At 51.2% G+C, this 68,299-nt stretch overlaps 4 protein-coding genes and 1 long non-coding RNA gene across 8 annotated transcripts; 2 read left to right on the top strand and 3 right to left on the bottom strand.

Annotated features, from left to right (window-relative positions):
* Positions 1-14,084: 14,084 nt before the first annotated feature.
* LOC143404847 (uncharacterized) lies at positions 14,085-27,079 on the bottom strand. The gene is made up of 2 exons (XR_013091934.1): positions 26,701-27,079; positions 14,085-14,349 (listed from the first exon to the last, which is right to left on the bottom strand). It is a non-coding gene; the product is annotated as an uncharacterized LOC143404847 (long non-coding RNA).
* Positions 27,080-27,836: 757 nt separating this feature from the next.
* Mex3a (mex-3 RNA binding family member A) lies at positions 27,837-32,828 on the top strand. Its single transcript, XM_076863525.1, has 2 exons — positions 27,837-28,290; positions 31,720-32,828. The coding sequence occupies exons 1-2, from the start codon at positions 27,837-27,839 to the stop codon at positions 32,826-32,828; spliced, it is 1,563 nt and encodes a 520-aa protein (XP_076719640.1).
* A 5,302-nt stretch (positions 32,829-38,130) lies between these two features.
* On the bottom strand, positions 38,131-46,038 carry Rab25 (RAB25, member RAS oncogene family). Its single transcript, XM_076861666.1, has 5 exons — positions 45,238-46,038; positions 41,121-41,316; positions 39,664-39,857; positions 38,828-38,908; positions 38,131-38,417 (listed from the first exon to the last, which is right to left on the bottom strand). Exons 1-5 carry the CDS (start codon positions 45,278-45,280, stop codon positions 38,290-38,292), a joined length of 642 nt encoding a protein of 213 aa, XP_076717781.1. The 5' UTR covers positions 45,281-46,038; the 3' UTR covers positions 38,131-38,289.
* A 1,013-nt stretch (positions 46,039-47,051) lies between these two features.
* On the bottom strand, positions 47,052-50,614 carry Lamtor2 (late endosomal/lysosomal adaptor, MAPK and MTOR activator 2). Its single transcript, XM_076861616.1, has 4 exons — positions 50,395-50,614; positions 49,945-50,107; positions 47,458-47,547; positions 47,052-47,240 (listed from the first exon to the last, which is right to left on the bottom strand). The coding sequence occupies exons 1-4, from the start codon at positions 50,460-50,462 to the stop codon at positions 47,184-47,186; spliced, it is 378 nt and encodes a 125-aa protein (XP_076717731.1). The 5' UTR covers positions 50,463-50,614; the 3' UTR covers positions 47,052-47,183.
* A 926-nt stretch (positions 50,615-51,540) lies between these two features.
* Positions 51,541-67,384, top strand: Ubqln4 (ubiquilin 4). Of its 4 annotated transcripts, XR_013091903.1 has the most exons (12): positions 51,541-51,684; positions 53,088-53,239; positions 53,583-53,800; positions 54,316-54,578; positions 56,227-56,385; positions 60,079-60,304; positions 61,426-61,565; positions 62,709-62,792; positions 62,882-62,997; positions 63,160-63,343; positions 63,626-63,824; positions 65,707-65,752. XR_013091903.1 is itself a non-coding variant. In XM_076862194.1 (11 exons), exons 1-11 carry the CDS (start codon positions 51,577-51,579, stop codon positions 65,857-65,859), a joined length of 1,743 nt encoding a protein of 580 aa, XP_076718309.1. In that variant the 5' UTR covers positions 51,541-51,576; the 3' UTR covers positions 65,860-67,384. The 4 variants fall into 4 exon arrangements, 3 of the variants coding, with proteins under 3 accessions (XP_076718309.1, XP_076718308.1, XP_076718310.1); XM_076862194.1 differs by lacking the exon at positions 63,626-63,824 and having other exon boundaries at positions 53,583-53,740; positions 65,707-67,384; XM_076862193.1 differs by lacking the exon at positions 63,626-63,824 and having other exon boundaries at positions 65,707-67,384.
* The last annotated feature ends 915 nt before the right edge of the window (positions 67,385-68,299 follow it).

The raw sequence follows: 68,299 nt of genomic DNA, 5'->3' as shown, positions 1-68,299 counted from the left end.
AGGTATTCCAGAGGCACAGTAATAATGATTAATGTAGGAAGTATTTATGGGATATGTACTATTATGAGGCACTAAGCATATGTATTATCTCTTTGAAGACATAAGATAGGTCTACAAGGTAGACACTATTATTAGCCCTATTTTACAGATGCAGAAACTGAAGCCCAGGGATGTTAATTCATTCGTGTGAGGCTGAGTTTCCTTGGCATTACAGACATTTCAGGACCAACAGTTCTTTGTTGGGGGAGAGTTTGTGTATAATACTAGATATTTTGTAGCCTTCCTGACTTCTACCTTTTAATGCCATTAGCACCTCTGTCCCCAGTTATGACCATCAAAAACATCTTCAGATATTGCCAGATGTCCCCAGGGAATGTCAAAGTCACCCCTAGCTGAGAGAACCACTTATCTAAGGTCATACGATTATTAACAGAACTAGAATTTCAATACAGTTAGCCGGACCCCAAGGGCCCAGAGGTCACCATCAGGCTATGATACTGGACAGGCGGGTGTCAGAGTGAGGAGTCATCACATAGGATCCTAGCCATTGGGGAGGCAGACCTGTTTCCCTGTCGGGTGGGAAGGGGTGATTCTTTGCAGGAGGGTCTAAGGAGGTTGGGGTGATTTGGAGATACAAAGTCATGGCTAGGGAATCCCTTGACAAGTTATTTTTCTTTTTACTTATTTTTGGTACTGAGGATTGAACCTAGGGATTTTTTTAAATTTAGAATTCTTTTTAAAAAAATTTTAAATTTATATATGACAGCAGAATGCATTACAATTCATATTATACATATAGAGCACAAATTTTTCATATCTCTGGTTGTATACAAAGTATATTCACACTAAATCACATCTTCATACATGTACTTTGAATCTAGGGGTATTTTACTACTGAGCTGCTTCCCACATCCCCAGTCCCCCCCTTTTTTTTTTTTTTTTTTGAGACAAAGTCTCCCTAAGTTGCTTAGTTATGATCTCACTAAGTCACTGAGGTGGGCCTCAAACTTGTGGTCTTCCTGCTTCAGCCTCCTGAGTCACTGGGGTTACAGGTGTGGCCACCAGGCCTGGCACAAGTGAGTTCTTGATGGACGGTGGTGCTTGACCTAGTCCTCTTTTGATCACAGGGTCTGGTATTAAACAATGTTGAAGTGCTGAGTCATTTGTGCACAGGTAATAGTTATAACTTTGATAGTGGAAGACCTCACCCATTCTTTTAAGTGGCTGTCCATGTACCAGGCAGTGAGGAAGTAGGTCCCATTTAATCTTCACATCTACCTAATAGGTAGGTATTATTATCTGTTCTTTATATGCCAGGAACCCAAAACTTTGAGAGGCTGAGTAATTAGACTGAAGTCATGGGGCTGGGGATGTGGCTCAAGCGGTAGGCGCTCGCCTGGCACGCATGCAGCCCGGGTTCGATCCTCAGCACCACATACAAACAAAGATGTTGTGTCCGCCAAAAACTAAAAAATAAATATTAAAAAAAAAATTTCTCTCTCTCTCTCTCTCACTCTCTCTTTAAAAAAAAAAATAAAAATAGACTGAAGTCACATAGCCTTCCTCCCACTCATACTCAGCAAAGAGGAAAGATACAGGCTCTTGCTGATTGGGGGGTTGGGGGTTCTTGGAGGCCATTAGAAGGAGAAAGTGATTGAAAACTGTTTGTAAAGCCAGAGAACCCCTCATTCAAATGAAATTTCACCAAAACCAAAAACAATAGCCTAAATGACAGGGGCAGAGTTTCTATCTGGAAGGTTGAGGGCCTCTCTCTCCCAGGAGGCCCCCAGGGATTTAGTCCTTCTCTTTGTAGCATCCTTCTAAGGCCAGAGGAGGGAAATTCATCCAAGGTCACACAGCCAGGCAGGGCCAGATCCTCCAAGTAGGACTCTGACCTGGTGCCCTGCTACTAAAGGGGACAGGGCAGCGGGGTGGACAATTTTTTTTTTTTTTTTTTTTTTGTTACTGGGGCTTGAACCGCTGGACCACATTCTATTCCCAGTCCTTTTTTTTATATTTTATTTTTAAATTTCTTTTTCGTTGTAGTGAAGCCAGATTTAAAGATAGGTAGTTAGTGTAGTTATGTAAATCGGGCCATGTTGAGAATGGAGTACCCGAAGGCAGAGCAGCACTTGGGGAAATTGAAATGTTACTGTCCCCAACGCCCAGAGCCCATTCTAAAGAAATATAAATGGAACAGCTCCCAGTCAACAGGGAGGGCTAATCAAAAGTCGCCCCAGGCCCTTCCTGCCGAGCTTACTCCTCTGGCCCATCTGCCCCTCACCTTTTGGATCTCTCCACCTGCATTCTATCACTGCAAGATGACAGAACCAAGGACCGAAGAGCTAACAGGAATGCGGGAAAGCTGAAAGAAGACCTTAGCCAAAAAAGGGGAAGACATAGCCCTTCCACGGATTCCACCTCTTGGGTCCCCTTCTTCCTCCTGGGAGAAGTCTTTTCTGCTGTTCTCTAATAAAGCTTCTACTTTCCACTCTACACTGACCTCGGCATGCTTCTCTGGTGTTATACTTCAGCATTGGGGAAGCAAGGACTGTCACCAGTAAACAACGGGGTAACAGTAGGTGGACACAATATTTTGTTTCACTTATTTATTTTATGTGGTGCTGAGGATGGAACCCAGTGCTTCCCTCACGCATGAGAGGCAAGCGCTCAACCACTAAGCTACAACCCCAGCCCCTTGTTTTTTATTTTGAGACAGGATCTGGCTGAGTTGCTTAGGGCCTTGCTAGCTGGACAGATTTTAAGGAGCCAATCCACCCCAAGGCATGGGCATTGCTGTTCCTGTGACGTGGGAGGCGTCTGATGAGCTCACTGCTCCAGCCAGGCGGGAAGGGCCAGCTGGATGAAGAGCAGAGAACCAATCCCTCACACCTCTCACCTGCGCAGGTGTCTCCCAGGTGACAACTCTTTCACAAAGATTGCTACCTTTGCCTTTTGAAATCCCTTTAAGGAGCACTAGCAAATACCATTATTCCCATATTACAGATAAAGAGACCGAGACCTTGAACAGTTAACTGATTTGCTCAAGGCCACATACCTGACAGGTGACAGAAGTGGGCCCCAGACCCCAGGTTTCTCTCTCTAGCCTAAACCGCAAGGAACCCAGTCTACTAGTAAGTTCCAGGGCTTGTCCAGGAACTCTGTTCCCAACTTCCAAATCACCTTCCCCACACTACTAGACGGAGATGGCCACCCTACCCGCGCGCCTCCAGCTCCCTAAACTGGCACAACACTCACAAAACACAAAACTGCCACAATGCACATCAGACTAGAGCAAACAGAGATCCGACCGCGGGCTGCCCGCCATCCAGCAGTGCCATCTTTTCCCCCTTCGCGGCTTTGGCCCCTCACCACCTGCCCCGATTTCGGGGTGGAAATGGGCGGGGCGCCCGCGGCGTGGGCGGGGCCAGGTGGCCCCCGGCGTCCTCAGGCCAATCCCTGCAGCTGGCTGTCTGGCTGGGCTCTGGCTCGGCTCCCAGCGGGTTCCACACCCCGGAGGCGGCGCTGAAGGCCGATGCTGACGCAGGCGGCTGCGTGTGGGCGGCCGCTTGCGAGTCTGTGTGTATCTGTGTGTGTGGTTGCTGGGGCCTCCCCGGCCTCCTAAATGGGGGTTTCCTCTCCCTGTTGCCAAGGAAACAAACAGAAGCTCCACAACTCTAGGACTGGAGTTGGAGAAAAGGGTCCCCCTCCCCGCCGCCGTCCCCACGTTTGCAGTAAGGGAGACAGAAAAGGAATCCTTTTCTTGCTGTTTCCCGTCCAGGTGTGGACCAGATGTTTTGAGGGCATGAAAGTAGGATGGACATTTGTTTGGTCTGCTCGGGATAGGGACTTCCTAGGACATGGGACGCTTAATGCTAAGATCGGGATAACTGCTCATCCTACCTAAAGCACAAACAGTTTTGAGGGGAGGCCCTCGAAGAATACAACCAGGGACCGGGCATGGTGGTGGTGGTGTACACCTGTAATCCCAGAAAATCGAGAGGCTGAGGCAGGGGAATCTCAAGTTTGAGGCCAGCCTAGGCAACTCAGCGACTCTGTCTCAAAATAAGGACTGGCCAGGTAGCTCAGCGGTAAAGTGCTCAACTAACTTTCAAGAGGACCTGGGTTCGATCCCCATGAACCAGGGATCTTCTGCGGATTTCAACAGACCTATGGCTCTAGAGAGTAGCCATATGGTCTCTGTGGCTCAGAAGCCCTGAAGCTTCACCTTCCTTAGCTCAGTGGCAAATCTACCCCTGTCTCCAGCTCCAGTAGCCCACAAGTTCCTGAGTCCGGGTAGAAACCTCTCTACCGGCAACTGGGAGTGCATAGTTTCAGCAAGGAGGGATTGGAGGTTTCCTGATGGGTGGGATGGGATGGAGCAAGGGGCACTTTGTGGAGAAGCTGGGAAGAGGGGCTGCCAAAAGCAAGGGGATGAGCAGGTTCTCTGCGCCATCAGGAGCCCCCATGGGATGGGGAAGGGACTGCTGAGTTTGGGCCAGCATTTCAACAGTCACTGCCTTGAAGACAGAACTTTAGCTGGGAGGAGTCAGAGCATTGCACGGCCCAATCCCCTCGGGTTTAGACCAGAATTAGTCTAACTCCCCAGATTCCCCTTCTGCTATTCCTAAGCCAGCCCACAGGCCCGCCCAAAGGGGCACCCCCTTAGCCCTTTTTGTCCATTGGGCAGTCAGAGCGTGCACCTCACTTTGGCCCTGACCTCTAAGGGGCTCTTCATCGCAATGACAGGTAATGAGAAAACCACTAAAAGAGGAGAGGGGTGGCAGGGACCTGGTTACAAGAGGCAGGATGCAGGGCTGAAGCTGGCAGGCTCTCCAACCCTGTCCTGTCAGTGCCCAGGAAGGGATAAGGGGGTATCTGTTTCCCTCTGGCCTTGGTCCCCTCAATCCTACCCCAGAGAAGGTAAAAATGGCGCTGACTTCCTAATGGGGAGGTTTCTGGCCTGAGGATGGAGAATGGCTTCCAGCAAAACATTACTCCCTTCCTCCCCCAAGGGCTTCATGGAGTATAGCTAAGGTTTGGAGGTGGGAGGCATATTTCCTGTTGAAGGAAAGGGGTGAGGTCCTGGCGCTCAGTGAGCACCAACAGTGTACTAGGAGCCACAGCCAGGTTGGGCTCCCAGAGGGCTGCGGTGGGGCAGAGGCAGAGGATCTGTCTGGCTTAGGGGTGGCCCTTGCTCAAGTTCCTAATGGGTCCAGAGAGGGTGGATGGTCCACAGTGAGTTGAGCACCCAGTGAGTGGGAATGAAGGGGAGATGAGAGTGGGGGAAGGGGGGAGGCTGGGGAGGAAGCCTTCTGTGAGGGAGGGGCTGGAACCATATCTGGAGTCCAGGCTGCGGGTCCCTGAAGTGGGGAGATGGGCAGAGAGAGGTTGAGGAATTGAGGAGAGGGGCAGCTACCCTGGCTGATGTCCCTGCTCCAGTGCCAGATCCTGATGGGGCAAATATTTACCCGGTGACAACGGTTGCTAAGCAGGGAGGAAGGAGGAGCAAGGCCGGTAGCTGGAGGCCCTTCCAGGCTCCTCCCATCCCTCACAAAAGACCTAGAGAGGGTGAGCCCTGGCACTGGCTCGGCCCTGCAACCCCGCCCTGCTAGCCCAGCCATACCCATTCATGCACGCACATCTCAGGGTCTTCTCCCCTCCCAAGCCCAAGCTGGCAAGAGGCCAGAAAGCTGGGCTAGGGGCAATTTAGTCCCGTGCTGCCAGGCCTTCCCCCTACCCTGGGACAGCTTTAGAGACTTGGGCCTTGCAAAATGCCACCTTCCCAATTCACAGTTCAGTGGGGGATGGAAAGGGGTGGGGCCAAGAAGTCAGGATATGATGAGGGAGGGGGCAGTGAAGGACCCGGCCAAGATATCCCAGGCATGGAGCTGAGCAGGAGGAAGGGAAGGGGAGGGGAACAGGGCTGGTGGAGCCAGAGAGGGGTCCTGAGAGGCGCTCCCCATTCTGGCCCCTGGGCAGAGGAGGGGGAAGCACAAGGGAGGGAAGGGTGGGGTGTGCTCAAATGGAGCCAGATGTGGCCCATGTGATGTGGGTTGTCTCTGGCATGGGCACAGCAGGGGCAGGATATGCCACTGCAGCTGGAAAGGATTAGTCAGAAACTGGGGGGGCATCCCCCCAGAGGGAGCAGGATAGAGGGACAGCTAGCCCAGGACCCCTTTACCCCGCCCAAAGGAAGCAGATGAAGGGATAATCCAAGGGCTCAGGGCCTGCGAGGAGGGGCTGGCTAGGGCCATGATCTGCCTTCCCATCCGTTTCTCAAGGGGACCACTATCTGCTCATCATCCTCAGGGTTCCCTCTCATTTCTCTGGCTGATCCTGGGTTTCTATATGCAAAATGGGGATCCTGACGCCTCTTCCCAGGGCTGCAGGAGGTTGTACCTGACCGCAGATGTGCTAAGGGTGTGGCCCAGGGCCCAGAACACAAGAGGGATGGGCCATGCCATCATGCTCTTTTTTCTCTCCATGTGTTCTCTGCCTTGCCATCTCCTCGGGGTGAGGCCTCTCCTCTTAGAGCTTCTCCCTGGGCGTCCACAAGTTCCACCCTCAGCCATGGGCCCTCTGCAAATTGGAATGCAAAGGCAAGAAGGACGTGGGGGCAGAGAAGAGGTTCCTAGAGCCCAGGGCTTCCTGGCACCAACGGAAGTTCTCAAGTGTTGGAGGCTTGGCCAGAATGACCACAGAGATAAAGTCCCCAGTCCTGCTGCAGTCCCCATGGGTCCACCTAGAAGCAGGGGTAGATGAAAAGAGAAGAGACTAAAGCTCTACCCCAGGAAGGTCCTCCCAGTACCCCTACAATAGCACAAGCCCAGAGGGAGAAGCTAGCCCAGGGGGAAACAGAACACAGGACTCTGTGCTAGGGAGGCAGGTCCAAGCTGGCAACCAAAGGACTGTTGTTTTCCAAACTTCCATTGGAAAGTTTGAAAAATACACATGGAAACGTGACTCACTGCCCCCTCCCCAAGGCCCCCCTTTCCTGGTTTCTGTGATTTTTCTCCCAAGAGTTAATTCAAGTCACATTTTCACAGAGAGGGAGGGCAAGGAAATGGCTGAAGGAGGCTGAGGCACTTGGGGAGGAGCTGGAAATGGAGATGTGTGCTGGGGCGGGTGGACAAGGGCGCCATGACTTTCCCACTGTGGAACCGGTGGGGGAGAATTCTGCCTTCAAACACATTGACACTCAAGGGTGGAGGTATGAGACAGTCATGTGACCACCATCCAAACTGAACCATCTTGAAGGTGCAGTGGTAAGACAAGATGAACCCTGTGGTGCTCATAGTCTCCCATCCAGAGGGGCTAAGATCAGGACTGAAAGGTGGGTGCTCTGCTTGCCTTGTCTTCAGCTTGTCCATGGCACCCTGCTGTCCTGTGTGCTCCAGGCCCGGGGAGTTACTTCCTGTTCCAAGTTACAACTAAGGCCAGAGACCTCAGAAGTGGGAGTGGGAAACTCCCCTGAACTCACTCACCTCCAGCGCCCCTCCCAACATGTGTCACCAAGGAGCAGGCACACAGGTATGTGCCTCCCTGTGAGCTGGGGAAGATCCAGGAAAGCCTGCCCCAACAGGGTGTCTCTGGGCCAGGAATTCTCAGTCTGTTCCAGAGAGGCTGGGGAGAGGGAGGGCCTGGTACTGGGCTAAGGGTGAACAGCCTTCCACTCTCGACAATTCTTTTTTTTTTTTTTTTTTTTAATTTTTAAATTTTTTAATATTTTATGTTTTAGTTGTAGTTGGACACAATACCTATATTTTATTTATTTATTTTTATGTGGTGCTGAGGATTGAACCCAGGGCCTTGCACGTGCTAGGTGAGCTCTCTACCGCTGAGCCCCAGCCCCAGCCCTCTTGACAATTCTTAAAGGAGGACTCAGGCATTCCAAGTGGGTGTCAGGCTCTACCACTTGCCATCCCTTTTTGATGTCCCAGATGATATTTTTCCTTTTTTGGAGTGCCTCAGATTGCACATGCTAGGCAAGTGCTCCACCACTCAGCCCCAGCCCCAGCCCCAGATGGAATTCTTCATTCTTCCCAACACCATCCTGGCTCCATTCAGCTTCCTCAGACTTACCCCCTCCATCTCCTACAGCCAAGGACCCCCCAAGTTCTGTGGCTCTTCCTACAAAGTCTCTCTCCCTCTGAGCTCTGCCTCCAGCTCCCTTTTCTGAGCACCTAGCTTCACCTGGGTGCCTGCAGGCAACCACCTGGCAAGGTCTCATCCTACCCCCCTCCACTCCCAGAGATGATCTTTGCAAAAGAAAAACCATGTCATGTTTCCACAAGACTTCAAATCAAAGTGGATCTCCATTGTATCTGGGATACACTCCAAATCCTATGACCTGGCTTGTAAAGCCTGCAGTGCCAGCCCCATCCCTTGCTCTCTAAATGCCAGTAATTCTGACTTTTGCTTCTTCTAAGCCAACCTTCCTGGACTTAGCATATACCTTGCCCTTTGGCCAACTCCTATCCATTCTCCAGGGTCATCTAAAAGTGCCTGGATCAGGTGTCCCCACTGAGCCTCCAACATCCCTTGTCCCACGGTAGTGATGCTATGTATATATTTGTCTTCTCCCATGAGGGTCAATGTTTTGTGAATCTGGTGATCTTCTCTATTTCCAGCACTGACCACAGGCCCTGGTGCATGTTAGGAACTCCATACGCATTTGTTTTTGTTTTTTGGTACTGGCGATTGAACCCAGGGACGCTTAACCACTGAGCCATATCCCTAGCCCTTTTTATATTTTATTTAGAGACACGGTCTTGCTAAGTTGCTGAGGCTGGCTTTGAACTCTTGATCCTTCTGTCTCAGCCTCCCAAGCCGCTGGGATTACAGGCATGCACCACCGCGCCTGACCCTATCAAAACACATTTAGCCCTGTGAATATATATCTTCCTCGTAGCTCCCTCATGAATTGGCCTCTTCAAGGGTCGCAATTTCTCCCTCTACTTCTCCTACACAATCCACTCTTCATCACCTACTTCCCCTCTCACTGCCTTCATTCACTTGAGCTCCATGTGTGCTCTGCATCTAGGCCTCTCTGGGCTCGCAGCCTGGGGCATAGTCACAATAACAATAGTAATGAAGCTACCTATGTGTCAGGGCTTGTTCTAGGCTCTTCCCATCCATTTGATTCCAAGCAGGAGCTAAAAGAAAAAAAGAGGTTGGCCCCAAAACTTGACTTATCTGATGGTTTGGGATGGATCTTTCCAGGGGCTGGTAATTCTGTAGTCAACTCTGGGTAAAGGAGATAGGTATATGCTAGGCCTTCAATAAATGTTTATCAAAGGAAGGAACAATATAATCGTTTACCTTTATAGCAGGTCCTATACCTAGTAAAACATAGTCTCCAGGAAGCCCTGGGAGGTGAGCATGGCAAGGTCATTATTTTCATTTTATTGAGGATTCCAAATGAGTGAGAAGGAACTGCTTCCAACTGCACAGGTGGTAATGGCCTCTGGTCCAAACTGCCACTCCTCTGAAGGATAGGCAGAGGGGTCTGATGTGGCACAGAGCAGAGAAGAGCTGTGCCAGACTGGGGGAATCTTTTGAGACCATCCATTCAGTGATTTCAAACCTCATTGGGCATCACAATTTCTTGAGGGAGAGGGCTTTCAAAACTGCCAATGTAAATTGGGCAAGGTGGCACATGCCCATAATCCCAGAAACTTGGGAAGCTGAGGCAGAAAGATCGCAAGTTCAAGGTCAGCCTCAGCAATTTAGTGAGACCCTGTCTCAAAATAAAGAACTGAGGTCCGGTGCAGTGGTGCACGCCTGTAATTTCAGCAGCTCTAGAGGCTGAGGCAGGAGGATCAGGAGTTCAAAGCTAGCCTCAGAAACACCAAGGTACTAAGCAACTCAGTTAGACCCTGTCTATAAATAAAATACAAAAAAAAAAAAAATAGGGCTGGGGATGTGGCTCAGTGGTTGAGTGCCCCTGAGTTCAATCCCTATTACCCACCCTCTCCGCCAAAAAAAAAAAAACAACAACAACAAAAAAAAAAAAACTGGAAATGTAGCTCAGAGGTAAAGTGCCCCTGGGTTGAATTTCCAGTACCAAACAAAACAAAGCCAAAAAGAAAAATAAAATAACTGCCAAAGGAGGTGCTGCCTTCAGGGCAGTGGTGGCTCAGAGGTAGAGCAAGGATATGTGTCTATTGGTACTGAGAATTGAATCCATGGGTGCTTTTACCACTGAGCCACAGCTCCAGTCATTTTACTTTTTTTACTTTGAGACAGAGCCTCACTTAATTGACCAGGCTGGACTCAAAGTTGAGATTGTCCTGCCTCAGCCTCCTGAGTTGCTGGGATTATGGATGTGTGCCACTGCGTCCAACTTATAGTGCGTATTTAACATGCTCTAGGTCCTAGGTTCCAGCCCCAGCACCACACATACTTTCACATACACAAAACCTGTCAATGACCAAAGTCTTGGATATTTTGATTCAGTGACTGTTCTGGGCTGAGATGGGAATTTTTCAATAAAAAACAACACTTTTAGGGCTGGGGTTGTGGCTCAGAGGTAGAGCACTCGCCTAGCATGGGTGAGGCACATGCTAGATCCTCAGCACCACATAAAGTTGAAGACATGTGTCCACCTATAACTAAAAAATAAATTTAATAAAAACACTTTAACCTTTCACTTTATAAATGAAGACGCTGAGTTTGGAGAGGGAATTATAACACAGCTAATAGTTATTGAGTGTTTACAAAGCCAGCCACTGTTGTGAATAGCCGGCACAACAGGGACCGTCATCAGTTCTTTGGCTCAGGTGAGAAAACAAAGCACTCCAGCATCACACAACCAAGAATCAGAGGGCCTGGGATTCAAACTCTAGAGACCTGGCTTCAAAGCCTACATTCCCCACCTTGACCCCATGGCCGTCCAAGCCAAAGTCACAAGGAAGCTAGTGGTGGAGCCAGACCCAGATCCCAGGTCTCATCTGGGCAGAAAAGTCAGAGAGCTTGTCAAAGGGGGTGAACTCAAGTCAGAGAAGTTGCAGTGCAGGAGAAGGCTGTGATGCTCCCCCATCACAGGGTGGAAGGGCTGTCCTGCTAGGAGGCCATCTTCCTCTACTTCCTCCCCCTCCCAAGGGGAGCCCTGACCAGTCCCAGCTGAGCTGTCACCCTCCCTGTGCTAATTGATGCAACCTCTTAATTGCTGATCACTTGGAAGCAATTAAGCCCAATTAGGGAGCCAGCAGCTAATTAGTGCTCAGCTTCCCACAGCCTCTGGGCACCCCTGGGGTCTGCAGGAACCTGCTGCCCACCTCCCCACCCCCATCCCCAAGAAGGAGGATTACGAAAGTGTGGGGCATGTTGAAAGTTCATGCTCTTCTTTGACTCTCCCAAAGATCAAAGGTTGAGCATCTCGGTTTACCCCCCACCTGTAGACCATATGGCAGCTCTCTCAGGCCCCACTAGACACGACTTGCCTTCCGTGACAACCGACAACATTCATATCACTCCATAGTTCACAAGTATTTGCCTCAGCCTCCCAAGTTGCTGGGATTACAGGCGTGTGCCACCGCACCTGGCTCACCTCCATGATTCCTGATGGAACATGGTTGACAGGTGGGATATGAACTGGGCACCTTCTTTTCACATGCTACACTGTGCCAGCTTGTTCCATTTAATCTGCTTTTTCTCTCTGTGCTCACCTGCCTGTTTCTGTTCCAGAGAACCCAGCACCAAATTCAAGAAGTTCCTTCTGGGATCAGAGCACTTGGAATCTGTAGGCAGGGAATCTAGTTCACTCTTCCATCAACTTGCTCTGTGACTTCAAAAAAAAAATACACTGCCTTTTTCAGGTCTCAGTTTCCACATCCACAGAGCAAGAGGACCAGACTGAAAGATCTCTCTACTCTTTTTTGTTCTTGTTTTCCTTCCAGTGCTGGGGATTGAACCCAGGGCCTTGCCCATGCCAGGCAAGCACTCTGACACTGAGCCACATTCCCAATTTCCTTAGATTTCTAAGGCCCTTCCAACTTCCATCCATTTTGCTGCAGGAGAAGAAAAAATGAGGGGTTGGGTTTCCCTCTTGCATGTCATGGAGGCCTAGGGTGTGATGGGGATACCCCCTTGGTACTGAAATTGTGGGGGCCCCACAGCTGAACAAGTATGAGTTTATTCTGATAGGGACTAGAAGAGGCTGGGAACCCCCAGGTTCCATTAGGAGTTGGAGTTTGGGGGTAAGCAGACATGATGATTACGAGAATATCACACACACACACACACACACACACACACACACACACTCTCACACGTACACAGATGCACACATACTCCTATACTCAGGACCAGGACAGAGAGAAAGTGAAAAAGGATGGATGTTTGGGCCTATTCTCTTGGTCTTGAAGGCAAATAGAAAGTAGGCTGGATACAGTTTCTTGCCTACTTCAGAAAGGCCGTTTGCCAGCCTCCCTCCCTCTCAGTGTTGGGCTCACACAAGACAGGCAGACAAGCGAGGCTGGGGGAGATGGAAGGATCCTTTCTCCATGTCCTCTGAGGCCTGAGCTATACCCTATGTTCCTCTTTGTCCTTTTCTGCTTTCTGGGTCTTCCCAAGAGTGCTGAGTCAGACTATCCTGTGTGCTAATCCTGGTTCTGCCATTCATATACCTACCTATGTCACCATGAGCAAGAGTGACACTTTTCTTTAAAATGGAGGATGACAGTATTTCCACAAGCATGTTGTGGGCAATGAGAGAAACGTGCGTGGGTGTGTGGAACAGAGGGTGGACCCCAGTGGGGGCTCAGTTCCTCCATCCTTCAGGTCCCCTCCCAGGCACAGCAGAGACCCAGGGGCCAGGGTTGGGAGACTGCAGGAGCCACAGGGCATCCGGTCCCTAGCACCAGGGTCCCTCTGCAGCCTTCCCTTTCCTGTGATGAATCACTGCTCATGGGCCCTGGGGACCCAGGAGTCCCCAGCTTGCCACAAACACTACCGTTGTCATGGAAACCAGGCCTCCCCTTCCTCTTTGGCTGATTGATTTCACCGCATGGCCTCCCACACTGTGGTTCCTAGATCTCAGCTTTTGACTCTCGATTGACTTAACTGTCTCTCATTTCAGGTCCCCAGGAGAACACCAGTCTCACCGTCACTCTCATGGTCTGCACTCACAATCCCTCTGGCGGGCCTCTTTCCTCCACGGTGGCCCCACTCCCTTTCCTTCCAAGTTCCTCTGGGAAACTCATAGGCAAACATCTTTCCAGAGGGGTGAGGAGGTGCCTGCCTGTCATCCCAGCGACTGGGGATTCTTAAACAGGAGGATTGCAAGGCCATCCTAGGCAATTCGAGAGGGTTGAGTCACCCCAGCTGCCTGGGGCCTGGACCCTTGCTCGGGCGTCAGGACCCCATCTGTCCAGCATCAGCTAGACCTCTCAGCGTTGGTGGATGAGATCAGCCAGGGCAAGGGAGGTGGCCCCGGGAAGAGACCGACAGGCGCTGGCGCCACCTGCTGGAGGGGGCCCGCGGACAGCCCCACCTTCTTCCCGATGGGCGTGTCTAGCCCTGAGCAGCCGAAGGCCCTGGCCACGTGTCCTTTCAGGAGAGAAAGTAATCCATATCTTTTGCTCACTCATTCATTCACAAGTATTTACTCAGTGCCTTCTGTGTATCCTCGTGGAACAAGTGATGAAACTTGCCAGGTGTGATGCACACACCTGTAATCCCAGCAACTAGGGAGGCTGAGACAGGAGGATTGTGAGTTCAAGGCCAGCTTCAGCAATTTAGTGAGGCCCTAAGCAGTTTAGTGAGACCCTGTCCCAAAAGAAAACATTAAAAAATAAAAACGAAAAATGGCTGGAGATGTGGCTCAGCATCCCTTGGATTCCATTCCCATACCAAAAATAAATAACTAAAAATAAAATAGGGCTGGGGCTGTTTAGCTCGCAGAGCCATGTAGTTTCAATCCCTAATTCCTGAAAAAACACACACACACACACACACACACACACACAGAAACGTTTTAAAGTGGTGGAAGTTCTCAAAAGGGGAGGTTCAGGGTCAGGGACTGGATGCACCTGACCCAGCTTGCTGTTATGGAAGGGATGATTAAGCTGAATCCTGAATAATAACAACCAACATTTATTAAGCACTTTCTGTGTACTGGACGCTGCTATGTCAGTACTTTAAATGATTTTCCCCACTAATTGTACAACAATTCCATGAGGTAATTGCTACCATTATCTTCATTTTATAGGTAGGGAAAACAGGTTCAGAGGTGCTAAGGAATCTGCAGGCAGTCACAGGTGGTAGGCAGGCTCCTTGTCCAACTACAGGCTCCTGCTTGAAAAGTCAGGTGAAGAAAGTTGTAGCCAGGGCTGGAATCGTTGGCTGTGTGGACAAAGGAGGATAAATGGGTGAAGGGGACCAAAAAGGAACCCCCAGGCAGGCAGCAGAAAACCTAGGGAGGGACTAAATATTTCTTCTTTTTGCAGCACTGGGGATTGAACCCAGGGCCCTAGCACATGCTAGGCAAGTGCTCTACCACTAAGCTACATCCCCATAGAAGCAGAAGGAATTCTGAGAGGACAGAGGCACCAAAGGGTCAGAGGTCAGAAGTCAAATAAGATAAAAACTGAGACTGGACATAGCTCCTACTCACTGAGAGCTCTAGGCAATGTGGAAAGTTGGGGCACAGAAACATAGGGAGGCCAGAATAGGTAGTCTCTCTGCAAAGGTCTGAACATCAGGATGAGGTCAACCAGTAGGTCATGAGTAGTCTACCAAGAATGCCTGAGAGGGCAGTTAACCATCTGGAAAGGCATGCAAGTGCCTCGAGGACACTTGGGACTGGATACAAGAAATATTTGGAGGTCTGGGGACGTAATGAAAGTGTAAAACATCCTGATCTCTGACCCCCCCCCAGGCTCCTGAGGGAGCTGGGATAGGGACTAGTGCAAGAAGGTGCAGCCGGGTGTGGTGGTGCAAACCTGTAATTCCAGCTGGCTGTGAACTCGAAATCCTCCTGCCTCAACCTCCAGAGCCACTGGGATTACAGGCATGCATAGCACCTGGCTCACTCCCCAGTACTTTAAAAAAAAAAAAAAGTGCCTGGGAGACCATCTTCACCTGCAGTGTGGAGCTGAGAGCAGCTGTACCTGCTAATGAAAGCCCGGTGTTCACATTGAAATCAGCCATGGTGAGAGAATTTACACCATAGAGGTTCATATTTGCCACAAATCACAGCTTTCCCCACTCCTCTTTATTAAACATTTACCAGCATAACAATTCTCCTGTGCCAACTTCACAGAAGAGGAAACTGAAACCCAAAGATAAGGAACGACTTATTCAGAATTACATATGGAATTTTCCCCCTTTGATCCTTTCAATCAATCATTGACTCAACAAATTTGGAGCCAGGAGCATAGCACACACTTACAACCCCAGGACTTGGGAGGTTGAGGCAGGAAGATCTCAAGTTTGAGGCCAGCCTCTGAAACCTAGTGATACCTGTCTCAAAATAGAAAATAAGGACTGGGGATGTAGTCCAGTGGTAGAGCACACACCTAGCATGTGTGAGACCCTGGGTTCAAGTTCCAGTACTACCAAAAAGAAAAGAAAAAGGGCTGAGGATCTAGCTTAGTGCTAGAGTATCCCTGGCTTCAATTCCCAGTATAAAAAAACAAACAAACAAACAAACAAAAAAAACACTAATAATAACAATTACTATTATCATATCACGTGCCGAGTGCCTCCTTTGTGTTAGGCTTTGGAAAGAAACATCCACTGTCCTGCTAGAAGCTCTTTCAGCCTAGTATAGCAGGCAGAACATGGAAATTGGCTTTGAACACTGAGGGCTAATTACCAGCAGGGGCAAATCCTGGGTGCTGTAGCCTTGTGGGGGTGCACATCCATCGGCTTGGCCAGGAAGGCTCCTCAGAGGACATGACACAGGTCTGGAGGGTGCATTCAAGACAGAGGGAAAGCAAGTGAAAGGCCTAAGAGCCTAGGGCCTGGCAGGAGCCTGTGAGCCATGCATTCCTTGTGCAAGTCTCATTTTGCCAGCAGTGACCGGGAGGAGGGGTTTACAGTCTAGAGATATTTGCTGGGCCACCAGCCAAAAGCTACGTCAGTGAGTTAGCACAGTGATCGCATTCCTGAGCCCCAGTCTAGGTGTGGAAATTGAGGAATCCGGTGACTGTATAGGCCAAGCCTCTTGCAGACAGCACCCCCTGGGGGCCAGATGGGGGAGCTGTGAGAGGTTAGGTGACAAAGAGAGGGAAGACATGGAGCAGGGTGTGCGAATGAAATAGGGTAGAAAAGCAGAGCGAGAAGTTGAATATTGGGCAGCATATGTGGTGGGGAGGAAAGTATAGATGAACAGGCACAACTTCCAAAGAGCAAACATGTATTGAGCACCTACTGTGTGCCAGGCACTGGAACACAGGAGTAGACTAGATCCAGTTCTTGTCCTCAACCGAGCTTCTGATGTATTGGAGTAATAAACATAAGCAGGACGGGTGCAGTGGTGCATGCCTGTAATCCCTGCAGCTCAGGAGACTTAGGCAGGAGGATCGCAAGTTCAAAGCCAGTCCCAGCAACTTGGTGAGGCCCTGTCACTCAGCGAGACACTATCTCTAATTAAAATACATTAAAGGGCGAGGGTGAGGGCAGAGGATATGGCTCAATGGTTAAGCACCCCTTGGTTCAATCCCTGGTACCAAATAAATAGATAGTTACAATATAATTATCAGGAATGGTAAAAAAGACACACAAAAGTAACCAGGGGGAATTTCTGGGGGGGAAAATGACATTGAAATTGAAGATGAATAAGCATTATCCTACCCAGGTGAAAGGCGGAGTAACGGGAGGGAGGTTTAGGGTCAGCAGGATAGGGGGACAAGGGCCAGATCATGAAGAACATAACTACAGGAAGGAACCTGAATCTAACGGCAAAGGAAAGCTAATTCAGGGTTTCAAGCAGGAGGGTTTCATGAGTAGATTTTATTTATTTATTAGAATATACTGGGGATTGAACTCAGGGTCACTCGACCACTGAGCCACATCCCCAGCCCTATTTTGTATTTTATTTAGAGACAGGGTCTCTCTGAGTTGCTTAGTGCCTCACCATAGCTGAGGCTGGCTTTGAACTCACAATCCTCCTGTCTCAGTCTCCAGAGCCACTGGGATTACAGGCGTGCACCACTACGCCAGGCTCCCAATCCTTTATATTTTGAGATTGGTTATAGGTTATAACTAACTTGCCCAGGCTAGTCTCAAACTTGGGATCCTCCTGCATCAATCTTTAGAATTACTGGGATTACAGGATTGGTCACCAAACCCAGTTAGATTTCTTCCATTTATTTATTTACTTGGATACTAGAAATTAATTTTTTTGTGGTGCTGAGGATCAAACCCAGGGCCTCACATGTTCGAGGCAAGCGCTCTACCACTGAGCCCCAGCCCCAGCCCCAACCCCAGCCCATCCTCAGCCCTTTTTGTTTTTTATTATTTATTTATTTAGAACTCAGGCATTTTGATTTTATTGTTGTTGTTGTTTTTTATTTTGAGACCAGGTCTCACTACATTGGTGTGGGACTCTCTAGGTTGAGGAGGTTGGCCTTGAACTTGCAATCGTCCTGTCTCAGCCTCCAGAGTTATTACAGCACCCTCACACCCAGACAGCTAGATTTCTTTTAAATGATCTCTCTGACTGCTGTGTGGAGGGTGGACTGAAGCAGGCAGGGGCAAGGCAAGGACAGAGGCAGGGAGACCAGTTACAGGCAATTTCAGACATGGTGACGATGGCTCACATCGGGAGGGTAGCAGGAGCAGAAGAGTAACAGGAAGTTAATGGACATGGGATTTTTATTTCTTCTTTTGTTTGGTACTCAGGATTGAACTCAGGGCCTTGCACATGCTAGACAATTGCTCTACTACTAATTCAGTTCATTCATTCATATATATACATATATATACCTTTATTTTATTTATTCATTTTTATGTGGTGCTGAGGATGGAACCCAGTGCCTCACATGTGCTAGGCAAGTGCTCTGCCACTGAACTACAGCCCCAGCCCCCAGGCCCAGTTCTTGGGAAATGTTATTGAGGTTTAGTAGAGAGAACTTGTTGCTAGACCGGATGGGAGGAAATTAGGTGAAAGAGAGGACTGTGAGAAGGCTCCAGATCTCTGGCTTGAGCAACCAGGTGGATGGTGATGTCATTTACCAGAAGCTGGGGGAGGAGCTAGTTCAAACTGGTGGAAACAGAGCCAGAAATTGGGCTTGCAGTTCCCAAACCAGCACCTGTTTCCCTGCAGGGGTTGCTGGGAGGAGGCAGCAACCAGGAGACAGAATTGGAATTCTCCAATTCAGGGCAGAGGAAGGGGAGTACAAGGAAGAAGAATGGCAGAAAAAGGGAAGAATAGTAACAATACTAACCTATGCCAGGCACTGTGCTACATGCTTCATATATGTTCAGTGAAATTCTCACAACATGATCATCTTTCCCAAATTAGCTACCTCAAACCCTTCCACCTACATATCCTGCTTTTTTTTTTTTTTTTTACTTAAAAAAAAAATTATTTACTGGGCTGGGGATCTACCTCAGTTGGTAGAGTGCTTGCCTTGCATGCCCAAGGCCCTGGGTTCAATCGCCAGCACCACTACCACAACAAAAATTATTTACTTATTCAGTGGTATTAATGATTCAACCCAGGGGCCTCTACCACTGAGTTAGACCCCAGCCCTTTTTATTTTGAGACAGGGTCTCATTAAATTGCCAGGTTGGCTTTGAACTTGCAGTCCTCCTGCCTCAGCCTCCAGAATCACTGGGATGACAGGTGTGCACCACTGCTATACTGGGGATTGAACCTAGCGCCCTTTGCTTGTTAGGTGAGTGCTCTGCCATGAGCTAAGGTGCCAGCCCTATTTTATTTTTCCTTGTAGCAATTATCACTGCCAGAAAGGACATTGTCTATTTGTTTACCATTTGCCTCCCCTCCCCCCATAGAATATGGGCTCCATGAGAGGAAGGATTCTATATGTCTTGTTCTCTGATATATCTCTGATGCCAAAGCAGTGCCCAACATAGCAGGTGATCACTATATATTGACTGACTGGTGAAAATCTTTAAATTCTTGTTAGGTAGTTTTTTTTTTTGTTGTTGTTGTTGTTGTTATTGTTTGTTTTGATACCAGGGATTAATCCCAGGGGCACTTAACCACTGAGCCACATCCCCAGTCTTTTTTTTACTTAGAGGCAGGGTCTAGCTAAGTTGCTGAGGCTGGCTTTGAACTCACAATCCTCCTACCTTAGCCTTCAGAGCCACTGGGATTACAAGTGTGTGCCACTGTGCTGGGCATTAGGTAGATATCATTTCCCTTCAGACCCAATTTGGTTGGACTTGGATGCCTGTTTCCTTAATTTTTCCCCTCAACAGTGACTCCCAGGGGGTTAGGAGGGAGCTAGACAATAAGCCAGTCTAAACAGCTGGAGGGGACTCAGGATGACCCAAGGAGTGGATCGGACCCACCAAGATGCCCACCACCTGGGTGTTCATTCTAAATCAGGAATAGACTGATAGCTTGATTGCCCCATCGATACTGGATGTCCATCAGAAGCCGGAGAGGGCCAAGTGGAAGCCTGAGATGATATCTGAGGAGTGTAGGGTAGAGTATGGAGCCCTAGCTCAGCAGGGGAAGAGCACTTGTGCCCTAGGGTCAGAACCCAGCCAGGGGCCCCCTCCTGGTAACTGGCCTGCAGTGCCATCTGGTGGCAAGGCTCAAAAAAATGTTTTTTGAACCTGTCCACTCCAGGGTCTACAAAAAGCTAGCCACCTACCTAACCAGCAAGACTCCTTGGCCACCTCTGCCACCAAGCTCCAGATATCGCTCCAGTTCTCTCCCTTAGAATAAACCTCATCCATCCTTCAGAGGCGACATCGGATACTTCATCCAGGAAGCCTCTCCGATCTGCTCCAGCTCCACAGTGGATTCCTTCACAGCCTCCAAGCACTCACTGGGTATCACTGTCTCTGGGGTCCCAGGCTCTGACATCAGAAAGCTCTGCTGTAGAGCACTGAAGTCTCGACTTACCGGCTGTATGACCTGGGCAAGTCACTTGACCTCTCTGAGACTCAGGTCTCTCCTGTTAAGCAGAGAGACAGCAACTCCAGCTTCAGGGAGTTATGAAGATTAAAGCTATGAAGTCTGAAAAGGCTAAGCAAAGATCCTGCACCAAACAGGCATTCAGGAAATAGCAAGTCCTTTCCCATCCTCTGTCTTCCTCTTCCCTTTCCTGAAAAGGAAGTATGATGGAACAGAAGGCAGAAGGGAGTCACAGGACCTGAGTTCTCTAGGCCTTCATCTCTTCTGTAAAATGAGGCCATTAGATAATGAATGAACTATTCATTTATCCACTTCCTCACTCAACGTCTATCCCCACCACCCATATAGGGGATGGACCCAAGGGGGTGCTCTACGCTAAGCTGCATCCTCAGCCCTTCCAATTTTTTTTTTTTAATTTTGACACAGGATTTGCTAAATTGCTTAGGCTGGCCTCAAATTTGCAATCCTTCTCCTTCAGCCTCCTGAGTTGTTGAGATTACGGGCGTATGCCATCATGCCCAGAACTCATTCAATTTCTATCCCAACAAGGCATTCTATGCAGAATATCCTGTTCTATACATCATATCCATCAATTCATCTGTGCCAGACTGTTTTTTTGTTTGTTTGTTTTGTTTTGTTTTTTAATTTTTAATATTTATTTTTTAGTTTTCCGCGGACACAACATCTTTGTTTGTATGTGGTGCTGAGAATCGAACCCGGGCCGCACGCATGCCAGGCGAGCGAGCTACCGCTTGAGCCACATCCCCAGCCCCAGACTGTTTTTTATTTTAATTTGTTTGTATGTTTTTTTGATACCAGGGATTGAACTCAGGGGCACTCGACCACTGAGGCACATCCCCAGCCCTATTTTTTTGTATTTTATTTAGAGACAGGGTCTCTCTGAGTTGCTTAGTGCCTCGATGGTGCTGAGGCTGGTTTTGAAATTGCAGTCCTCCTGTCTCAGCCTTCAAACTGCTGGGATTATAGGTGTGCAATACCACACCAGGCTCAGACTGGGCTTTGTCCTTCAGAATCCCCTTCTAATACCTAGCACACAGTGCCTGGAACAGAGAGAGCAGGAAAAACTGCCCCCCACAACCCACCAAAGTCATGTTTACTGCCTATGTGCACGCGCACACACACATGCACACAGCAGCCAGGAGAGTACCCAGCCCTGTCTGGCTCCAGGTGTCCCTCCCCCTCCCTCTTCCCAGCCAGAAACCAGAGCTGGCGCCACTGGGTGAGGAATCTAGGGACCAACTGTCACAGGCTCCAGTATCACCTGCCTCCTGGACGCCTGAGTCCAGCCCTGAGTCCCACAGGGACCCTGTCAGCCAGCTGTCCTGGGGGGCCCAGGCTCTACCCCAGTCCCTTGGAGCAGCTCTCCCTGGGGAAATCAGACAGTGCAGCGGACCTGGGAGGGGAATGCTGGGATAGTCCTAGAGGAGGAGCAGACATGTTTGTCTGTCCAAGTCTAAACTGCAGGCTGGGCCTACAAAGCTCTTGGAGATGAGATGAACACGGGAACAGGAGCAGCCAGTGCGTTGCGCTCTCCTTCAACCTCTGGGGCCTTTCAGGTCCAAAGACTGTTTTGCTCTCATATTTTCTCCTCATTGGCCATGTGATCTGGGTCATGTAGGCTAGTTTCTATATCTCAAACAGAGAGCAGGGTTCATGTCTAACACTTCTTTTGAGTGATCTACAGAATTTTACCTAATATATTGTCGGTTGAAATTAATTAATGAGTCCAGGGCATTCCAACAAAACAGAGAAAATTTGGCAAGAAGGATGGAGATTAGATAGCCAGGTGGACTTCCCACAAGGAAGGGGTATTAAAAAGAAAAATGGTGACACACATCTGTAATCCTAGCTACTCAGGAGGCTGAAGCAGGAGGATTACAAGTTTGAGGCCAGCCTCAACAACTAAATGAGACTCTGTTTCAAAACAAACAAACAAAAACAGGTTAGGGATATAGCTTAGTGGTAGAGTACTCCAGGGTTCAATCCCCAGTACCACACACACACCCACACACACACAAAAAAAACACAGACATTAAAATGAAAGGAAAAGGGGCTGGAATTGTAGCTCAGTGGTAAAGCTCTTGCCTAGCACAGATGAGGCCCTGGGTTCGATCCTCAGCACTACATAAAAATAAATAAATAAACAAACAAACAAATAAATAAATAAAATAAAAGTTAAATTCATTTGGGAGGGAGAAAGGAAAATGGAAACTCCACAAAACAGGGGAGAGGAGGCTCAGCTGAGCAGGAAAGATGGAGAAGGAATCCTGTAAGAAGCAAGGACAGGGGAGAGATGAGCTTTTGTGTGGCCAGCCTGCTTGGCAGGGAGCCTTGGGAGCAGCCTCCTGTGTCCCCCTTCCTCCCTAAGGTTCTGAGAATAGGACTAGGGAGGGACAAATGTTAGGTGTAGGTCCCCAGCCCTTGGTACTTAGTGTGTAGACAGCAATAACAGGTGCTCAGAGGACAGAAGGGACAGGACTCCACAGACAAGCACAGCCCGTGGTTTCCACTGCTCTCCTGTCCTCTAGCCTCCTACAAACCTCTCTTCACCGTGTCACCTTTCCTGCCCTGCAGCCAGGCCTGTGTGTGTGTGTGTGTGTGTGTGTGTGTGTGTGTGTGTGTGTATGAGAGAAAGAGATAAAGAGAGAAGAAAGAAAAGAGAGAGAAGAGAGAGGCAGACAGACAGAATTCGCCTGCATGCCAGTGCATAATGGGAATTATTTTTGGAATTATCCGCTGTTTGGCTGGGATCATTTTATTTCAGCAAGTTGACCTAGAACTGACTTCAAGTGACACATCATGGGTCAGACTCTTCTCCAGCACCTAGCATATCCTATAGGAGCTCAAAAGGAAGTGACTGAGTCAGGCAGTTGGAGCATGCCTGTAATCCCAGTGACTTGGGAGGCTGCGGCAGGAGGATCGCAAGTTCCAAGCCAGCCTTAGCAACTTAGCGAGGCCCCAAGCAACTCAATGAGACCCTGTTTCTAATAAAATATATAAAAAGGGCTGGGGATGTGGTGAGGTGGTTAAGTGCCCCTGTGTTCAATCCTTAGTACTACAAAAAAAAAAAAAAAAAGTGTCTGGCTAAATGAATGAATAAAAATTAATTAGTGAAGACCACAATCTACCTAAAGTCAACCACAAGGACAGAATAAGAAGGGCCAGGAAACTGACCCTGACTGAACACCTGAGAGGAGCCAGGTATTGGGCTAGGGACTTGGCATATGATTTTTATCTTAGAGGTGAGGAAATTGAGGCTCAGAGGTACAGGACTCCCCAAGGTGGCAGAACTAACTAACAAACAGCATGTTTGGTTCCAGAGCCCTGTCCCTTCCTCTTACACTTTGAAATTTTAAAAATGCAGTTATACCTAGGGCTGGGCCTGGTGCTGGGGCTGAGCGGTAGAGCGCTCACCTAGCATGCATGAGGCCCTGGGTTCAATCCTCAGCACGACATATAAATAAGTAAATAAAATAAAGGTATTGTGTCCACCTACAACTAAAAACTAAATTTAAAAAAATGCAGTTATACTCAGTGCATCCTTACTGCCAGGTGTGGTGGTGCATACCTGCACTCCCAGCAACACAGGAGGCCCTAAAGCAATTTAGAAAGACATTGTCTCTAATTAAAGAAAGGGGGCTGGGGCTGCAGTTCTTGATAAAGCACTTGCCTCCAATGTGTGAGGCACTGGGTTCCATCCTCAGTGTTCACCTACAAAATATATATATATATATATATTTTTTTTTTTAAAGAAATGCTACAATAATTTAAATACATACACACATTCACATACACTTACTGAACCTCTGCTGTGGACAGGGTACGTGCTCAGTGCTGGGACATCCAGGGTAGGGGATACAATAGTTAAGATGAGAAAGCTAGCTGGGCACTGTGGCACATGCCTATAATCCCAGCAACTAGGGAGGCTAAGCCAAGAGGATCTCAAGTTTGAGGCCAGCCTCAGCAACTTAGTGGGGCCCTAAGCAACTTAGTGAGACCTTGTCTCAAAATAAAAAATTAAAAAGGGCTGGGGATGTAGCTCAGTGGTACAGTGCCCCTAAGTTCAGTCCTCGGTACAGGTGTGAAGGCGAGAGGGCTAGGGATATAGTTTAGTGGCAGAGCACCCATCTAGCATGCTTAAGACTTTTGATCCCATCCCCAATACTAGGGAAGAAAAAAAAAAAAGAGGAGAGAGAGTTTGGTCCTCCAAGGTCCTCAAGGAGAGAGACATGCCACCTATATACCTTTCTGTCATAAGGCAAAGAGTAGGGGTATTTTTAAAGTAAGGCCTCTGCTCTCATTGCCATAACCTTAGATTGAGCAGGCAGGGGTTGGGGGAGAAGAGCCCCTGGATAGCAAGGTGGCTTGGCTATAGCCTGGCTGGCAGGACTGTTAGTGGAGGGGGAACTGAACAAAGGAGCCCATTGGCTTCAGGAAGCTTGGAAAAAACCCACCCTGCTGGTAGTCTCAGCAGCTCTGGCGACTGAGGCAGGGGGATTGCAAGTTCAAAGCCAGGCTCAGCAACTTATTGAGGCCCTGAGTAACTCAGTGAGACCCTGTCTCTAAAAGAAAATATAAAAAAGGGACTGGGGGTGTAGCTTAGTGGTTAAGTACTCCTGGGTTCAATCCCTGGTACAAAAAAAAAAAAGGCAATAAAACAAAACCCACCCCAAACCTGCCTCCTCTAGGTGTCCACCCTCAGGTCCCTCTGTGCTTAGGCACGCCCCCACATGACCTGGAGGCATATGCTACACACACCACGTACACCATGCCACACATCTAAGTGTGCGTGCACGGGCACCAGCATGTCCTGCCCTCCAGGTGCCAGGTTCACACAGGCTCCTCTCCTGCCTTGGAGGATATTTGCCTGGAGTCGCAGTGTAAGCCCCAGGGTGGACATTTACACACTCAAAGGGCTGATTTTTGCTTGTTGGATCAGTGATGTAGGCCCAGCAGGGACTCACCTTGCCCACCTCGCCCTTCGGCCTGTCCCTTCCCCACTTAGTAGTCATGCCCACTCACACACACTTGTTTCTGCCCTTTGTTTTCCACCCTGGCCAAATCCCCATGGCTTCTTTGGTCATTAACCTCCTGCTTTAATTGGCTTATTGGGGAGGAAAGCAGAGGTAGGACAAATTCAGGATGGGTGTCTGGGGGGAATCTCATTTCAACGGGGACAGGAAAGCTCAAGCCATCTGGTAACCCTACAAAAATGCCTGACACACAATAAGTCCTATGCAACTATCTGCTCTTTCCATTAATGTGAAAAACGGTCACCTGGTCTTCAGTATAAACTTCCCCAGATGAGAGCCCTGTAGTCTCCTGTACCAAGGATCCTCCAATCCAGGTTTCTGGGGACAAGTGTCTGAAACAGTCCACTCTCCAGGGCCCTGTCTTTCCCATTCTTCTTCTACTCCTGCTTGATGGCAATAGTACCCAACCCCACAATAAGATTTGTTGTTATCTTCTGTTAAACCCTCCATCCAGGGAACACCCTGCCTCAACTCTGGAGAATTCTGGGGTTCTGGGTCCAGGCTTCTCCTTCCTTGGATCTGCCCAGCAAAGGAGAAAGAGCCCTGCAGTGTGGCAACCCCTCAGCACCTCCAGGGATTCCACCGTTTCCTTGGTGTGAAAAGTCAGTGTTTCCAAGAATCAATTGGGGCAACTAAGTTTAAATTTGCTTAGCCTTTAGGGCCTCAAAGTGCAGAGTCTATGAGGTCATGTCACCCATTTCCCTGCCTCCAAGAAAACTAGTTCAGATTTCAGTTCCCAAGGCACTCTAGAAAAGGACACCTTATCACTGTGGCTCACCCACTCATTCTTTTCTTTTTTTAGTTATATATAACATTATGATACATTTTGACATAATCACAAAAGCGTGGAATATAATTAGCTCTAATTCAGTCTGCAGCATTTTACCCCCTCCCCTTTCTATCTGCCCCTGCTCCTGCTCCTCTCTCTCTACTGATCTTTCTGTTATTTATTTATTTATTTATTTATTTATTTATTTTTAAATCAGTGTATTGTGGATATATTTGTTGTTGTCACCCACCCATTCTTATAAAACTTTTGGAAAGTCTAATCTCAAGCCCTCAAGCTGCAGTGTCATTCATTCTCTTGGGAAAGACCCAGAGATAAAAACGGTAACAAAAAGAAGAGGGGAAAAAAAAAAAAAAAAAGCCGAAGGCATGGGGTAAAGGGGAGAAGACAATATTGCGTTGCACCTCGACTTCCCCAAATGCCTCCTGAAGGTGTCCAACTGTCTGATTCAAGCCTTTCAAAACTTATTTTCAACTCTCACCAAATTCCCAGCTTCAGAGGGGCTAAACTAACGGGTGTTCAGCTGGACAGAGGCGAGCGAAGCAGAGTGGACTGATGCTTGGTGTTGAGAAGCAGATCACCCCCAGACCGGGTTCCCAGCGCAGGCCCGAAGGAAGCCTGGGTTCCCGGCAGACCCCGGTCTTTGCTCCCTCCGTCGGCTACACCGAAGTTCAAGGCCTCACCAGGACTTTGGCCGCCTCGCGGCTCTCCGGCCCCTTCTCCCTCGTCTTCCTCCCGCGTCACTCCAGCTTCCCCGCCCATTCCACGGCTCGGAAGGACGCGGACTAACTCACCTCCCAGCCGGCGCCTCTGAGATCTCCGGGACAGGGGGGCCGAGGGGGCGGGAGGGGGACAGTCTGCTGCTTAAGGATGGGGAGCCCCATTCTCTGCCAAGGGCCCACGCCCAGCCCGCACCCCCTCCGGGCCCACGGAGCGCCGAGGCCGGTCCTCCCCCCATCGCGGCTGCGGGCTTTGTCTGCCGCGCCGAGAACCTCTCCCCGCGGCCGGGCCGACTCGACTCCGGCGGCGGGGAGGGGTGCGCGAGGGAGCGGGCGGGGAGGGGAGGAGGGGAGAGGGGAGCCGCTGTGACCGAGCGGGGACCGCTCCCGCCCCGGCCCCTTCATTACCATAAGAAAGAGGGCCCGGACGGGCCGGGACCGGGAGGGAGCCGCGCGCTAGGGGGCGAGGAGCGACCGTCCTTTTCACACCCGTCTGTTTCTACACACTGTCCCCTCTCCCCGTATCCGCCCCCAGGAAAATTAGGGACCTCGACATCCACCCCACCCCTAGCTTTGCCTGGGAGCGGTGGGTAGAGAGCCAAAGGCACATCCCTACCCGCCTCGGGTCAAGGAATTCGTCCCCGCGCCCCGAGGGCGGGAAACTACAACTCCCGGCATGCCCCGGGCGCCCCCGGCGCGCCCCCCTCCCGTCAGTTCCATGCTGCTCCATCCAGTTCATTTAAAACAAAAGAGTTTGAGCGCTGGAAGGGGCTGGGCTCTACTGGGGGCCACGGCGCGCAGCTCCAGGACTGGGGCTTGGTGCGGGAGCCTAAGGGGGGCGTCTGGACGGCGGAGACTAGAGACTCCCGGGTCCGAGGCGGGAGGGGTGGGGGCCGAGATCCCGCAGCCCCCCGCCCCCCGTCACCCCCGGAGAGGAGCGGAGATCGGCTTTCTTGGTTTTGCTTCTCTTTACCCCCACCCCCACCCCGGGGGCTGGGGCGAGGGGAGTCGGGTTACAGGGTGTTTGGGGAGGGGGGCTCAGGGGGAGGGGCTATCTTTCTATCTCGCTTTCTTCCCCCCTCCCCAGTTCTTTGTTCCCCCCTCCCCACACACCCCCTCCTCTCCTCTCCCCTCCCCTCCTCTCTCCTCTTTTCCCTTCCACCACCTCTCTCTCTCCCTCTCTCTCTCTCTCCCCCAGCTTTTGTTTCGCCATGCCTAGTCTAGTGGTATCTGGAATAATGGAAAGAAATGGGGGCTTTGGAGAACTAGGATGTTTCGGGGGAAGCGCTAAGGACCGAGGGCTGCTGGAAGACGAGCGCGCCCTTCAGCTGGCTCTTGATCAACTCTGCCTCCTGGGTTTGGGGGAGCCCCCCGCCCCCACGGCGGGCGAGGACGGGGGAGGTGGGGGGGGCGGCGCCCCCGCGCAGCCGGCCGCCCCCCCGCAGCCGGCCCCGCCGCCGCCGCCCGCGGCGCCCCCGGCCGCCCCGACAGCGGCCCCCGCGGCGCAGACGCCCCAGCCCCCCACCGCCCCCAAAGGGGCGAGCGACGCCAAGCTCTGCGCTCTCTACAAAGAGGCCGAGCTGCGCCTGAAGGGCAGTAGCAACACCACGGAGTGTGTACCCGTGCCCACCTCTGAGCACGTGGCCGAGATCGTGGGCAGACAAGGTAAGCGGGCACCGGGACCACGGAGTGGGCTGGAGTGGGGGGCACCCCATTCCCCGCGCGCAAAGTTCATTTCTTCCTCTCTTGCCCGCCCCTGCCCTGTCCCTTCCCCACAAAGGGGGACCCGCCCCCTACCCTGATTTCCAAGTGCCACAAAGTTCCCTGCTACCCTCAGTCGGGACGGTTCTCCAGACCCTTCCTTCCCCAGGGCTCTGCCCTTAGACAAAGAAATATCCTCGAACTGGGAAGAGGGAAAGGGGAGGGGGACCGGCCTCCCAATCCAGGGAGGCTGTCCGGAGGGGGTGTCCGCTCCTAGCTAGAAAAACTGATGGAATGTGCAAAGAGTTGCGCAGGAGCCCCTAGTTCAGTATCTGCTTGTAGGTTGGGGAGGGGGGCACTCCTGGGACCCCCAGCTGCCTGGAGTTAAGGACTTTGGGGGAGACCTGGCCCGGGAAGCCAGCCTGAGTATCTGTCTCTTTGTTGGGCTGAGTGTAGGAATGGAAGGGGGTGTGGCTCTCCGAGGGTCCGGGTCTGGGGGAGAGGTGGAATGGGGGGCCGCTGGGAGGAGGGGTTCCCGTGGTTACCCACACACCAAAGTTGGAGGATCCTCGGTGTTTTGGAAGGGGTGTCTCCAAGGAAGTGCTAGTCCTGGTGTGGACCGCTGCTTCCTCTCTGGCTTTTGTTCTGGGCTGGCCACGGCCTGGGGCCAGAGGCCTGGAGAGGGGTCTCTGAGTGAGAAAGTGGGACAGGGCCGGAGGGGAAATGCCGGGGTAAGGGTGAGAAGCCTTCACCTGGAAATTTGGCGAGGGGTGTGTGTCTGGGTGTGTTGGCAGGGGGTGTAGTATTAATCCAGCGTAGAATGTCTGATACCGCACCCTCCTCAGCCCAGCATCCCTGGGCGGCTGGGTGGGTGGGGGTGTTGGTAAGGGTCCAAATTGAGCAGACGGGATCTTGGGGACCCTTCCCTCTCCCAGTTTCCCAAAGGGGGGGGCGGGATTTGGAAATTGCGAAGGGGCTGGGCTGGGGAGGTGTGGGGTGGGGGAGGAGCGGGGGAGGAGCTGTCCCACAGTGGGGAACAATAGAGGAGCTGCATTCCGGCCCGGAGTGAGGGAGGAGGCCGGCTTCTGGCGGCGGAGGAGGGGAAGCAGGGGGGGGGGGGCTACTCCACATCCCACCTCATCCACTGGGAGTCTGGGGGCTGGGGAATTTAGAAAGCAGAATGGAGGAGGGGAGGGTGCCACTCCCCTGCATGGCCCTGAACCGCTCTGGGGCTCCTGATCTCCTGAGATTTCTGATTTAGAAAGTTGGATTTCCTCTTCTTAGAAACTGGGGATCCTGATCCTAAAACTGGGTGGGGACACTAATATCTTTTCTTGGGTGTAGGGGTGGTCTTGGGAGGACCCGGAATTTAATGGAGTCATTCTTTACTCTTCTGCCTCTGCATCATAAAAGTAGGGGGATTTCTCCTATTCAGAGAAGATATGCCTCCCCCTCCCCTCATTCCTTAAGTACATGGAAGTCCTCCCTCTTGTCTGACCCCCCTCCTCCTGCTGCAATGTTAATGCTCTCTATTTGACCTCTAGGAAGGTGAGGCCCAGTGGGTTTTTCCTTCAAGAGATACTTGTTCAGAACTGCAGAACCCAGGATGAGGCCCACCCCAGTCCTGTCCCTCCAGGCCTCTAGATTTCCTCTTTAGCCGTATACCCTGGCCTCCCCTCACTCCAGCCCCAACTCTGAAATATACCTAGCTCCCACTTAAGTTACTGACCCCAAACTTAGAGCCTGAACCCAGGTGCCCATCAGATGGCATGTTAGTAGGAGTGGCAGGAGAGGGGACTTTAAAGCTCCGCAACCCTCCAAGTCTCACAAATAGAACAATCATTTACTGATATTAAAGCAGCACAGATGTGGGCTTGACAACAGGTAGGACTTAACTGCCAAAGGCTGAGGAAGAAGCCATCTGGAGTGGAGGAAGGAGATTTAAAAAAAAGAAACAAAGAAAGAAAGAGCTCACTTTGGCTTGTGGTTGGAGGGTTGGGGCAGTCAGAAAAGTGGACCACTTGGATTTGGATAGGTGGTGTGTTGGGAAGAGAGAAAGGGGAGAGTGAATTGTTGGTGGAGATGGGTGTGAGCACAGCTGTGTGTGAATGGGGCCAAAGTTATTTGTGTGCTCAGGAATGTGCAGTTTGTGTGCTGGCTGGGGAGGATGGGAATGGAAACACCAGGACCCCGTGTGCAAGTGAAAGGGGCATATGAAAGTGTATCTTGTGCTCACCCCACGGGTGTTGTTGAGATAACAGCACTCCGCACCGCTGCTCTTAGTGCATGTGTGCAAACTCACAGGCATGTGCCATGTGTGCTTCGAGGAAGAGTGTGGTCCTCTGAGACTGGGGGCATGCAGGGCATGTGGAGGAGGAGGAGAGGGCTTGTGTAGCCAGCCGTGGAGGTCTCTAGCCTTTCCCCACCGTGCTGCACCCCAGCCTCCCTCACTTTTCTCTCTCCCCTTCTCCCTCTTTGTCTCTTTGTCTTGTATTTCTTTTTTCTCTTCCTGCCTCTCCCTCCAGCCTCCCAGCTTTGACCCACTCCTCTTTCAAAGCAGAGGTATGGATCCAGAATACCCTTTTCCACCACCCTACTCAGCCCCTAGCCCATCTCAGCTCTCCTCCCCCCGCCCCACCAGGGTCAAGGGGACAGGAGTGACATGGGTTGCATGCTGCTCCTCCACACAGGGTTTTCTTTATCATCCTACTCCTCCGTTCTCCCTTGAAATTCTGATTCTCAGACCCTCCCCAGCATCCCCCTCTGCACCAATTGCTGCAAATGCATTATGATTTGGGGACCCTCAGAGAGAGAGACTACTGGGTAGAAGACATGGGGGGGAGGTCACAGAGCAGATGGAGGTCAGTGTTCCTGAGTCAGCTGCAGGACACTTGTGATGAATGGAGGCTAAATGAGGGGTAGATTGTGAGGTTACTGAATGCATTGGGGTTCAGTGTAAAGACTGGGGTTGGTGACAGATGGGGGTGGTAGTAAGTGATTTGGAAGTTTGTCAGTAGCCAGAAAAATTGAGGGGACAGCAAATGTTCGGGGAGGAGTTTTTGAATAGATATAGGGGAGCAATTTGTCTGGGAGGATGATTATTTGGGGGTTCGGAGGAGTAAGTGAATTCGGAAGGTCCTGGATGGAACTTGAGTGGAAGTTGGTGCGTTTTGAAGTCTGTGGTTAACAGAGACACTGGGTAGATCTGAGATCCCGTGAGTGGATTGTTCAAGTTGGGTGGGCTGTGTGTGCGGTGGTGAAGTCTTCACTGGGCGGACTGAAGGGTTTGAGGAAAGCTGGGCATCTGGGAAGGAACCCGGAGCTATCTAGTCCTAACACGAACCTCCTGGTCTTGTAAGTTTATTTCTCTTCCCTTTCCCTACTGTATCCCAGGCTGCAAGATTAAGGCTTTGAGGGCCAAGACCAACACCTACATCAAGACACCGGTTCGGGGCGAGGAGCCCGTGTTCATGGTGACCGGGCGGCGAGAGGATGTGGCCACAGCCCGTCGGGAGATCATCTCAGCAGCTGAGCATTTCTCTATGATCCGCGCCTCCCGCAACAAGTCAGGCGCAGCCTTCGGTGTGGCCCCTGCACTGCCGGGCCAGGTGACCATCCGTGTGCGAGTGCCCTACCGAGTAGTGGGCCTGGTGGTGGGCCCCAAGGGGGCAACCATCAAGCGCATCCAGCAGCAGACCAACACGTACATTATCACGCCGAGCCGGGACCGGGATCCGGTGTTTGAGATCACTGGTGCCCCGGGGAACGTGGAGCGTGCACGCGAAGAGATCGAGACGCACATCGCCGTGCGCACGGGCAAGATCCTCGAGTACAACAATGAGAACGACTTCCTGGCCGGGAGCCCCGACGCCGCGCTCGACAGTCGCTACTCGGATGCCTGGCGGGTCCACCCACCAGGCTGCAAGCCGCTCTCCACCTTCAGGCAGAACAGTCTGGGCTGCATTGGCGAGTGTGGAGTGGACTCTGGCTTTGAGGCCCCGCGCCTGGGCGAGCAAGGCGGGGACTTTGGCTACGGCGGATACCTGTTTCCGGGCTATGGCGTGGGCAAGCAGGACGTGTACTACGGTGTGGCCGAGACTAGCCCCCCGCTGTGGGCGGGCCAGGAGAACGCCACGCCCACCTCAGTGCTCTTCTCCTCCGCCTCCTCCTCCTCCTCCTCTTCCGCCAAGGCCCGGGCTGGGCCGCCTGGTGCACACCGATCGCCTGCCACCTCTGCAGGACCCGAGCTGGCCGGACTCCCCAGGCGCCCGCCAGGAGAACCGCTCCAGGGCTTCTCTAAACTCGGGGGAGGCGGCCTGCGGAGCCCCGGTGGCGGGCGAGATTGCATGGTGTGCTTTGAGAGCGAAGTGACTGCCGCCCTCGTGCCCTGCGGACACAACCTGTTCTGCATGGAGTGTGCAGTACGCATCTGCGAGAGGACGGACCCGGAGTGTCCCGTCTGCCACATCACAGCCACGCAAGCCATCCGAATATTCTCTTAAGTCCCCTGCCCCCTGTGTCCTAGGCCCACTCCCCAGGGGCCAGCCCTGGACCTCTTTTCCACTAGGGCCTTTTGGAAATCAATGAGTTTTGCAGGGCTAGGTGCTTACAGATATTCGCTCGCTGGGGAGGGGGGTGGAAGGGAGGCCATGGTGGCTGGAGGGACTTTCAGAGCCTCTGGTCACCCTGCCTTGGAAAGATTGGGAGGGGGGCCAGACCGAAAATTTTACTAGAGTTACAACTCTGATACCTCAACACACCCTTAAATCTGGAAGCAGCTAAGAGAAACTTTTGTTTTGCCAGAGGTGGCCGCTAAGGCGTCCTGACCCCCTCTGCCCACCTCCCCAACTATGTGTTACTGCCCTGTCCTCTGTGGAGGGGGTGGGGAAAGGGAGAGGGAGAATTACCATCTGTATCTAGAGGTGCTCTTTGCAGTTCTTGGCCCTCTCTGGTCCTGACCTCCGACCTCCTAACGTCACCCTTTAGCAACCCCCCCACCCCCACCCATATCCTGTTTGGGAAACTTGTTCCCAGACTTTCCTATAGTATAGGGGAACTGCCGCCCAGCAGAAGTCTGCATAGATCTTCTGTGGGGCAGGTGGGATGGGGAGCAGCCTGTCAATCAATAAAGGGCTCAGAATTCATCTGTCCTCGCAAGGCTGGGCTAGAGGAGTCTGGAGAGCTGCGCCACTCTCCGCCCCTCCAGTTCTTCCCTGTCTTCCTTCCTTTGGTTCTTCTTTGCTTTTTCCTTTTTTCTAGTTCTTTTTTCTTCCCCTGAGCGGCTGTCACTCCCAGCCCTGTCTGGCTCCTTCTCTTTCTCTTCTCCCTTCTCCCCTTTCGCTCCTGTTCCTTCTAGCCCAGCTTTGGGGACACCGTCTGTCTGGGGAAAAGTGGGGGAAGAACCTTTTGATGAACCCTCAGTTCCTCTCCAGGCATCGGGAGACCCTTTCCCCACTCCTCCAAAGAAACATCTCCAACCCTTGATGGAATGTATCCCCCGTTCTCAGTGACACTTTGAGAGGGGGACTAATACCGGGGTACCTAAAGGGTCAAACACCCACCTTCTTCACCTATGGGCATTATGTTTAGGGAGCAGTTCCCACGCTGGGTTTTCTGGCTGTGGGAAAGGGGAGCAGAAGCAGGAAAGGGCCCAGGTAGGAGAGATGTGGTGGGGTGACCCCCTCTCCTGCAGTGCTCCCTTTCCTGGTTCCTCTCTGGACCTGACTGAACTTTTATTGAATCCTTATTAGTGTGCACATCATGAAATGTCTGTCCTACCCACTGTGGTTTGAGGAGAGAGGCCAGGTCTTAGGAGAGGGGTCAGGCCTGGGCAAAGCAGGATGGAGGTGCTTCAGGGCCTGTTCCGAGAATCATGTATTGTGACAGTCCTGGCACCCCTTTGCTGCCTCCCTACTGCTCACTTGGGGCTGCCACCAGCCTCCCACCCTCCTGGTTCCGCTGGCCGGGCCAGGAGAGGATGGGGATGGGAGCCCCAGAGGGCCCAGGAGATCTTGTATATAATGGGGTGGGACTGTTGTGCGTGATCTCTGAGCACTTAAAGCTCAGGAGTCCCATTCTTCCAGAATGGAGAAGGGGTGCAGGGATGGAGGCACAGAGGGAGTCCCCTCCTCTCCTTTCTCCTGTTGTGAATTAATTCACCTCTCCTCAGCCTTCCCCTCCAAACCACCAGCCTGGGAGGGGAGAGGAAGGAGGTCACAGCCCAGAAAACTGGCCTGTGGCAACTTCCCTCCTTCCCGCCAATGTGAGCCATCCTGAGATGTCTGTACAATAGAAACCAAACCAAATGGGCACCCTCGGTCACCGAGGGGCGGGCGGGAGGGGGGTGGGAAGAAGGGATGTCTGTCTGTGGATCCCCCTCCCCCTCTCCACTCCTTACCCACAAAGGCAAAAGACTGTTACACTAGGGGCTCAGCAATCCAATCCCACCCTTACTGAGTGAGCCAGACCTAGGAACAAAACACACAGCAACAAAACAGGAGAGAAAGCGAGAGTAGGAGAGGGAGCGAGATGGGCGACAACACAGGAGAGGAAACAAAAATAGCAAAAAAAAAAAAAAAAAAAAAGCAGTTCTTTATAATTTAATATTCTATTTTAATAAAGGCGTTTATTACCGTATAAATGTAGCAAAGAACCTGGGCTAATATGAAAAAAAAAAGACTTTTTATTAGGTAATTTATTATATGAAAAGGATATTTTATTTTATGATAAAGTGATCCTTAAAAAAAAAAATAAAAAAACTTTAGAAGGTTTAGAATATATGTAGGGAGAGAAGAAGAAAAAAATACATTTGTATTCAGAGTTAAATCTTAAAAAAAAAAAGTGTTTTTAATATATGTTCGGGTTTACGTTCCTTTTTTCCCCCACTTTTTTTTGGGGAGGAATGTCATTTGCTTTTCTTGGGGGAGCATCCTGGGATGGAGGGTGGAGAGAAGGACTGGGGGAACCTGGTCCCTTCTGGGGCCCTGCAAGTAGATTGGATTTCACTCGGTGGGCTCCCCCTCCCCTCTCCCCCTTCCCCCTCGGGGGAGCCGGCAGAGCCAAACAAAGAAAGGGATTAACTAGAAAGGAAGAAGCTGTGGGACTAAGGACTGAGGATCCTGGGGTGTCCCCCCCTTCCCCTGCCCTGTCCCAGGGGCTACTGCGGAGGGGAGATCCAGAACTGAGGCCTAGTAGGCCTACGGGAACCCTCAGAGAGGTGTGAGATTTAAGAGAAATAGATTTTTTTTTTTTTTAACCAAAAAGAGAGAGAAAGAAGAAAAAAGAAAGAAACCGAGGGGTTTAAAAGAAAAGAATACTACAAAATAATAATAATAATTCAAATTTATTTCATATAATCCTAGAGAAAGAAAGAAAGAATTACTAGTTACTTAGTAGACGATATTCAGATAGTTTAAAGTTTAGTAGCATCGAGGACCCCTGGGTCCAGTAGAATGTATAAAAGTCGTATCAAAAAGAATAGAGGAGGGAAATGGCTGAGTCCACCCTGGTCGCCCCATCTTCAGGAATCAGGGTTGGAGCAGGTTGCTAGTTAAGATTGGGAGCTTCCAGTCTGCTGGGGTTGATTCTGAGAATCCGTGGATTTTTTAATTGTAGGACAGATAGATGAGGGGCTCGTTCCCAGGGTCTTTGAAAGGGTGCACACTGACCACCTCAGCCAGGTGGGGGGCTGGGCTGGGGGCAGCAGAGGAGGCTGAGCACGTTGACCTACACACCCTGTACCTGGGGGCCCGGCCATCTCTATGGGGCAGCCCTTGCGGCAAAGTGGTCCATCCTCTCTGGGGACTCTCAGGGAGGATGGAGACTGCTTGCTTCAACTCTCCCAAGTCAGCTTCTCCCAGGCCTGAGGAAGTCCTTACTAAAGTATAACCTCAATTCACTTTACTACAGATAAGAGCCAGGTAAACCATCCCACAGACAAGTCAGTCAAACACACTTTCCACCATCCCAAGGGCTTCAAGAGCCCTGAGGGGATCAGTCCCCCATCCCGTTCCCTTTCAGCATATAATGTTGCTTTTGACCTCTGAAAGTAGTGATCTCAATAATTATTCTCCTTTAAATCTGTATGGTGCTTTACAGGTTTGCAAGTTATCTCATAAAAGCTAGATTTCAAGAAGGACTTTCTACCCAGTGAGGTGGAATGGAGACAACTATCCTCCAAGGCCTGGGAGAATAGCCCCCCTAAGAATACAGAGACAGGTAGGGGCACGTGGCCTTCCCCACAGAAAACTGGGAGGCTAGCTTTGCATGTGAGGAATCAACATTTAAGCACTTGCCTCCTACCAAACCCAGCAGTCGACCCGATCAGGCCCTTTCCTCCCATCCCAGAGGGTGGAGAAGCCCTTGGCTCTCCCTTTGGCATGCGGTGCCTGTTCCTTTACACCAGTGACTCTGCCATGCCACTCCCTGACCCCAGCCCCCAACATCTCCCTCTCCCCAATTTACTCTTCTTGCCCCACCTAGGGACAGATTTTCCCCCTGCTCTTTTTGTCCTCGAACCCTCGCTAGTCTGGGATGGTAGTGTCTGAGATGGGGAGGGCCTGCTTCCCCTTCCCCACTCGAGGGTGCGGGTGGGGTAGGGTGGGTGGGTGGAGACCGCCCTGGGGCAGAGAGGATGGTCTCTCCACTGTAGAAAGTAGAGTAGGATTGTGGTCAGACTTAATTTGAGGCATCTAGTGAAGACACATCCACCAAGGAAAAACAATTTCAAAAGCAAAATGAAAGTGGGAAGTAAAACGGACCCATGAATAATCAAGTCAAAGTGATGTTGCACAAAATGCAGAGAAACCAAGAAGGGGGAGGGTTAATGTATTAAATGTGCTATTAAGAACTTAATTTTATTAAAAGTATTATTACTTAAGGCTTTGTCTTCCTCTGCATTTCACTCTGCATCAACCTGGGGTGAGAGCCAGGGGCTGTGGTGGGGATGTCGATCCCGGGGGTTCTCTCTGCTTTAGCTCTGGGTGCCCCTCACGCCCCTGGTGGGAAGTGGTGCCTCCAGGGTTCCCTGCCATTGGCTGCCCTCTCCGTTCTCCAAAGCTCTCAATCCCTGTCTCTTCCTTCCACATTTACTCCCTTCTTTTCCTTGGAGATGTGTCCGCACCTCCTACCCTGCCCTGCAGAACTGGGGAAGTTGAAGCAAGGGGAAGAGCCCTTGCCTGGACTCCTCTCCCAGGCTCCATGGAGAAGATGCAGAGGGGGCTGAGCGACCCAGAGCCTCCCCTACTCACCCTGCTAGATTCAATCCATCCCTCTGGGGAGAGGCAGGAGACTGGATGGAGGACCCCAGCCTTCAACCTCCCAGCCTTAAAACCCCCTTTCCAGCACACATCCAGGGCCAGCCCTGCCTCCCCTTCTCTCCTGTATCTCCCTCAGCCTCCTCCTCTTGCCCCTGGCATTGGCGTGACCTCAGTTCTTGGCACCAGGACCCTGGGCACCAGATGGTGCCCGCCGATGGTTTCCTTTGTCTCGCCTTCCAGATACCCCTCCCCTCTAGGCTGTCCTCCCTCCCCACCTGCCCTGGAGGTTGGCAGAGGGAAGGGCGGCACCTCCCTCTCCCTTGGCACTGTCCCCAGACCACAGAACTCCAGAGGCAGCTGGCCCTGGGGGACAGTCAGGATGGTGGGGAAGACTGGAGAAGGAGGAGGAGGAGAGGGGATCTGGGATTCAGAGGAGGGGCCAAAGTTGGGTAGGAGGCACAGACAAGTGCAAGAGGAGGAACCATAAGAAGCAGCAAGACGGCCAGGCATTGATACAAAACAGCTTTATTTGAGGGTCCTAGCCTATGTCGGGGTAGATAGTTCATAAAGATACGCATGGAGGGGCATGAAGACCCCAGGGCTCTGGGGGATGTGAACCAAAGGGCAGAGAAAGTCCTGCAATGGGGGTGGGGTGGGGAGCTTCAGGAAGCATGGGGGTGGGGGACAGGGTTGGTCATGGCCAAGGTCAGAGGCTGATGCAACAGGCCCTCTTCTGCCCAGGGCCAGGCTCCTGCCCAGCCTGGGCACTGCCCAGGGTGATGGCATTGGTCCGGGTGCTATTCTGCCTCTGCTTGGACACCTTGGCAAAGATCTCTGAGAGGATGGAGGGCAGTGATCAGGCCCGAAAGTTTGGAGGTGCACACGCACACACCCACCTGCACACACACACTCTGCGTGTCCACTCTGAGAACCAGGGGCTGGCCACACATGCAGTACGAGGGGTTCTGCCAGAAGGACGTGGAGTTGGGGTACATGGGTCCCTTCTACTTACCTGAGTGGAAAAGGAACCGCTCACTTTCCCCTGGGAAGTGTGGCTTTATGTTTCCTTCCCTCAGCTGCAGGCTGAGTGGGAGGCCCCGGGGTGGGGGGTGGCAGGAGCCCAGGGGCCTGTGCAGTGGTGCTACAGCTCTGGAGGGCTGCTTAAGGGAGTGTCTGCATTTCTACCACTGCCCTTTGAAGCCCCAGGGATGGAAGGAGGATGCCAAATGGAGGCAGGCTCTAACCTTTGAGGACAGTCTCAAAGGCCAGTTCGACATTGGTGGAGTCCAGGGCTGAGGTCTCCAGGAATAGCAGCCCATTGTTTTCTGCCAGGAATGGAAACACTCGATTAACTGTCGGATCAAAGGCGTAATAACAATAATAGCAGCAACAACAACTTAATGTGTTATGTGCTGAATCCTTGGTATATAGTAACTCATTTAATCCTTCAAACATAATCCTTCAAAAATAATCCTGAAGCACTATTTTGTGCTGCTGCTAAGCCTAGAAAAGCCCTGGGGAAAGGGTGACTGGAGATGACCAAGGGGAGCCCACCAGCATCTTTGAGCATTGCAGGGAAGGGCTGTCCTAAAATCAACTATGAATGATTGCTGAGGAAGGCCATCTCAGGGCAAGTGGAGGGACATGATGGCCGACAGGGTCCCAGAGGGAAGTACTGGGAGACACTGAGCAAGACTAGATGGAAGTCGGGTGTGACAGTGCTGGGCTGGCCTGTAATCCCAGCAGTTGGGAGGCTGAGGCAGGAGGATTGCAAGTTCAAAGCCAGCCTCAGCAAAAGCAAGGTGCTAAGCAACTCAGTGAGACCCTGTCTCCAAATAAAATACAAAATAGGGCTGGGGATGTGGTTCAGTGGTTAAAAGACCCTGGGTTCAATCCTTGTATATATAAAAACAAAAAACAAAACAAAACAAAAAAACAGTGGATGAAGATAGAGAACCAGGGGTCCAGATGGAGGAAACCTACACTGGGGGCCCCGGGGTGAGTGTGGGACTAGAAAAGATGGAGCTGGTGGGGTGTGGGCAAATCGGAGGAGTCAGACTGGGCGGGGGTGGGCTCTCACCAGCGAACATGCGGGCCTCATCAGTGGGCACTTCCCGGGCCTGGCTGAGGTCACTTTTGTTCCCCACAAGCATGACAACAATAGTGGCCTCAGCATGGTCATAGAGCTCCTTCAGCCAGCGCTCCACGACAGCATAGGTCTGGTGCTTGGTCAGGTCGAACACCAGCAGGGCCCCCACTGCTCCACGATAGTACCTGGGTGGGAGTGGGAGGACAGACAGGAACAGGACAGACAAGGGTGTTGGGCCCAGCCTCAGAGCAGACTTCGAAGCCAAAAGGCCTGAGAGAAGAGTGCCAGATACTGAGAAACACAGAAACTGAGGTTCAGGGATCCAGACCCCAAGGGAGCAGCCCAAGACTCCCATGTGCTCCAGGGATGCTGGTCTCGGGCTCTGGAGCTTCACCTCTGTGCTTCAGAACCTGCACTGGCCCCTCAAAGGCCTGCTACTCCTTGGGTCCTTTGTCCTGATTTTAGTCAGTACTCTGCACCAACGCACACCCGGGCTCTGGCCAAGTGTGCCTCCTGGATGATCTTTGTCACAGGGCTCCTCAACCTACAGTGCACTCTTCTCTCCGATGGCCATTTCTCAAAGACAGGTCCCTGACCTGGCCACTCAGGGCATCTCTGCCAGCGTCCAGCCTCCCACTGGAGCCGGAATAGCCATCTTCAGCCTCGGTTTGTATAATTTTTCTCTGTTTATTGATTAATCAACTAAGCTCACAAGATGTCAAGTGACCAAGAGTGATGAGTGTGCGAGTGTGACCACAACCCTCCCCAACAGCTGCTATCCCCCACCACACACTCATGGAGCACCTTTTACATATTTGGGTCTGATACTGACTAGAAGACACTTTGAATGGGTGTCAGGAATCCTAACTTCCCCCGTTGTCCTCTGAGATGTTATAATTACTCCAATTTAGCATTTGTGGTCAGATGAATATTGTCAGATGGAGTGCTGACGTCAGGGGGCGCTGTTGATCCACGGAGCCTGCCCCATCCCTGCTCCACCCTGATTTCATTTCCCCTTGCCTGTATTTAAACCAGGATTAATTATAGCACCTTTCTTCAGGAGTACTTGAAGGGTTACATAAAATGCCAAGTATAAATAAAGTTCTTTGAACTTTCCTGGGCACATGGCAAAGGCTTAGTAAATTGTGGCAAGGACTTTTTTTTTTCCCTTTCCTTTTCTACAGGGGATTGAACCCAGGGGCACTTTACCACTAAACCACAGCCCCAGCCCTTTCTATGTTTTATTTGGAAACAGGGTCTCCCTTAATTGCTAAGGCTAGCCTCGAACTTGTGATCCTCACACTACTGCCCATCTCCTGTGATCTCCTCTGGGAGCACACTGCCCAGCCTCCTGCGCCTCCCCCTGCTCCTCCTCTTCTCAGGGGTATCCCTGACTTCCCCCAGGGCTCCAGCAAGCAACCCACCATCCCCCCAGGCCCCGGGCTCACGCCGAGGTGATGGCTCGGTATCGCTCCAGGCCAGCTGTGTCCCAGATCTGAGCCTTGACAGCTGCGGTGCCCAACATGACCGTGCGCGTGGAGAACTCCACCCCGATGGTGGTCCGGCTGTCATGATTGAACTCGTTGCGCGTGAATCGGGACAGCAGGTTGGTCTTCCCCACGCCTGACTCGCCGATCAGCACCACTAGAAGAGCGGGGAAATAAGGGCTGAGCACCCAGCAGAGGGGCCCTGAGCCCACCTGAGCTGGGAGGGTCTGTCCAGCAGAAAGGCAGAACTGAGTTCCCCAAACTGAGGAGGGAGCCTGTTCTCCTGGCAAAGACTCCGGTCAGCAAGTCGCATAATGCATCTGTCATGGTGGGCAGAGGGGTCAGAAGTTTAAATCAAACAAAGGTGCTGCAAGGGTTGCAGGCCTGCTCAGTTGAGCCCTGGCTGACGGTCAGCCTGCGTTGCTGGGAGGAGTGAAATCTGTGGACCCTCTGGGTGACATGTGAAAAGGTTACTGAGGTGGGTGAATATGGACAGGGATGGGGCAGCACATATCTCTGGCTGGAAAGTACAAGAATGTTATGCATGTGTCTGTGCATTAGCTGGGCAGACACGTGGGGAGGGAGGGTCAGTGTGAATTATTTGCATAGCCAACAAAGATATGTACAGAAGTATGTGTGAGGGGACAATTTAATAGGTGGCATATATATGGGCAAGGGTAAGGTAGGGAGTTATATGTGCCCATGACTGTGCATAAGAAGTCAGGGTGGTGCACCCCTGTAATCCCAGTGACTCAGGAGGCTGAGGCAGAAGGATTTCATATTCAAGGCCAGCTGCTGCAAATTAGCAAGACCCTGTCTTAAAGGGAAAAGCAAAAGGGCTGGGGATACAGTTCAGTGGTAGAGTGCTCTTGGGTTCAATCCCCAGTATAAAAATAAATAAATAAATAAAAATAGAATTCAGTTGACCCTAAAGAGATCCTGCACTGTATGCTTAAAAGCAGGGGACTAATCTGGGCACAGTGACACATGCCTGTAATCCCAGCAGCTGGGGAGGCTGAGGTAGGAGGATCACGAGTTCAAAGCCAGCCTCAGCAAAAGCAAGACACTAAGCAACTCAGTGAGATCCTGTCTCTAAATAAAATAAAAATAGGGCTGAGGATGTGGCTCAGGGGTCAAGTGTCCCTGGGATCAATCCCCAGTACCAAAAAAAAAAAAAAAAAAAAAAGCAAGAGAATGAGGACTGGGTGTTGGACTAGCTCTATGTCCTTCAGGAAGCTATTTCACCTCTCTGAACCTTATTTTCATGTGAAAAAAAAAGGGGAGGGAAGGGTAAACAGCAATAGTATTTACCTTATGGGCTGTTGGAAGAAGCAGATTAGATATTGCCCAGAATGTAGCAAATGTACAAAACTGCCAGGTGCGGTGGCACACAGCTGTAATCCCAGAGACAGGAGGATCTCGAGTTCAAAGCCAGCCTCAGCTGGCAACTTAGTGAGGCCCTAAGCAACTCAGTGAGACCCTGTCTCTAAATTAAATACAATAAAGGGCTGTGGATGTGGCTCAGTGGTTAAGTGCCCCTGAGTACAATCCCGGTACCAAAATAACAATCAAACCCCCAGGTACAAAACTACTGATATGTTTGGTTGTTGCTGACCTTCCAGTGCTTTTGCCTTGGGTTTTCAGGGACAAGGACCACTAGAGGGGCCACAGAGACCTTTTAGGTTGATGAGCATCACAGGAGCTGCAGCAGGGTATGAGGGGCTGATATAAGCACAGCCCACACATTGCATGACACTGACCTAAGCCTCCAGCATTGGAGGAGGCCACCCAGGTGGTTCTGGAAAGGCAGCCTGGTACCCAACCACTGGGAGTCACATATCTTGAACTCTGGTCTCTGCTCAGGCTCCAAGTGGCTATGTGAATTTGAACAAATGGCTCTCCTGTTCTGGGCCTCAGTTTCCTTGTTTATACACTTACAAAGACGTCTTCCAACATTAAAAAAAAAATCTTATTTGTACAGGACTAGAGAGAGCCAGTAGCTCTTTCTTGGTATGTGTGGGTAAGAGGGTGTGTGTGTGTGTGTGTGTGTGTGTTCCTATCTCTTCCTACTGGAAACCTCATCTCAATTTCATCCCTCCCAGTGGGTGGGTTCCAGGCTCTGTCCTAAGATAGACCCTAAAGTTGCTCAAGATGAGGGTTTCAGAGACAGACTTAGGTTTGAGTTCTACTGACTTTGTGAACTTTTTTCCCCATTATTTTTTTATTGGTGCATTATAGTTATATATCATAGTAAGATTTGTTATCTTTGTGAACTTTTGTAAGTTACTTATTCTGTCTCTAAACCTCAGTTTCCTCATCTGTAAAATGAAGTTACTAGCCGGGCACGGTGGCACATGCCTATAATCCCAGCAGCTTGGAAGGCTGAGGCAGGAGGATCACAAGTTTATTAAAGCCAGCCTCAGCAAAAAGCGAGGTGCTAAGTAACTCAGTAAGACCCTGACTCTAATAAAATACAAAATTAGCGCTGGGGATGTGGCTCAGAGGTCAAGTGCCCCTGAGTTCAATCCCTGGAACCCCCCCACCAAAAAAAAGGTGTTACTAGTAGTTAATGTTTATTGAGTGCTTACTAAGTAGCAGGCAGCAGCCTAAAAGCTTTACACATATTAACTTATTTAATCCTCAGATAACAATGCCCTGAGGTAAGTGCCATTATTATTATCCACATTTTTATAGTCAAGGAAGGCACTGGTCAAATGACTTGTCCAGGATAACACAACTAGTGTGATGAACAGAGAGTAAGTGCTTTCCAGACCCCCCCCCCCCCGCCACCCCACCACAGGGAGTGCAGGCAGTGGACAGCCTCCAGCTGTCAGCTTCATCAGAGGCTGACTCTGATGCAGACAGCAACCTCCTGGGAAGTCATATTTTTCCTTGACAGTCCCTTCTTGATGGGGGGCTGAGCAAGGTGAGGTCATCACAGAGCCCTGCAGCCTTGGCCCAGGCTTTGTGGAGTTGTTGGTGTGGCTGACTTCTCCCTCTTCCCAAGCCTGTCTCCTCCCTCTTGCTTTCATGGGTGTCGGTCCCTGATCAACACGGGGCAGCCCAGACCTTAGAGTCAGCTTCTGGAGAGCCCTCCTACACTAACCTGTAAGTGGCAGGACCCAGACCGCATGCTGTGCTTCCTCTCAGAATGCAAGATAACTTTGGGGGTCGTTATGGTGATTAATGAGTTAGTGGCTGGTACCTAGTAAGGGCACCCGGACTCCTGTCAACCCTTACTCTGTTTCTCCTTCCTGGGAAGGACGCCAGAAGTACAGGTTCCCCAACCTGAACAAGGGTGGGGCTGAGGCCGGGGAAGGCAATGGGGTGAGGTGGGGTGGGGTGGCTAGAAAGGGATCAGAGCTTTACCAGGCCACCCTGCCCTCGAGGAGGTATGGAGGTGGCTTTGGGGAATCACAGTGGGACCGAACACAGGGACCGAGGTAAAGAAGGAAGGATATATGCATATTTCCAGAGACAGCCAAGTTGAATTCAGTGCCTAATATTCAGGTCCAAGGGATCTGCCAAGGGACAGTAGCTCAGGTCTCAGAGCCAGGAGTCCCCTGGATTTTATCAGACCCAGCTCCAAATTCATTATACTTCCTCAGTGTCTTTCCTGTATATTTACAGACTAGCCCAATAAAAATAGATCTTCTCTTTCTCTTCTTTTCCATATATCTGCCCAGAAAAAAATGATTTTATTCCTGTCAAATGTTTGTTTCTCCCTCTATCCAGAAAGACAGTCCTTTTTGAAATCTGACCTGCATCTCTTGTGCTGCAATGTCTGACTATTCCCAGGGATCCGGGCTTCTATTAAGAACGAGGCCAAGAGGGCAGTATAAAGGCATGATGAGCATCGTTATTTACAACAGTGGGGCATACTTGGCAACTCCAGAACCTTCGCTCCCTGTCACCAGACCCTCCTTCACTTCCTGCACCTTCCTTTCAGAGCTGGAGGGAATCAAGAGCCATGGGGAGTCCTAGGAAGAGACGCAAAGCAGGAGGGCGTCCCCTCTGACTCTATTTATTCATTCCTGGTCTTCTCAAGCTTCCCCTCTCTCCAAGGACCCCAACTTACCTTTGAAAACAAAGTTATAATCTTCCTCGGTCCCATTCCCCATCTCAGCTCTGCATGGAAGGTGCAGATGTCTTCGGTGGCAGAGGTCACAGTGTGTGCGTCAGCTCAATGCCCTGAACGCTCAGCTCTCAAGAGATCTGGACCCACTTCTCTTCTCATTGGGGGCAGGATGGTTTCTACAGCCAAAGGGACTGAGGACCGACTCAAAGCCAGCCAGGTCCAGGGAGGCTGGGTTCTGGCAGGTGGGGTGCTGGGTGGAAACCGAGAAGACGGAAGCTGAGAACAGGAAGAGCGGGCGCTGGAGACCTGGGGCCCAGGTGGGTGGAGAGAGGGTGACGTCAGACAGGTTGGACAGGTTGGGTGTCTGCCCTCAGCCTGGGCTCCCACAAGGGGAGAGATAACTCTAAGGGGTAACAGTAGGGAAGCTGGGGACAGGGTCTTTGGACAGAGGCTGTTGAGAGCTGACTGTGTGCTGCTTGGCTCCTGCCCCAGCCATGGGGAGAGGTGGGGCAGCCATCAGTGGGAGAGAGACAGCTCCTTGGGAAGCAGAAACCCACTTGGTGGCCTACTTTTCCTTCAGAGGCCCTGGTAGGAGTCTGCTGGAGGACCAGAGAAGGGTTGTTGCAATAAAGGGCAGGGGCTGGTGGAATGCCAGCCACCCAGGTGCAGAGCCCAGCTGTGGGAGCTGCATCTTGGCCAGAGAGTTCTGCGCCTCCCTCACAGCCAGGGCCTGGGATGGGCAGTGTTTCTCACCCAGGGTGGAGCTGGACTCTATTTTTTTTTTTTTTTTTTTTTTGGTACTGGGGATAGAACCCAGGGCACTTAACCCCTGAATGACATCTCCTGCCATTTAAAAAAATATATATTTTATTTAGAGACAGGTCTTGCTGAGTTGTTTAGGGCCTTAGGTCTTGCTAAGGTTGCCTTTGAACTTTCGATCCTCCTGCCTTAGCCTCCCAAGCGGCTGGGATTACAGGTGTGCACCATGGCACCCAGCTGGGACTTTGAATTTTCTACTTGCCTGGTCCCTTCCTCACTGGGGCAAGGGACTCACCAGCACAGACTTGCTCTAAGGACACTGAGGAGGGAAGATGTGAGGCAGAAAGAGCAGACGGGGTGAGTACAGAGGCAGAATCTGGAGATCAGAGCCTCTGGGCAGCCTTCTAGGATTCTACTCCTTGTCTGGGATCCGAAGTCTCACAACAAAGACATTTTGTCTGCAAAGAGCTTCAAGATCTGGAAGGACCAGGCATGGTGTTGCACACCAGTAACTTCCAGTGACTTAGGTGGCTGAGATAGGAGAATCGCAAGTTTGAGACCAGCTTCAGCAACTTAGTGAGAACCTGTCTCAATTATATACATAAATTATATGGGTGTGTGTGTGTGTGTATTTTCCTGGAAAGGGTCTGGGTGAGCCTTTGAACACCTGGGAGAAGAGAAAAGGAATGGCCCCCCCTTTGGGGGCAGTCAGAGGGACCCTTTCAAAACCTCTAATCAAGGATACTAAATTCCAGGGCTTTCCATGTATTCTTTTTCCAAACCTAACCAGTTCTTTGCTCATCTGAGCTCACTCCTAAGGTTTTGCCTCCAGGTGGGTAAGATTCTGCTCTGAGCGGCAGAGGTTAGGTAAGGTCACCACTGGATAGGCAAAGGAAGCTTGCACCAGCCAAGAACCATCAGGTTATGGGATGTCACGGTGAAGGAAGGATGGGTGGAAATCCACTCTTGTAGAACATGAGGAATCCTCTAGGCCATCCCTGGTCCTTCCTATGGTCTTTGATTCCTTCCATCCAAGAAAGTAGCCAAGAAACAAGTCAGGAGTTAACATTTATTCTGGAAAATACAAAAGCCCACCCTTCCCCCACAGTTCAGGAGGTTTGCCCAGGAGGCCTTGCCCCTCTGACTGGTCATCTCTCTTTTCTGACCCCAGCCTCCATCAACGCCCATTATGATGCCGCTACTTGGGTGAGAGGCTCCTCCAGGTACTGCACCAAGGCCTGAGCCTGCAAGAGGGTGAGCACACATCAGTCCACCCAGAGGGATCCCAACCCAGTCTGATCCCCAAGACATACTGAGCAACCACCTGCTCTTGGGAGTTCACCCACAGCAGACATGGACTAAGGAGACAGAACTCCAGAAAGGGAATGTAGGTCGGAGTAGACCAGGCGACATAGCACAAAGGCCGGGCCCAGAGTGGTGAAGAGATGGGCACATACATACCTTGGCCTTCAGCATCCCAAAGCCCACTGTCTCCTTGGCATACATGCACAGCAGAAGGTTGGCCACACGAGTGATGGCTACACGGCCCTCCTGTGGGGATCATATGATGGGATGGGATGTTTTGCTTGGCACTTGGAGTCCCCCTTCCCCAACAGTTCCTCGGGCTCTAGAGACTGCATGCCCTAGCACAGCCAAAGGTTGAACTGACAAGCATTGTCATAGTCCTGGATGTGAGGTTATTTACCCTAGGGAACAGTCTCCCAGAAACCTGACTTCTCTTTCTGAATCCCCAGTCAGCAGGGGCATTAATATATACATTAAAGATTTTTTTTTTCATTAGAGTCTTTTGGATTTTGTTTTTGTTTGTTTGTTTTTTGGTACCAGAGATTGAACACAGGGGCACTTAACCACTGATCCACATCCCCAGCCCTTTTTATTTTTTATTGTGAGACAATCTCAATAAGTTGCTTAGGGCCTCACTAAGTTGCTGAGACTGGCTTTGAACTTATGATTCTCCTGCCTTACTCTCTATAGCTCCTGGGATTACAGGCATGCACCACCGCACCTGGCTGATTAAAAAGAGTTTTACATCTTCTAACACTTATCCAACAGGTGATTGTTTGTCTGTCTGCTTATTTTCTTTCTGTCCTGGGGATGGGGATAGAACCCAGGCTGGTTTGATCAGCATTAAAAAAAAGAAAGAAAAAAAAAAAAAAGCAGCAGCATCTGGGCAAGGTGGTGCACACCTGCAATCCCTCAGCTCTGGAGGCTGAGGCAGGAGGATGGTGAGTTTGAGACCAGCCTCACAATTTAGCAAGACCCTAAGCAACTCAGTGAGACCTTGTCTCAAAACAAAAAAATATAAAGGGCTGGGGATGTGGTTCAGTGGTTAAGCATCCCGAAGTTCAATCCTTGGTACTAAAAAAAGGAAAGGAAAAAAAAAAAAAAACTCATGTAGTAAGGGAAGTACTGTTTCAGGAAACTTTCTTTTTAGTGGATGCATATATGTAGTAAGCTCTGATTTAAAATGCATTTCTTGTGGCTGGGGTTATAGTCAAAATATTTGGAAGTCATTGCCAATAGCACCAACTCCACACTATGCAATAGTAGAAGTCATTTGTTAAACCAAAATGGCATTGGTTGGGCATGGGATGGGGAACAATAGGTAGTGGAGTAGAGATCCTTCCTGGGGAGTTCACCTTTAGGGCCCGTTCAGGTTGGTTCTGCACACCTTCCCTAGGTATTCCCCTGATGGGAACCAGGCACTGCACCCCTGCCTCTCCGGCTCCATCTACTACTCTCTCCCGGTCTCATGCCACTCTGGCCATACCAGCCTTGTTGAGCCTTGACCAGTCATCATTTTGCCCCAGTCTTTGTACTTGCTGTTCTGATAGAAACTCGCTGTTCTTCCTCCAGATAGCTAAACAGCCTGCCCTGACCCCCCTCCCCCCCGCACCTTCCTTCAGATCTCAGATCTTTTCAGGTCTCTTATTCAGGCCTCTGATACACACCACCCTCACCCATTTTCTCATTTTAGTTTTTTTTCCTTCACTATATTATATATATATATATATATATATATATATATATATATATTTTTTTTTTTTTTTTTTTTTTTTTTTCAGTTCTAGGGATTGAACCCAGAGGTGCTTAGCCACTGAGCCATATCTCCTAGCCTCCCTGTCCCCATCCCCCTTTTTTTAAATTTTGAGATAGGTTCTTGCTAAGTTGCTTAAGGCCTTACTAAGTTGCTGAGGCTGCTTTTGAACTTGCAATCCTTCTGCCTCAGCCTCCTCAGTTGCTGGAATTACAGGTATGCAACATGGTGCCCAGCCTAATGTGTTTTACTTATTTTTAAAATATAAGACTGTAAGCTTCCTGAGGCTGGGGTTTTGCCTGTTTCATTTGCTAGTTTTTCACTAGTTCTAAGAACATTGCAGGAACCTGATGACTGAACAGATTCAGAGATGAATGAGATAGTTCCTGTTCCAAAGAAGTTCACATTTCCTCTTTTTGCACTTCATTTCCTTTCTTTGTAAACTGAAGGGGTCTAGAGATTCTGCTGTGGTTCTGTGAGTCAGAAGAAGCAGATGACATCACTTGGATCACACTCCGTTTAAATCTAACCATTCTTTCATTTGATTTTTCACAACACCTGGGGAAGTGGGGAGGGGCATAAGAAATTACTGTTTAGTCCTTATAGAGGAGGTAAGGAAGCTCATAGAGGTTAAGTGATTCACCCAAGGATCCATAACTGACAAGTGATTGGCTGGGACCAGAACACAAGACACACCAGGGGTCTCGGGCTCCTTCCTTACCACCACTAGACTCCCAGAGTCTTGCCTATTACAAATGCTGCTGCAGACCAAATCTTAGTAATAATCTTCCGGAGCTCTCCCTACCCTTCCAACCATCCAGAATGGAATCCAGGTCTCCCTCTTGAGATCCCCTTAGGGAACAGAGTAAGTCTGACTCCCCTCTTCATACCATGCAGTCCATGAGGATGAATTTGAGATTGTCTTCATTAAATGCCTGGTTCCCATTCCGGTCGTAGGCGGCCCAGATGTTACTCGCGATGGCTGCGGTAACCCGGGCGTCCGTGTCCCCGTAGCCCGAGTAGGCCAGCAGGGATCCCTCGTTATTCAGGAGCCTGGCGAGGGGCGGGGAGGGATACAGACAAGCTCAGGGGAAGAAGCAAAACGCCTGGGTTCCTAACCCTCCTCCCTTCTAGGAAGTCAGGGTCTGGGCCGAGTGTGTCTTGGACCGTGCCCTGCACGCCAGGTACCCGTTCCCAAAGGGGCTCTCATGCTGGTTCCCGCAGCGACTGTCCGCCTCTGCCCCCGCCTCCCTTCGTGGAGATCCTCCCCTAACCCTCCCGCAGCAGTCGCGCACCGCCCCGCTCCAGCACTCGCCGTCGGGTCCTCGAAGCGCACTCACAGGGTGCTCTGGACGCCTCCAGTGTTGGCTTGGCTTAGCACCTGAGTCAAAGCCTTGGGACGCAGCATGCCTGCGGCTCCTAACCCTGGGTTCCTGCACCCAAACCCCCAAGCTGCCCGCCGCTAACCTCTGCCTACCGCTTCCCGTACACCTAGGACCCCGCTCCGCCTCTCCCTGGGATTTGTAGTCTCCCCGCCAGCCTAGCGCCCCTCGGACTGAACCCCGCCCCGCGCGGGGAGCGCTGGGAATCGTAGTTCCCTGTGGCCTCGCGAGGCACTCTGGGAACTGTAGTTCGCTTTCCAGTCACACCACGTGGCTGTGGCGGGGGCGGTGAAGAGCGGGAGTAAAAGGACAGTGACACTTTTAACCCCTTCGGGGACAGGAAATCATGTCGGCTCGCCAACGCACGGTCCAATAGTCACTTAAAAACCTCGCACTCGTTAGGCACACCGGTGGTCACTTTTCAAAGCGTGGCTTTGTGTACGATTCCGGGAGAAGGGGCGAGCGGCGCTATAATCTCGGGGCCGCGGAGGCTTGGGAAGGCCACGTAGGCAAAATCCCGGGCTCCGAAAGCGCACTCAGTAGACCGCTGAGGCCCCGGGGAGCAGTGTCCGTCCCAGGGAGGTCTAAAGTGGACGTCCGGCGGTGGGGGAAGTTAACCTCCGGGTCGGGAGAGGCCCCAGGCCTGGGAGAGCCTCGAGCTTCCCGAGAAAGACCAAGTTATCTCTGGGGACGGAGATACGGCGGCGACACAGAAAGTCCTTTGTCCCGGAGCGGGAGTTACCCGCCGAGGCGGGGGCGGCCTCGGCCGGGGCCGCGGCGCTCTTCCGGAGGGCTAGGCCGACCAGGTCTCCGGGCGGGAGCTCGCCCCCGGCCCTCGGCCGCTGAAGGCCCGCCGCGCGCCAACCTGAGCGCCGCTGGGGCCACAGCGCGGCGCGGCCCGGTCCAGCGGCGCGACCCGGGGCTCGGCCCTGGGCGGACCCGCTGCAGTGGCCCCCCCAGTCCGCCCGGGGCGCTGTGGCGGCGGCTGGTCCGGAGGGGGCGGCGGAGCCTCGGGGAGGGGAGGGGAGGAGAGGAGGGGGTGTCGGAGGCGCCGGAGCCGAGCCGGGCCGGCGGGGCGGGCGGGGAGGAGGAGGAGGAGCCGGACGGGCTGGCGGGCGGCCGGGTGGCGGCGGCGGCGGCATGGCGGAGCCGAGCGGGGCCGAGACGAGGCCCCCGATTCGGGTCACCGTGAAGACCCCTAAGGACAAGGAGGAAATTGTGATCTGCGACCGAGCCTCGGTCAAGGAGGTAGTGCGGCCGAGTGGGGTGGGCGCTTGGAGGAGGGGTCCACAGGGGTGGGGGACCCGAGTGACGGCCTGGCGTCCGGGACTGCCCCCGACAGCAGGGCCGGGGCCAGCGGGGACGCGGGCGGCGGGACCGAGGGGCGGGTAGGGGGCGCCCTCCGAGGGCAGGTCGCGGGAGCGTGGCGCGTGTTGGGGGACGGGTTTGGCTTGTGGTGGCCAGGGCTGGGGGCGTGGTGGAGAGCGGGGAGGGGACACCTTCACCCGCACCGGGCCGGAGAGCCTGGGCTCTGGCGGGGTGCACGCCCGCGTTTCTGGTCGGGGTTCGAGTCGCCGAGGCAGAGTGGGGCCCCGGCCGGGGGCTGAGCCAAAGGAAACCGGCGGGAGGCCGGCGGAGCGCCGGGCGCCTGCTGTGCGCCTCGGGGAGCGCCCGGTGTCCACTGAGCGCCAGGGCAGAGGGTCTTTCCCGCGGCCCCAAGCCTTCGCACTCTCTGGAGTCGAGGCAGTTATTGGTTCTTGGCCCTACTGGGATGCTCGGAGTGCAGTAGGTGCTCAATAAAATCTTGTTGAATGAGTGAGGAGGGACTGTTACCGTATTCTCCCCGGCTTGTGGCAGCCCCAGAATTTCACCTAGGCGGGGCTTAAGATAGGCCATCTGGTTGGAAGAGAGGGATCTGGAAGCTGCTTTTGCTCAGCAAGTGCACTGTTTTTACTTGGAATGTGTGTTTTGTTTTGTTTTGGAGGAGCTGATAGAATTTGGAGAGTCTTAACTCATACTGCTACCCCCCATATAAAATTGCTAAATACTGTAATTTAAATAGTATTCTCTGTAAGACCGAATTTGAAAACAGCCCTGAGGGGGGAGTGTTTCTGGTCAAAAGCCGGGACTTTGATGTCCAGATCTGAGTTCCCATCTCCCCAGGACAAGTTGACCTAACCTCTCTGATCCTCGGTTTTCTCTATTTTACAAAAGGAGATAATAACTAATACATTAGATGGGTAACCAGTGAAGGGTTAGTGCCCAATAACTGGGGTCCCTTGGTTGTAGTTGTTATGAGAAAGCTGGGAATTAAGAGAGGAGAGAAGGATGAAGCAAGACAGATCCAAGGTTGGGGAAGGAGTTGGCATGGGGAGAGTGCCCATGCAGTACCCTCACTGAGAACTGGATGGAGGGGCTGAAGCTCCGTTTTTGGATATCAGCAAGGGCTTTCTAGGGTAGGAGACTTTGGCATGGAGTTGAGAAAAGTGCCTCTTGCTTATCCATCTCCTTGATTCAAGGAGCTGCAGCTGGAGGGATGGGGTTGAGACTGTAGAAAGAACTTCCCTTGAGTAGCAGTCAGAGTAGAAGCAGAGTCTCTGGTGGGCGAAGCCCATGCAGCCTCCACAATGATATTTGCCTCTTGATAACAGTTCAAAGAGGAAATCTCCCGGAGGTTTAAGGCTCAGCAGGATCAGCTGGTCCTGATCTTCGCAGGCAAGATCCTCAAGGATGGGGACACACTGAACCAGCATGGGATCAAGGATGGGCTCACTGTCCATTTGGTGATCAAGACCCCTCAGAAGTAAGTTGAGAAGAGCAGACCTCACTGTGGACTGGGACTCCCATCCCTATTTCCCTATCATTTCCTCCACTGTACCTGGAGGACCCAGGCCAGGCAGGGGGTTTGGGCAAGGAGACCTGACTTAGCACCTAGAACGCCCTGAACACATGATGCTAGTGATCTCCTCCCTCTCCCTGGTTACTGACGCCCCAGCACCCCTCCCAGTCTGACGTGGGGGTGATGGTTGTTTAGAGGCGGCCTCGGCTTGCAGTGGCTGTGCAGCACACAGAGATCCAGACGTCACTGTGCTGCCTTCCCTCTTCTGTACCCACTCCAACTGGGAGCCTCCTTTCTCTGTCCTCAGGGCCCAAGATCCAGCTGCTGTCACTGCTTCGTCCCCCTCCACTCCAGACCCTGCCTCAGCGCCCTCCACCACGCCCGCTTCACCTGCCACCCCTGCCCATCCCTCTACCTCTGGCAGTGCCACTTCGGATGCTGGCAGTGGAAGCCGGAGGAGCAGTGGTGGGGGTCCCTCACCAGGGGCAGGGGAGGGACCCCCCAGTGCTACTGCATCTATTCTCTGTAAGCCCTTGGGGAGGAGAATACGATCCTGGGTTGTGCTGCAGTGTGGGGAGCCAAGGAGGGAGAGACAGTCCTTGCTCTTAGTGGGATGGGGAGGGGAGCCCTGGACACAGCATTCCAGACCCTGGTGCTTGAGCCAAGCTGAGGAGGAAGCCAGTCTGTGAGGGCTTCCTGGAGGAGGGGAACATAGCTCAAGTGCTAGGAGGGAAGGGAGAGATGGAGATGGGGACGTGGGGGTCCCTGAGTGAGGAGATTGGAAAAGATGGCTCCAACAGTAGGCAGATGGGAGGACTTACTCATTGAGCGCTGCCCTGCTGGTGGACAGAAATGCTCTCAACCCTCCCTAGGCTGACATCTCTGCCCAAAGCAGACCAGGGCGGGGACTGTGGAAGTCACTGGAAGAGGGAGATGTGAGAAGCCCCCGGGCCCACCTATCCTGGAGACCCAATTCCGTGACTGTGCTAGGAGGGGGAAGGGCTCCTGGGGTAAACTGTGACCCTGCCCCCTCCTCACAGCTGGCTTTGGGGGCATCCTGGGCCTGGGCAGCCTGGGCTTGGGCTCTGCCAACTTCATGGAGCTGCAGCAGCAGATGCAGAGGCAGCTGATGTCCAACCCTGAGATGCTGTCGCAGATCATGGAGAACCCCCTGGTCCAGGACATGATGTCTAACCCTGACCTGATGCGCCACATGATCATGGCCAACCCCCAGATGCAGCAGTTGATGGAGCGGAACCCCGAGATCAGCCACATGCTCAACAACCCCGAGCTCATGCGGCAGGTGGGTAGGGCAGAAGGCTGGAGGGTGGAGAGGCACCTGGCGCCAGCCTCTCCGACATCCATTTGTTCATTCACTCACTTAGCAGCCACGTTTTGGACGTTTGAGGTACAGGGATAAAAAGATTCATGCCTAGCTTTCTAGGAACTCCTGGTGTCCAAGGGAAGGGGACAAGTGAATGGGCAATTATAGAACAGTGTGGTCGTTGCTGTCCTAAGCGTAGTCACCAGTGTCCTAAGGATAATCACAGCATAAGAAAGGGCTTCTGACCCTATCCTGGGGCTTGGAGGAGGCCTGGTAGAGGAGGTGTCACCAAGCTGAGACCCAAAGGAAGAAGGTGGGTAAACCAGGGGAAAGAAAGAAAAAAAACCTCAAGGTCAAGGGGCAGTAAGGCAAAGCCCTGGAAATAAGAGACAGTAGGATGTTGGAGAGCATTATTATGGCCAAGTAGGCCTGGGGAAGAGGCCCAGCAGGGGCTGTTTGAGTGTTGGTGTTTGGGGACTTTATCTCATGGTCCAGTCCACCAGGGGACGAGAGCAGATGGTCCTCCCAGCGGAGTTGTGGACACCAGTGCAGGACTCACCAAAAGACAGCTTCTGTTAGGAGAGTTGTTCCTTGTCTAAAACTGTGCCTATACGTAGTGGTCACTCAGTAAGTACTGATTGGGTATTTGGACTATGGGACAAGTGGGAGTTCTGTGAAGGCAGGTGTATAGTCTGGAAAGCAGTCTTAGAAGAGGCAGGTGTGAACAGATGTTGGAACAAGGAGAGGGAAGGTGTTCCAAGTTGGATGGGAATAAGAATAGCTTCTCACCTTGTCATAAATCCCCTGGTGTGGATTCAGGCCATGGGCACCAGAACAGAAAGCCCTCATCTTCAGTGTGGCTTAAGGCTCAGTCAGGCTGAAGACTGGGGAGGTGGTCAGCGGGTGTGTGGAGCACTGTCCCAGCGGAGTCCTTCCCTGCCCAACTTGTAGTTGTTTACTAGGAGCCACAGTGTGATCCTGACCAGACACACCAACCTGGCCCCAGCTGCCTCCCCTGCTAACTGGTTGTGTGTCCTGGTGCTGGAGACCATGACATCTCTGAGCCTGTTTCCTCACCTGCCAGTGAGGGGCAGTCACACCCAGCCTGCAGGGTTATTGTGGGCTGCTTAGCCCAGCGCCTATGTGCAGTAGATGTTGAGCAGATGTTCCTGTGCTCTCTGCCTCCTCTCCTTTCTCATATCCCTTCTTACTCAATTTCCTCTTGCTTCCTGATACCCTTCCTTGAGCCCCTGAACCTGAGAGAGGGAAACTGCTGTCTCACTCCACCTGAGAGCCTTGTCCTCCATTAGAAAAAGCCACAGGGTGCAAGGCTGGTGCCAGATGACAGTAGAGGTAGGCGGTCTGCTCCTGCAGCTTTGGGCTGTGCACTTACGCATTCCTCAAGCAGAGCCCCTCCTCAGGGTGTGTGTGTGAGTGAGGATTGAACCCAGGAGTGCTCTACCAAGCTTCGTGCCCAGGTTTTTAATTTTGAGACATGGTCTCACTAAGTTGCCCAATCTGGCCTCAAAGTTGCGATGAAGTAGCTGGGGTTACAGGTGTGTGCCACCGCACCCAGCTTGGTGCTCCCCTGGTTCCAGGGCCCATGGCGTCTCTCTCCCTTCACCAGACAATGGAGCTTGCTCGGAATCCTGCAATGATGCAAGAGATGATGCGGAACCAGGACCGGGCCCTGAGTAACCTCGAGAGCATCCCTGGGGGTTACAATGCACTGCGCCGCATGTACACCGACATCCAGGAGCCCATGTTCAGTGCTGCCCGGGAACAGGTGGGGCCAGGGGCTGGGCTAGGGGAGGGTCTGTCTGGCTTAGGATTCTCTGCCCCCTGCTGAGGTCAGGGCTGGGCTGTTGTCTGCCCCTCCATCCTTCTGCAGTTCCCTGAGGGGTGGGCCTTGGCTAGGAGGCATTCTGCAGCAGTGCAAACCAGAGGAGTCCAGCTTGTCGTGGACTGAGGGTAGCACACAGCAGAGATCTATAGAGAACTTGGTGAGGTGGCGTGTTTGAGGGACTTGACATTGTTTTGACAAACTTCTTGTATCAAGGGTTCAGAATTGTGGGGCAGACCTGGGTGGGGTCACGTCAGCCCTAGTACAGTGTGTCTCAAGTGTGGTCCATGGCTCACCTGCATCAGCGTCACCTGGGGAGCTTGTTAATAATGAAATTCCTGCTTCCCAGCTCTGAGCAACATTTGCAATTAATCAACCTCTTACATCATGGGCTGGGATTATACATTTTTAAAAATGCTTTATGAATTTAATCCAAATATACAAAAAGTATAGATAAAAATTTAGCATTCTCTTGTACCCAGGTTGCCATATATATATATATATTTTATATATATGTGTATATATATATATATATATATATATATTTTTTTTTTTTTTTTTTTTTTTTTTTTTTCAGTTGTAGATGGGTATAATACCTTTATTTGTTTATGTGGTGCTGAGGATCAAACCCAATGCCTCATGCATGCGAGACAAGCACTCTACCACTGAGCCACAATGCCATCCTGCCACATATAATTTTAATTCCTTTCTTGGTTCTTTTTTTTTTTTTTCTGGGATTGAACACAGGGGCACTTTACCACTGAACTGCAGTCCCAGGGCCCCCCTCCCCCTTTTTCTTTTGAGACAGGATCTCACTACATTGCTTAAGGTCTTGCTAAGTTGCTGAGGCTGGCCTCAAACTTGCCATCCTCCTGTCTCAGCCTCAAAACTTAATTTTATGTCAAACATATATATCTGTAGGTTTCAAAATTCAGAAGTTACACAAAATAAAAAAGTATTCAAAAAGTATGGAAAGTCATGCAAGCCAAAAAAGGTATACAAAAGGGATCTTCTTGGGCTGGGGTTGGGGTTCAGTGGTGAGCACTCGCCTAGTATGCCGAGACACTGGGTTTGGTTCTCAGCACCACATAAAAATAAAATAACAAAATAAAGCTCTTGTACCCACCTACAAAAAAAAGGGGGGGGAGGTCCTCTGCCACCCACAGTCACTAATGTTAGGACCTTTTTTATTTTCCTAGGTGTATCTAATATTTTCAAATAAGTCATTCTAGGTCAAGTCATAGACTTCACTGGGATTCTCTGTCTCCTCAGCAGAAGGAACTGCTCTCCTGAGGGCAGGGTTTATCATTGGATTCCTTTATTACTTTTGCATATATCCATGAACATCTTTAGTGTCCTTTCCCATACTAAACCTTGTGCAAGTGGTATCAGCTGTTCCTGTCACACTAACTTGCTCCTTTTGAAACGTTTTATTGAAGACTAAGAGAACTACAGAAGAGTGACATACCCTCAAGTGTACAGCTTGATGAATTTCACAATTAACTAACACCCTGGTGTGAGGGCCGGATCCCACCTGATTTGTTCCTGTGGAAAGGAAAGGGTCCATGTCCTGGACGGCCCTGCTTTCCCAGCAGATGAGTCCTTCTTGAAGTTTCTTCCCTCCACCAAGTCTCCAAGCTGAGTTTTCTTTTGCTGGCTCTTTTGTTCCCCTGTCCCGTCTCTCTCTCCCTACAACCATCCCTAATTGTCCTAATCAGCCTTGGTATCTGGTAGAGTGAAATTCCCCACCATATTCTTGAGGACCATCTTGTTATTCTTGGCATCGCTCTTTCAGATTTTTAAAATTGCTTGAGGGATCAACTGTGAATCTATTTTTATTTTATTTATTTAGGTACTGGTGATTGAACCCAGGGGTACTTAACCACTGAGCCACATCTCCAGCCCTTTTTTATTTTTCATTTTGAGACAGGATCACACTAAGTTGCTTAGGGCCTCACGAAATTGCTGAGGCTGGCGTCCAACTTGTGATCCTCCTGCCTCAGTGTGCACTACCATGCCTGGCTAAAATAAATAACATTCTTTTGAAAAATAAGTGTTTTCCAAGGCAAATAAAACTTTACAGGAAAGTTGGCCTTGTTTCACATTTTTGAAGATCTCTTTAATGCCTGGCTTTCTATACAAAACAGTTGACTTCTCAGATCTGTACTTGTTCCACTGAATGTCACCTTATGAAGCCTCTGGAAAACTACACCATATCCTTATGAGACAATAAGAGTGAAAAAGGCAAATTAATATCTTAGAATCATAAAAATCATTTAAAACCTTGCAGGATTCTAGGACCACACTTTGAGAACTAGGGTATTCGAGGGATCTTTTGAGCATTAGAATAAATAGTAGGTGTTCAGTAAATAGCAGCTGCTATCACTGTGGGTTGCTTAGGAAGAGAGTCTGTCGGGTATACCAGGAAGAACAAAGCAGAGCTGAGACTAGGTAGAGTAAGGTGCTAGGCAGATTACCAGAACAGGAAATCTGAAGCAGGGACAAAGATTGAAATTATGGTATGTGAACCCTGGCCTGCAAGCCCTGTTATCTGAACAGGCATCTGGTAAGGCGAAGGAACCACTGCTCAGAGAGGAGCCCTTGATCATCTGTGTTCCCATGGCCACTTAGAATAACAGGAAAAGTGACTGTGTAGGAAACCCCACAGTGGAGAGGGGCTGAGGCTGCTCAGAATACTCCTGCTTTCTTGCTTCAGGACCACCCGGAGCTCAGAGAGGGACTGCTGAGCTCTGCGACCCTGAGGGAGGCTAAGCAGTGCATTAGGGTGTAGAACACCCGCAGCAAGTACAGCCCTGGACTCCCGAGCTCTGTCCCTCTGTCCTGAGTGCTGAGAGGGCACTCCTCGTTCCCTGAGGTGCAGACTTGGGCCACCCTCGGGAACACAGTGGGGGCCCTGGTACTGAGGCATGAGAGGGATCAAGACCTGTTGGGCTGAAGACCCAGAGTAGGAGGTTCCTTTTGGGGTTCCACAGAAGAGGGAAAGGAGAAAACCTAGAAGAGGGCATGCGCAGCTAGAGGTGTACTCCACTAGAGGGCGCCACCGTGGTGGGCCTGAATGGACAGAGAATGCTTCTTAAGGACCTGGAGAGTTGGGGAGAAGGTTCTGGGGATTTAGCATCAGACTAAGAGGGCTGGGAGAAGGGGAGCTGGGGGTAGGTCAAGGTTGAATGAAAGGGCCAGGTCTAAGAGCTGCTCCCATCAAGTCAGCTGTTTATTGAGCACCTACTAATATTGGAGTTGAAGCTACAAAGGTAAATCTTTGCCCCTTAAAAGCTACAGGAAAACAAATATCTTATTACACTAGAGTGGGAAAGGTGTGTGTAAAGTGCTTCAGGTCACAAAGAGAGAGACAACTTAGAGCCACCAGGAGAGGAGGGAAGTTCCCAGTTCTCTAAGGGATCAGTTATGTGGTCATTAGCATCAGCCAGCTCCCACCCCCAGGGCAAGGGTGGAGCTGCCCATTATTGGGCAAACAGCTGGGACCTGGAGTCCAAGTTCTTGAACTCCCTCCCTTTTCTGGGGGAGGGGAGTCTCTTAGGAGAGAGAAGAGAAAGGGCATAGCCCTTGTCCCTAACTTGTTTCAGTCCTTAACCCAAAACCTTTCCCTCCTCCCAGTTTGGCAACAATCCCTTCTCTTCCCTGGCCGGGAACTCCGACAGCTCATCCTCCCAACCTCTGCGGACTGAGAATCGAGAGCCCCTCCCTAACCCCTGGAGCCCCTCGCCCCCCGCCTCCCAGGCCCCTGGGTCCGGTGGGGAGGGCACCGGAGGATCGGGGACCAGCCAGGTGCACCCGACAGTCTCGAACCCTTTTGGGATCAATGCGGCTAGCCTGGGGTCAGGTATGTCCTAGGGTGGAAGTTTAGTGGGGTCACCAGGGCAGTCCCCTGCCCCCAGGACTAAGTGGGATTCACACTGTTCCAGGATATTGAAAATAGGTGGGACTGTATTAAGGCTACTGAGGGGGCTTAGCAGCCTAGAGTAGTGGCCCCTCTGTTCAGAGGGTGAGAGTTTGATTTTGGCCATGTCCTGATATCCCTGGGAGTGACCTGAACAATGGCTCGTGAATAAACCAGGTCCCGATTCCCAGGCTCCATGAGCACCTTTGGTAGCATCCAGTGTAAATGGGCCAGAGTGGGAGGCAAGAGTAGGGTGGGGTAGGCAGGGGTGGAGGAGAATCAGGGCAGACTTGGGGACAGGCAGATGTGTAGCTGACGGAGGTAGATGTGCAAGGCTGCCCTACACAGACGGACAAGTGATGCACTGTGCAACCCTACAGAATGCCCCATTTATCTGGACTCTGACTGTACACATGGCCCTGGGGATGTCTTTGGTGGATGCCCTGATTTCTCTGTTCACTGGGGGATATCTGGAATGGGAAAGTCCTTTCCCCTCCATGCGCTTCAGTGTCCTTATCTATAAAATAAGGACTGGAATTTGGTCCATGGTTTTCAAATTATGTTCCTGAGTTCTGGGGAGTCGGGACCATCTACAGCCCCATCTCCAGGATGAGGAAGAACCAAATAGGAGAGGCTCTCGGCCTCCTGTCCAGCTCCAACCAGACCACTGACATACGTGGTTTCTGAGTGAGATTTGGCTTGAGGAAAGGGTCTCTGCTACTAAGACAAGTTTGAAAAACACTGGTCTAGGTGACATTTAATCCTTTCCAACTCAGACATTATCTGAGCTTGTGGCAGGAACAGTCCAGAAAGGGCATGAATTAGACCCAGTTTCTAGCTGGCTTGTTCTTAGAAAAGTGGATGGAGAAGTCCAGGCCAGAGAAGGACAGACTTTCCTCAGGCTCGGAGGCCTGGAGCCTTGCCACAGTACTTGGGTGCCCTTGAGCATTGCCTTTCCGAGTTTCATGACCATTCAGTGTCCAAAGTAAGGTAGACCGAAGTGAAGCATGTGGTTCCCATCTGGACCCCTTCTCTCCTGTTTTATTTCACCTTCCTCCTCCTAGGGATGTTCAACAGCCCAGAAATGCAGGCGCTCCTCCAGCAGATCTCTGAGAACCCCCAGCTGATGCAGAATGTGATTTCAGCCCCCTACATGCGCAGTATGATGCAGACACTTGCTCAGAACCCTGACTTTGCTGCTCAGGTATCAAACTGGCTCAGGGGTGTGTTGCTGGGGAGGGCTCCTTGAGTGAGAGCAGTTTCTTTTGATCCAAACACTCTGGTTCGCCGGGCATGGTGGCGCACACTTGCTATCCCAGCAGCTCAGGAGGCTGAGACAGGAGGATCTGAAGGTCAAAGCCAGCCTCAGCAACTTAGTGAGACTCTCAGTAAGACCCTAAGCAATCAGCAAGACCCTATCTCTGAATAAAATATAAAAAGGGCTGAGGATGTGGCTCAGTGGTTAAGTGCTCCTGGGTTCAATCCACAGTACAAAAAAAAAACCAAAAGCAAACTCTTAACAAAAAACACTGTTCTGGGGCTGGGGCTGGGGCTCAGTGGTAGAGCGCTTACCTCACACCCGTGAGGCACTGGGTTCGATCCCCAGCACCACATAAAATAAATAAATAAATAAACAAAATGAAGATATTATGTCCATGTACAAGTAAAAATACCCCCCCCAAAAAAAAAAAAAACTGTTGTTCTGGGCACAGTGGCAAAAACCTGCTATCCTAGGGACTCAGGAGGCTGAGTAGGAGGATAGCAAGTTCAAGAGTAGCCTCAGCAACTTGGCGAAACCTTTTCTCAAAATGAAAAATAAAAAAATAAGAGGCTGGGGATGTGGCTCAGTGGTAGAGCGCGTGTTGGGAAGTTGAGGCCCTGGGTTTAACCCTTGTACAATTAAAACACTGGGACTGTCGGACTGCTTGAGTTTGTATCCCAAGTTCTGTCACGTCCCAGCTTTGTGAGCTAACAGTTATTTAACCTCCCAATTTCCTCATCTGCAAAATGATATTAGACTAGTTCCTGCCTCACTAAGTTAAAGGATTAGAAAAGTTAACACGTCAAGTGCTTAGAACATAGTGTGCCACAAACTAAGCCCCGTGTACTTGGAAGTGTTAGCTGGTGTCACCATCTGACCAGACTGAGCAGCCTGACATCTGACTCTTCATTTCTTAGAGCATGGTTCCATCTCCTTGCTGTCCCACGTGGGCCTTTAGGATATCTGAGGTCCTTGGGAGCCCTGGCCAGATTTCCTATAGTGGTGGGGGTCGTGGGGGTGGCTGAGGCTGTGGGCAGTTCTGTGGGTGGGAAGTTCCAGGCCTCTCTTCTACCTTCACTCTGGCAGATGATGGTGAATGTGCCCCTCTTTGCCGGGAACCCCCAGCTGCAGGAGCAGCTCCGGCTGCAGCTCCCCGTCTTCCTGCAGCAGGTGAGTACGGGGCCTAGAGGGGCAGAACTGGGCTCTGGACTTAGGCTGCCTGCTCTTCCCACCACTCCCGCTGCCTGTCTCTTTCCCAGATGCAGAATCCGGAGTCCCTGTCTATCCTCACCAATCCCCGGGCCATGCAGGCCTTGCTGCAGATCCAGCAGGGACTGCAGACCTTACAGACTGAGGCCCCCGGGCTGGTACCCAGGTGAGGGCCAGTGCCCCCTTCCTCCCCTCTCTGCCCTCTCTGGCAGCCTTTGTGTCCCCGAGGATCTGCTGTCCCATCGCCCCCGGCTGTTTTTCCTTCTGGATCTTCTGTTTCCACCTCTCTTGAATGCCGGCTCCTACCCTTGGCCTTTCCTGCCTGCAGCCTTGGCTCTTTTGGGATGTCTCGGACCACAGCGCCCTCAACGGGCAGCAGCTCTGGGTCTACGGCTGAGGGCCCCACCTCTTCGCCAGCCACGCCCGCCACTCCTCCCACCGGGGCTTCCAGTGCCCAGCAGCAGCTCATGCAGCAGATGATCCAGCTTTTAGCTGGGAGTGGAAACTCACAGGTACCAGGGGCAGCAGGGCTAGTATCGGACTCACCACATCCCCCTGGGCAGTGTCAAGGGTAGCCGTAGACCAGAGGCAGCAGGGCCGGCTTTGCAGTCAGCCAGAGCTGGCTGGCCTACCATTCACCAGGCACGGCCAGGCTACCAGCCACCCCTCAGTTCAGTTCCTACAGCTGTAAGGTGGAGTTGAATAGTGATAGTCCCCTGGTGTGCTCGGTACTGCTCCAGATGCTCTGTATAAGAGTTCATTACCTCATTCTTTTTTTTTTTTTTTTTTTTTAGATATTGATGGACCTTTATTTTATTCATTTGTTTATATGCGGTGCAGAGGATCGAACCCAGTGCCTCACACATGCTAGGCCCTAGCCCCAGCCCCATTACCTTATTCTTAGGAGAAAGTTATTGTTAGTATTATCTCTGTATTACAAATGGGGAAACTGAGGCCCAGAGAGGTTCAGTGGATTCCTCATTTTCATAGCTGGTAAGTAAGGGAGCCATGAATCAAACCCAGGCATTCTGGTTCCAGAATTTACACTTTTCACCCCCACCACTGGGAATTGAACCAGTGGTGCTCAACCATTGAGCTACTTCCCCAGCCCTTTAATTAATTTATTTATTTCTAATACCTTTGTTTTATTTATTTATTATTATGTGGTGCTGAAGATCAAAGCCAGTGCCTCACACGTAAGAGGCAAGTGTTCTACCACTGAGCTACAGCCCAACCCTTATTTTTAATTTTTTGGGTCTTGCTGGGACTGGGGCTGTGGCTCAGCTGGTAGAGCTCTTGACTAGCATGTGTGAAGCACTGGGTTCGATTCTCAGCACTGCATATAAATAAATAAAGATCCATTGACAACCATAAATAAATAAATAAATAAATAAGAAGAAAAAAATAAACTGGGTCTTGCTAAGTTTCCCAGGCTGGCTTTGAACTTGCAATCCCCTTGCCTCAGCTTCCAAATTGCTGAGATTACAGGCATATGCCACTGTGCCCAGCCAGAAGTATACCTTTTATTTATTTATTTGTTTACTTTTTGTGGTGCTGGGGATTGAACCCAGGGCCTTGTGCATGTGAGGCAAGTACTCTACCTCTTTTTTTTTTAATTAGTTGTTGATGAATCTTTATTTATTTATGTGTGGTGCTGAGGATGGAACCCAGTGCCTCATACATGCTAGGCCAGTGCTCTACCACTGAGCCCCAGCCCCTGTTCATCCTCTTTTAGGGAGGGGAGGGTTAGAGATGAACAGTGGCCTTGCACAGCCTAAGCACACATTTGACAACTGAGCAACATTCCCAGCCCCTCGGGTATTTGTTTGGTAATTAAAACAGCTTCTACCTCCGAGACTTTGGAAGGAGGAATCTGGAAGGATTACAGAGTCCTGGGCCACAAAGTCAAGGCCAGGGCTTGGAGTAGGGGAAGACATAGCGATGCCCTGGATTGTCTCTGACCTCTGTGACCCACAGGGAAAAGCTGCTCAACAAAAATGTGCATGAAGCCAGTGGTGGTCGTGCACACGTGTAATCCCAGCAACCTCAGAGGCTGAGGCAGAAGGATCACAAGTTCGAGGCTAGCCTCAGCAGCTTAGTGGGGCTGTTAGCATTCTTAGCAAGACCCTGTCTCAAAATTTAAAAATAAGGGCTGGGGGTATAGCTCAATAGTAAAGCACTTGCCTAGCATGTGCATGGCCCTGGGTTCAATCCTTAGTATTACAATAAAAAGAGACCCAGACAGGTAGGGCTGGAGATGTGTCTCAGTGAGTGGTTGAGCACCCCTGGATTCAATCCCTGGCACTAAAAAGAAAAAAGTGTGAAGCTACTGAGCCCCTCGGGAGACTGAGGCAGAGTATAACAAGTTCAAGGCCAGCATCAGCAACCCAGCAAGACCCTGTCTAAAGTTAAAAAGGGCTGGGAATGTGGCTCAGTGGTGCCCGTGTTCAGTCCCTCCGACAGCTTCATACATACAGACATACAGTTTTTTCCTGGGACCCTTCTCTGGCCTCTTAATGTGGCTGTGTGTGTGATGACCGTCAGGAAGGAGCATGTTTGGCGTGCCTTTTATTTGGCCACAGAGTGTTTGGCTTTTGGAGCCCTTGTTAATATCTCCAGAGTATTTATGGGAAATAGGAATATAAGGTGACCCAGGCCTATCAGGCACTTTGAGATTTCAAGTAAGATCCCTGCCTTTTTATCATAGTTCTTCAGTGACTCAGGAGTTCTTCCCGGTGGCCTTCCTGTGCAGCCCCCTCCTCCCCACCCCACTGACTGAGGAAGTCAGGGACCTGTTGGTGTTGTAAGCCCTTCAACTTCAGCTACTCCTCTTGGGTGGGTTCTGTGCCCACTTCATAAGGCCTGTCCCCTCCAGGTGCAGACGCCAGAAGTGAGATTTCAGCAACAACTGGAGCAGCTCAACTCCATGGGTTTCATCAATCGTGAGGCCAATCTGCAGGCCCTGATTGCCACTGGAGGGGACATCAACGCAGCTATCGAGAGACTCCTGGGCTCCCAGCTCTCCTAATTCTTCGGCCCATGCCTCCTGCCTCTCCCCTGACCCAGTACCGACCTTTGGTTCCTCTGTCAGCCCCTAACCTCTGCAGCTTATCCCTCTGTCTTCTTCTTTGACTCTCCAAACAGTAGGGTGACCTTAGAGGCATGGGCCCAATGCCACCGCTCTGTCTGAGAATTTTGATCTCACTGCTGTCTCTAACAGAGTCTTCTCTCCTAGTCCTCCTTGAGCAGAGCTATTTAAACAGTTTTCACAGTTCTGTTGGTCGACCCACCTCCTTACCCACACCACCTTTTGCAATCTTCAGACTTCTCATTGGGGACTGCAAAGTTGCAGGAGGACCCAACTCTCTGGTTTACTGGAACAGTCTTCCATCCACACCACTAGGCTTTGGCTTCTCTTAACTTACCTTTGGTAACTGTCCTCTTCCCCACCCTCCCTGGGCCCTCCAGGGCTAGCACCGCACTCTGAAGGTGGAGGCAGGTGAAACAGGCTGTGATTTTTCTCCTCAAACCCTACTCTGGGCACTTCACCTAGGACTTTTTCTTGGGGTCTATTGGGACTTCTCATCCAAAGGGGAACACAAGGCACAGCACTCTGGACGGAAATTAACAGGCCCTGGACCAGAGCGATGAAGACTGTTACGGCAGAGGAGCCATTGAGATTTCCTAGAGGAAGGAGACAGGGAGGCAGCCTAAGCAAAAGGCTTGAGATTGGAACTAAAGCTGGGGTCTGGGAGTACTAGTAGTTCTTCAGGCAAGAGACCCCAGGCCCAGGCCCGGCAGAGGAGAAATAGGTAGACTAATGGGATTTGAACTGAAGAAAGGGGCTCGATGCTAAGCAGTGTCACACACACGTTCCCACGAACTCAAGACCTCCCTGTCTCTCCTGTCCCCAGTAATTGTGAGTTCCACTCAAAGGGTATGGAGGGGATTGGAGTCTGTTCAGCAGGGGTAGTGTGTGTGCATGTTTGCCACATGTGAGGTGAGCCAGTCAGGTTCTTTGTGGTTTTCTAGTTTAGTGCTGCCTCTCACAGGGACAAGCGAGTAAGAGGCTGATCTAGAGCAGATTGGAGACACCCAGGAGGGCTTAGGCCTCTGGATAATGGATCACAGAAAGGCAGTGTGGGGACCCTTGTGAAGCTGTTGGGTGTGACTGGTACCCTTACCACCCACCACTGTTTTGGAGACTAGCACAGGGGGTTTCTCCCTCCAGAGCCCCTGGTCTTTCCATTTTTTACTGTTTTCCCTCCGGGCCAGAAAGGTTATTTGAGGAGGGAGAGGGGATGGTGGCAATGATGCCTTTAATCTGGAACTGGATATTGCTGTACTGGAGCATGGAGGAGGCTCTTACCACCTCCTCCCTCAGCTGTGTGGCCCTGCTGCTTGGAGAACACGGAGGCAAGAGGAACAGAATTTTGCTCCAAGTGGGAAAGGGTCCCAAACAGTCCAGAGAAGATGTCTGCCCTTTTCCTCCCTACCTCCCCCAACTCCCACACTGGCCTTTGTAAATAAATGGTGTGATGTTTGTTGTGAAAGTGTGTTGGTGTGTTTTCTGCTGCAGGCTGGCTAGACAACATCCTGGTTCTACCAGGAATAAGGTGGACTCTAGAGGGGTTTGAAGTTGGGTTCAGTTACCACAGCTGTTAAGGAGCATTGACGGTTAAGAGAGAACTGGCCAGGCCCAGTGGCACACACCTGTAATCCCAGCAGCTCCAGAGGCTGAGACAGGAGGATCGTGAGTTCAAAGCCAGCCTCAGCAATGGCAAGGCATTAAGCAACTCAGTGAGACCCTGTCTCTAATAAAATACAAAATTGGGCTGGGGATGTGGCTTAGTGGTTGAGTGCCCTTGAGTTCAATCCCTGGTACCCCCCAAATAAATAAATAAATAAATGATCAGTGGGGTGCAGTCGCACATGCCTGTAATCCTAGCAGCTCAGGAGACTGAGGCAGGAGGAACGAAAGTTCAAAGCCAGCCTCAGCAACTTACTAAGGTCCTAAGCAGCTCAGCAAGACCCTGTCTCTAAATAAAATATAAAAAAAGGCTGGGATATGCTCAGTGGTTGAGTGACCCCGGGTTCAATCACTGATTTCAAAAAAGAAAAAAAAATTAAACTGATCATGGAGGTATCAAAAACCAGGTTTAAGAATGAGGAAGATTGCATTCATCCATTCCCATCCCTAGCTCATATGACATCTGAGATCTGCCCCTTCTGGGAGGAAACTGAGGCATTGGGCAGACGGCTGGGCTACTTGCGCTATCCTCCTGATCTGTTGGAGGACAGTCCTCCCTTAGCTCAGGCAAGAGAAACAAACCCTGTATCTGGATCTTCATGCAAGTGAAGTTTAGTAGTTATGAATCTTGAGCTTTGAGACTAAACCTGGTTCTACCTCTACTCATGCAATTCCAGGAAGTCTTCAGACCTAGAAGTTTCATCTTTGGTAGAGAAGT

This window comes from Callospermophilus lateralis, chromosome 7, assembly GCF_048772815.1.
Source record: "Callospermophilus lateralis isolate mCalLat2 chromosome 7, mCalLat2.hap1, whole genome shotgun sequence".
NCBI lineage: Eukaryota > Metazoa > Chordata > Mammalia > Rodentia > Sciuridae > Callospermophilus > Callospermophilus lateralis.
This window is presented reverse-complemented; position numbering and strand designations above follow the sequence as displayed.

What these genes read in the sequence shown, in the direction of transcription:
- Mex3a (XM_076863525.1), top strand. Translation starts at nt 27,837, where the DNA reads ATGCCTAGTCTAGTGGTATCTGGAATAATGGAAAGAAATGGGGGCTTT. An exon ending in CGAGATCGTGGGCAGACAAG is followed by an intron (nt 28,291 to 31,719) that starts GTAAGCGGGCAC and finishes ACTGTATCCCAG; the next exon opens with GCTGCAAGATTAAGGCTTTG.
- Rab25 (XM_076861666.1), bottom strand. Translation starts at nt 45,280, where the DNA reads ATGGGGAATGGGACCGAGGAAGATTATAACTTTGTTTTCAAAG. An exon ending in TTATAACTTTGTTTTCAAAG is followed by an intron (nt 41,317 to 45,237) that starts GTAAGTTGGGGT and finishes CCGCTCTTCTAG; the next exon opens with TGGTGCTGATCGGCGAGTCA. An exon ending in TGAGGCCCGCATGTTCGCTG is followed by an intron (nt 38,909 to 39,663) that starts GTGAGAGCCCAC and finishes CATTCCTGGCAG; the next exon opens with AAAACAATGGGCTGCTATTC.
- Lamtor2 (XM_076861616.1), bottom strand. Translation starts at nt 50,462, where the DNA reads ATGCTGCGTCCCAAGGCTTTGACTCAGGTGCTAAGCCAAGCCAACACT. An exon ending in GGAGGCGTCCAGAGCACCCT is followed by an intron (nt 50,108 to 50,394) that starts GTGAGTGCGCTT and finishes GCCCCTCGCCAG; the next exon opens with GCTCCTGAATAACGAGGGAT. An exon ending in TCATCCTCATGGACTGCATG is followed by an intron (nt 47,548 to 49,944) that starts GTATGAAGAGGG and finishes TGATCCCCACAG; the next exon opens with GAGGGCCGTGTAGCCATCAC.
- Ubqln4 (XM_076862193.1), top strand. Translation starts at nt 51,577, where the DNA reads ATGGCGGAGCCGAGCGGGGCCGAGACGAGGCCCCCGATTCGGGTCACC. An exon ending in TGCTACTGCATCTATTCTCT is followed by an intron (nt 53,801 to 54,315) that starts GTAAGCCCTTGG and finishes CCCTCCTCACAG; the next exon opens with CTGGCTTTGGGGGCATCCTG. An exon ending in ACCCCGAGCTCATGCGGCAG is followed by an intron (nt 54,579 to 56,226) that starts GTGGGTAGGGCA and finishes TCCCTTCACCAG; the next exon opens with ACAATGGAGCTTGCTCGGAA.